Source organism: Homo sapiens, chromosome X (assembly GCF_000001405.40).
Source record: "Homo sapiens chromosome X, GRCh38.p14 Primary Assembly".
Lineage (NCBI taxonomy): Eukaryota > Metazoa > Chordata > Mammalia > Primates > Hominidae > Homo > Homo sapiens.
Genome location: NC_000023.11, coordinates 135,855,720 through 135,926,396, shown reverse-complemented (window position 1 = coordinate 135,926,396; position 70,677 = coordinate 135,855,720). Strand labels below are relative to the sequence as shown.

Below are 70,677 nucleotides of genomic sequence, written 5' to 3'. Positions count from 1 at the left end.
GGACTACAGGCGCCTGCCACCACACCCGGCTAATTTTTTGTGTTTTTAGTAGAGACAGGGTTTCACCGTGTTAGCCAGGATGGTCTGGATCTCCTGACCTCATGATCTGCCCACCTTGGCCTCCCAAAGTGTTGGGATTATAGGCTTGAGCCACCGCGCCCGGCCATGTCTTTTAATATTTGATAACCATCTTTAATTAGTTTTTAGTTTCTTCATTGCATGTTATCTTGAAGCCCAGTATGTCTCTATATAAATATATAATTTTCCAGATATATTTTGATGTGTTATTTTGAACAGATATAAGAACTTCCATATACTCATTGAATTCACACAAAAAAATGAACCCAATGAGTCTCATGTTTGGCATAATGATTTTTGATTAAATTCTGGCAGGTATGTACGCTTGTATACACCTGCCATAGATGCTCCGAGGGGAGGGAGAGCATTAGGACAAATACCTAATGCATGCGGGGCTTAAAACCTAGATGACAGGTTGATAGGTACAGCAAACCACCATGGCACATGTATACCTATGTAACAAACCTGCGCATTCTGCACATGTATCCCAGAACATAAAGTAAAATTTAAAAAATTGGGAATACACAGTTTGCTTGTTTGGTTTTCAAAAGATTTGATTTCCCAGAAGCATTAAGTATTTGTTCTGAATTTTTAAGACCAGTCAGACACATGACCATTGCTCTGTTGTTAACCATAGCATCATTATAAACACTTGTAAGTTCACCTAAATTTAGAAATATTAAAACATTTGGACTTTCAATAATTTCCTGTTATCTTTTGTGAGGTAAATTATTTCACATACAAATGTGTCGATATCTAATCACATTGATGCTGAGTGGTTCACTGATGGAAGTATTTTTACGGAAAATGGAAAAAGAAGGGCAGGATATAATGTGGATAGTCTACAGCAAACAATAGACGCCCAGGCACTGCCACCTAATGCCTCAGCACAAAAAGCAGAGCTAATTCTCCTCGCTAGGGCCCTGGCTGTAGGTCAGGGAAAGATACTAAACATATATATTGACTCCAAGGATGCCTGCTTTGTCCTTCATGCACATGTTGCTATCTGTAAAGGACGGGGTCTTCTAAATGCAAGGAATTCCCCCATTGAACATAGTAAAGAAATACTGCAGCTTTTAGGGGCTGTGAATGATCCTAAGCAAGTGGCGGTCATTCACTGTGAGAGACATCAAAAAGGAAACTCCTCAGTCTCATTGGACAATGCAAAGGCTGGCAGGCAAGATAGCAGGGCAATCACGGAAGGTGTAGCCCCGCTGGCCTTATTCCTCTCTGCCCATTCTCTATATTTTATCTTATTTTTTATTTTTTTGAGACTGAGTCTTGCTCTGTCACCCAAGCTGAAGTGCAGTGGCATGATCTCGGCTCACTGCATCCTCTGCCTCCTGGGCTCAAGCAATTTTCCTGCCTCAGCCTGCTGAGTAGCTGGGACTACAGGCAGGTGCCATCACGCCACTAATTTTTGTACTTTAGCAGAGAAGGGGTTTGCCATGTTGTCCAGGCTGGTCTCAAACTCCTGGCCTCAGTTGATCTGCCCGCCTCAGGCTCCCAAAATGCTGGATAACAGGTATGAGCCACCATGCCCCGTCCCATTCTCTTGATATAAATCCATCCTATACTATAGAAGAAAGAGCATGGGTTAAGAAAATCGAAGACCGTAACACCTGAGGGTTGGTGACTCATACGCCAAAAGCTATTGCTTCTTCAGTCCCACCGTGGCAAATTGTTAAAAGTTTACATAATTCCCTCCATATGGCAGGACGCTATGACCCGCCTGGATGAACCATGTTTTTACAGGTAAAGGCCTGGCAACCACAATAAAAAAGGTCACTCGGGCTTGTGAACTTTGCTCTCAAAGTTACCTTGGGGGCAAACAAAACAAACAAACAAAAAACAAGGGTCTCCTCCTTTATTAACCTCAGTCCAGTGGTAACGAACCTATCCTGGTGAGGAATTGCAAATTCACTGCACCCAAATGCCCTCCTTTTGGGTTTTTAAATACCTTTTAGTTTTTGTAGACACCTTTATTGAATGGGTAGAAGCTTTCCCCACCAGAACAGAGAAAGCTACAGAAGTGGCCAAGGCACTGCCAAGAGAGGTCATACCAGATTTGGCCTCCCCTGCTCCTTGCAGAGCGACAAAGGCCCCTGTTTTCTTGCAACTGTAACCCAATAGATAGCCCAAGCTTTGGAAATTAAATTTCATCTCCACTCCTCATGGAAGCCACAATCCTCCAGCAAGGTTAATAGGACTAATCAAACTTTAAGGCAGACACTGGCAAAACTGTGCCAGGAAACTTCTGAGTCTTGGTACACTCTGTTGCCTATAGCCCTCATGAGAATACGAGTGGCACCCAAAGAAAAGACAAAACTTAGTCCGTTTGAGATGACTTCTGGGAGACCCTTCCTTACCTTAGACCTGTTAATCAAACTAGAAACCCTGTCTACTATACAATATAATCGAAATCTAAGCCAGGGGCCAGTTGCGGTGATCCACATCTGTACTTTCATCACTTTGGGAGACTGAGGCAGGTGGATCACTTGAGGTCAGGAGTTGAAGACCAGACAGGGCAATATAGTGAAACCCCCAAAATACAAAAACGAGCCGGGTATGGTGGCCATCCTATAGTCCCAGCTACTCAGGTGGCCGAGGCAGGAGAATCACGGAGGTTGTAGTGAGCCGAGCCTGCATCACTAGACTCCAGCCTGGGTGACAGAGAAATAGTCTGATGTCAAAAACAAACAAACAAAACAAAAAACTAACCTGGGTACAGCAAGCTATCCAGGAGTATGGCAATGCAGTGCTGCCCTCACCTGGACAAGTGAAAAACATTCCCCAAATCCTACCTGGAGACAGGGTCCTATTAAAAACTTGGAAGGAAGGCCACCTGGCAGATCCACTTCTTCCTAAATGGAAGGGACCTTAGCAAGTACTACTCACCACCCCAGTGGCTGTCGAGCTGCAAGGAATAGCCAGTCGGGTTCACATGATCAGAATTCAACTTTGCAATAAATCTTTACACGAACCAGAGGAAGCTACTAATTATACCTGCCAGCCCATAGAGGCTCTAAACTTTCTATTCTAGAACACAATTCCAGATAAAGCCAATCTGGAAGATAGGTAACGTCTTCATTTTCTTGGTACTTGCCTGCCATACTGTAATGACTTTTAGAGACACTGGCCTGTCTGCTGGGGAAGTAATTAACCATACTGTTAGTCTATTAAACTTAACTCAGGCCTGGGCATGGTGGCTCACGCCTGTAATCTTAACACTTTGGGAGGCCGAGGCAAGTGGATCAACTGAGGTCAGGAGTTCGACACCAGCCTGACCAACATGGTGAATCCCGTCTCTACTAAAAATACAAAATTAGCCAGGCATGGTGTCGCATGCCTGTATCTCAGCTACTTGGGAAACTGAGGCAGGAGAATTGCTTGAACTCGGGAGGCAGAGATTGCAGTGAGGTGAGTTTGTGCCATTGCACTCCAGCCTGGGCAACAAGAGTGAAACTCCGTCTCAAACAAAACAAAACAAAAACAAAACACAACAAAACAAACACACACACAAACAAAAACAAAAAACAAAAAAACTTAACCTTGTTGACTTTGCATAACTACCAAATGTTGGGGATATGCCAGACCTGGGCCCTGAGAAGACTGGCCTGGCATCCCAGCACATCTCCAGGGACAAACTCACTGGCCCACAGAGGGGGGATATCAGGCCCAACAGTCAATACAAAGGGATTTTATTAGGTCAGGTCCTGGGTTCCTTAAGCTCCTCCTCCTAATTATCAACAGTAGTTCAAATATCTCAAAAGGAAAAAATGCTTTCTTACATACCTTTTATCCAGAGCAATTTCCCTTCTGCCTTTACATTAATCATGGCAGTTCTGCCACTTTCATAGAACTCCAAGAGAGTCAGTGTAGCTGACCCTTTATCACTGGGTCACATATTTTAGTCAATACCTCTACGGGAATTAAACTAATAATAAATGGACACCTCATCCAGACAACCAATTTTTTGCTCTATTATGTCCTCGGACTGGCACCACCTCTATTTCCTATCAACCAAACTACAACCTCTAGTTTTTGCTGAGGCCATCCTCTCACGGGAAGCCCCTATTCACCTTATCTCAATACATCCGCCAAGGACTGTCAACATATTCTATCACAAGATAACTATGTTCTGTGGTGGAACCCTAAAGGGGGAACTTTATTTAAAGAATTTATTAATGCCACCATCCAACTCTACCATTCATTAATAGACCCAGTAACCATTGCCAACTTATCTGCACAAAACCTTTCACTTACAGGCCAGAAAATAGGAGACCCCTTTTAGAGAACCTCCACTGCATTCACCACTTTAATGCAAAATACTTTTGCAGCAGAAATTTCACCATCATAAAAAATTTTGGGGTTTTGTGGATCTTCAGCATATCTACAATTACCTCCACTGTGGAAGGGGCGATGCTCCATCGCTTACATTTCCCCTTATCTAACTTTCGCATGGGCTAACACATCTCTCCCTTCCCCCATGTACCAGCACAGCAAGATTCACCTCTGAGCAAGACCCCATATTCCCCTGTGTTTAGTATTGCCCTCTCTGTTGGGATTATCAGGGTCAGCTATGGGAGGTGGAGCCTTGGGAATCCAGCATAAACTGTTTTAGGAGATCATGGTGGCTCTCCAACAAATGGAAGAGGGCCTCACTGGACTTCAACAACAGCTGGACTCCCTCGCCAGTATAATCCTACAAAACTGAAAAGCCTTAAATCTTCTCACAGCTGGACAAAGAGAAACATGTTTGTATTTGAAAGAGGAATGCTCTTTTTACATCAATCAGTCTGGTTTAGTCCAAGAAAATATTAAAAATATCATTACTCAGGCAAACGAAATTAACACTTTAGGAACTTCCATGGGAATTAGGAAGCAGTAGCTATTGTCTGCCTTGCTCCCTTTAATAGTGCCGGTCATTAACATACTTTAACTTTTGGTCCAACTTTGTTTATAATGATGATTTCTTACTCTCCTGCTTACAGCAATTCCAAGTCCACAGGTTGGTTTCACAAGGCTTTCAACCTTGAGCTGCTAATGAGCTATCTCATGCTTTGCCCACCAGTCCCGTGAACAACAAGGTTTACACCGCATTAGATCAGGCAGGAAGAGACTTTAGGGCCCAGGTTAGGCAGGGACAACACCCCACTCAGCAGGAAGCAGCTTCAGAAGAAATGACCTAGCCCCTCAACCTCCCATATGATTATAGGCCCTAAGATCTCTTAGGGGGGAATTGAGGCAGGGTAGGCAGTGAAGGAAGTGACCATGTCCTTGGCATGCAGCAACCGTGGGGACCGTACAGCCAACACAATAAGCCTCAGCATTCACATTGCAGTTAAGCTCATTCAAGCAAAGCTATCTTCAGTAGGGAATTTCCTCTGTAGAGAACATGTGCACTTTGATTTCACCTGTCCTCAAACTGACCCTTTGCTCATTATAATAGTAAAAAACACACCCCTGGGTGGAGATTTAAGATGCTAATGAGACATGTGATGTATGAACAAGCATGGGTAGCTACTGGGCACGTGGACCCAGAGGACCACCCAGAACATGCTTACTAGTAACAGTTCTTCCCACCTCCTTATGAATAATCATGTAAGACTCCCATAAAGGGAGTTTCCCCAGTAATAATCAATGCTGTCTCATCCTTATGACCAGCCAGCCCTGAATCTTCTCTGTCTCTCTCAGTGTGTATTCTGCATCTAACTTTCAAAATATTCATTTTCCCTGGCAATAAATTTCTCTATGCTGCATCTCCTTTGCTGTGTGCCTCTTGTTTAAATTCTTTTAAACTAAGAAAACAAGAACCAATGTCTCAGAATAGCCGTCAACAACACTCCAAAATATTCTACCACTTTTGTTGATTTAATCACCTGCAAACCATTGTCTATTAAGATATGAGTCTGTATATACATACCATAATACTTCTATTTTGGAAAAGCATCGTGCTGGAACAGGAAATTCTCATGTTTCCAAATTCTATTTCAGTTCTTCCAATCTGTGAACTCCCTTTTTTTGAGTTTCATACATCTGATTCTGTCACATGACTGCTAAAAAATATTTGCAGAGAGCCAGATAAAGACAAACATTATTTGGAATAAACAATCCAGTTAGGATGAATCCATTCTCTGTTAGTTGTTAGCATATTTTCTCATAAACATTTTTTTTTTTTTTTAGAGAGGGACTCGCTCTGTTGCCCAGGCTGGAATGCACTAGTGGGATGACAGCTCACTGCAGCCTTGATCTCCTGAGTTCAAATGGTCCTCCTACCTCAGCCTCCTGAGTAGCTAGGACCACAGGTGTGCACCACCACACCCATCTAATTTTCATATCTTTTGTAGAGCTGGGGTCTTGCTATGTTGCCCAGGCTGGTCTCATACTCCTGGATTCAAGTGATCCTCCTGCCTCAGCTTCCCAAAGTGCTGGGGTTACAGGAATGTGACACCATGCCCAGCCACACACCCATCTTTTTAAAAATCTCCAGTCATCATATGAATACATTAGAATCTGCATGTTGTTCTTGGTCTTGTCCATATTCTGTCTAGTAAAGCCCCTTTTGTTTTATTAGCCCAAACTCATGACTATGTGTTTCTGAAATATCTAACACTCCCCTTCAATTTCTTCTTACCATTTCAAAAAGTTTCCTTAGTTTTCAGTGGATTTGAGGGTAACTGTGTTCTGATAATGTCAATGATAGGAAATCATTTTTCAGCAGCTGCAATACTTTTTCAAGTCAACCTCATAATTGAATGACTCCCATAATTTTGATAAATTTCCACATGCATTTTACTTCTTTCTTGAACATTACACCACTTACCTTTGGTGCCTTAACTGTCTAAATAATTTTAGTATAATTTACGAATATATTTACTTTTAATTAATACAATCTATTTAGAGTAAATGTGCTCTCTAATACATAATCAAGTAATTTATATTAATTATGGATACTTGTGTGATTTACAATATATAGTCATTACACAGATGTCCATAAAAATTTATATAAAGATAAAAAATAGTTATTAAGCATAAAAAATTTCACACCAGGCTTATCAAATCTGACTGTCAAAAATTCTTGAAAATTAATTTTTTAAAAACGAAGTGAACACCAGTGTAATTTTCATAACTGTCTTCCGTGAAGAAAGTATAAAGGTTTTTTGATAATTGCTATTTTCCTGGGAAAGAATACTATTTCAGAAAATGTTTGCTATTTGATGAAATTCCATTTCAGAAAAGTCAAATATTTTAATGAATAAAATTTGCATGACCTACTTGAGGGTTCTTTAGAATATTTTCAAAAATTGTACAGACATATTTATAATTAAATCAAACGATTTCTTTTTTCCACCCTGTGGCACTATGGATTGCATGAGCATAGAAAGAGAACAATTGCCAGCTTCCCTCAGAAGGAAGCAGTGGTCATCACAGAAAATTGCAAGTAAGACGTTTTTAAGTCACAGGCCTGTGGCACCCACATGTCCCCTCCACGTGCATGACTCTCAGGGCTCTGCAAGTGCAAGGGCAAATCCTGTCTTTATTTTAAATTTCAATGTTTTGTTCATTGTGGAAGTTTTCTATTAATTTTGATTTTTAAAAAATTATGGGCCGAGTGCGTTGACACATGCCTGTAATCCCAGAACTTTCGGAGTCCAAGGCGGGGGGATCACCTGAGGTCAGGAGTTCGAGACCAGTTCGAAGTCTTTGAATAAAGGAATTACAGAAACACACCACTCTTGTGGCCAGGGATAGCAATCTACCCAGACAGGACTATCAAGGCCACAAGGAACATCAGAGATCAGTTATCCCAGGATTGTCATTTTCCAGAGATACAAATGAGACCCCAAGAAGGAAAAGACCCATCCCAGGTCGTAAGCAGCTAGGGTTGGAACAGAGTCTAAGAAGCCAAATATCCAGCCTGCCTGCTGCACAGGGCTGCTCCGTGCCCAGACCCAGGAGCCTCGAGTATTTGGGGTGAGAGCCTCTCCGCTTACTAAGGGCAGTATTTCAGCGAACGCACCGTCACTGGGTGCTTCCACTCTATTCTTCAAGCACAAAATATGGTTTGGCAAGTCCAGAAATGTTTGTCCCCTTATCCAGTATTATACGTGAGGTAAGAGCCTGATAGAGATGGAATAGTCATGTAAAAATACTATACCAGACCAATTCTACATGGCAACTCCCTTTTATGTAGACAGATAGATGTTTAAAATTAGATAGGTATTTAACATTATATATGCATATATACATACATATATTTATATGTGTGTGTGTGTGTGTGTCAGATCATGCGAATGCCTTTTACTCTATACATGTTTTTTAAAGATCATGAGGAACTGTTTGCTTTCAGCTGGCAAGGCCAGCAAAACCCCTTTTCCTTCCTACCTCAGTCTTATATCAACTCTCTAAGTGATAGAGGCAGGAGGCAGAGAAACTCTAGGCAGACAAGGGTGGTTCCTTGGTGAAACCACACCTTCAAGCTGAAAAGCCTGAAGTGAGAACTTCTATCCCAGTTTGGCCGCTCTGTCAATTGGTTCTTTCTGAATAATGTCTTTTTACCAATCGAATGTTGCCTTTTCCATAACTACCTACAGCCTGCCCTGCTCCCGGTCCCACGCCTATAAAGATTCCAGATTCAGCCAGTAGAGACGAGAAGTAGCTGGACATCAGGGAGAGGTGACTTGACTTCAGAGATGATGGCTGCACGTCCGGGAGAAGCAACTTGACTTCGGAGGAGAGAGGCAGAGAGGCGACTTGACTTCAGGGGAGAGCGACCTGCCCTTCCCATACGCTTTCCAGCTCCCCTCTCTGCTGCGAGCTGCTTTTATTGCACAATAAAATTCTCTGCACTCACCATCCTTCAATTCATCTGTGTGGCCTCATTCTTCTTGGGCACCAGACAAGAATTTGGGACCCACCATGTGTGGGTACCCAAAAAGGCTGTCGCATTGGGCCTTTGCCCTTGCTGACAGAGGGCAGCCACCCCAAGCAATGAGGCAAAGGTCCCACTGAGCTGATAACACACTGCTGCCTGTGGATGGTAGAGCTAGGAGAGCATTGTAACACGCACTCTGGGGCCTTGGGGTCGCAGGCATTCCTATCTGGATGCTGCCACAGAGCCTGGACTGAGTTTGCTCCTGCCAGTGCCAAAGCAGCTGGCCAGTTCCCACACTCACTTGCCTACGTATTCCCTCCCATGAGGGGTGGTGTGCGGTGGGCCCGAGGAAAAGGAGTTTGCTCCTGCTGGTGCCAAAGTGGCTCGGCACCCCTGTCATGAGTCCTGTGAAGGGGTCAAGAAAGTATCCTGCATCATAAACTTATGTCCCAAACTAATCCGTAGGGATCTTGATCTCCTTTCCCTCCAACCATGTGACACCATTACTTTGCATTGATGACATTATGCTGATTGGGCAGGACCTAGCAACTACTCTAGACACACTGGTAACATACTGACATGACAACCTAAGTATCAATTCACACAAAAAATCAGGGGCCTTTAAACTTAGTGAAATATTTAATGGTCAAGCGCTCAGAGGCATGTCAACATCATACTTATCAGGTGAACAGCAAGTTGGTACATCTCACCCTTCCTACCACTCAAAGGGGATACAAAAAATAGTGGGCCTCTTTAGGTTCTGATGGTGGTAACATGTACCTCATTGGCGTGTGCTGCTGTGACTTATCTGCTAATGACTGGAAAATCTGCTACTTCTGAGTTTGGCTTAGTACAAGGAAAAGCTCTCTGAACCCACACCTATGGCTCCGAGGGGGGTTCCTTATGAACAGAGTTGTCTAAAAAAGAAACAATCAGAAAATCCCTAGGCCTGGCTTACTTACTATTCTTTCTTTATAATGGGCTGGCAGCACCTGTATTAGTTTTCTATTGCCACATAACAAATTACCCCAAATTGAGCAGCTTAAAACAACACACATTTATTATCTACAGCTCTGCAAATCGAGACCGGGAAGGCTCAACCGGCCTCTCTGCTGTGTGTCTCCCAAGGCCAACTCAAAATGTCAGGCCGGGTGGGTGCTGATGTGGAGACTGTGGAATAATCCACTTCTAAGCTTATTCAGGTTATTGCCCATTTAGATCTAGTTCTTTGAGGTGGTACGAATGTGGTTCCCATTTTTTTTGCTGGCTGTCATCCAGAGACTTCTCTAAACGCCTAGAGCCACCCCATATACCTTCTCAGGAGCACGGCATTATCCTCAAAGCAGGCCTGCTGTGTCACATCCTTCTTGTGCTTTGACTTTCTTACCTCTTCTTCTGCTCCTTGGTAAGAAAAATGCTCTGCTTCTCAAGGATTCCCCTGCCAGGTCTGGCCCACCCACACCACCTCCATGTCTCAAGGTCAACTGACTTGAGAGTTTAATTATCCAGCAAAATCCCACCATAGCAGTATTTGGATTAGTGCTTGATTGAGTATACAGGAGATGGGAATCTGGGGAATCAGACTACAGCTGTCTCAGCTCGAGCTACTATCACAGAATACCACAGACTGGGTGGCTTCATCACCAGACATTTCTTTCTCAAGGTTCTGGAGGCTAGAAGTCCAAGATCAGGGTGCCAGCATGCTCAAATTCTGGTGAGCGTCCTCTTCCTAACTTGTAGTCAGCCACCTTGCTGTATCCTCACATGTTGAAGAAGCATGGAAGAACAAATTCTCTTTTCTTTAATTATAAGGGCACTAATCTCATCATAGGGACCCAAATATCATGACCACATCTAAACCTAATTACTTCCCAAAGGCTCCACCTCCAAATATCATCCCATTGGGAGTCAGGGTTTCATCGTATGACTTCTCAGAGGACACAAATATTCAGTCGGTCCACAATGCCTGCCTGCCACAAAAGCCAAAAGTGGACAGCTGCATAGTCCTGAAGGACAGTGGTGAAGGGAAATTCTCTCAGGGGGAAGAACTTTGAGCAGTGCTCCTGTGTGGAGGAGAGATGGCCAGGCCTATGAGATATTTGGGTCTCATGAGAGTTCTCAGCAAAGGGTAACCTCAGCAGAGAAGAATTTTAATAATCTGAAGGATAAGTTACCTATTATCTAGATATTAATCAGCCTCTTTCCCCAACACTTGTGTCACAACCTCATGGGTTCACAAAGTGGCTAAGGTGACCAGGGATAGAGATTATGCTTCAGTAGCATGGACTTCCACTCACCAGGGCCAACCTGGCTACAGTTAATAAAGACATGAGACAGCAAAGGATTCCTGGAGAAACCTGCCTTCAAGCCTAAAATGGCCTGAAGGTTGAAAAACCAGACTGCTGGTCCCGAATGTAACCTGCGATCCAGAGGGAGAACCGTCACTGTTTGCTCGCCCTTTCCCAACTGATTCTTTCTTAATAATGGCGACATGTACTGGGGGAAGGATGTGGAGCCACGGGAAGTTTGCACCTTGTGCAAGGGTGGCGGTGGGGAGCCTGGTCTCTTCGGTTCCTGTGTGGTGGCCCAGAATCAATATGTGAGATGGGGTCCTGTTAGCAGGACTCCCTCTCGCTTTGCCGAGTTTTTTTCCTTCCTATTTTTTCTTTTCAACCAATAAATTCCGCTCCTCACCCTTCAATGCATCCGCGAACCTAATCTTTCCTGGTCGTGTGACAAGAACTTGGTTTTAGCTTATCTAAGAAGCAAAATTCTGCAACATAGTCATTGCTGAGTGTACAATCTGCCAGAAACAGAGAGCAACACTGAGCCTCTTATATGACACCTGCCTGCAGAGTTATCAGCCAGCTACCAGATGGCAGGTGATTACACTGGACCACTTCCACTATGGAAGGGACAGGGCTGTGTTCTTCCTCAAATAGACACTTACTTTGATTATGGATCTTCCTTCCCACCCACAGTACTTTGAGAAAAGCAACATTTGTGCACTTAGAAAAATGCCTTATTTACCATCATGGTATTCCACACAGCATCACCTCGAAAAAAGGCCCTCACTTCACAGAATATAAAAAGTGCAGTGATGGGCCCATGCTCATAGAAATTCACTGTTCTTATTACGTATATCCCCATATCCCCCATCATTTTTTCAAGAGATGGTAGTGTCTTGCCCACTTGGTCTGTGACTCCACATCAGCCTCCCAAAGTGCCCCCCATTATCTTAAAATGACTGGATCAACAGAACAGTGGAATGGCCTTGTGGAACTCAGTTACAGTGCTAGCTAGGTGGCAATACCTTGCAGGTCAGAGAAATTACTTTTAGGAAGCAGTGTTTGCAGTATATCTGCATCCAGCATACTTTGCTTTCTCTCCCATAGTTAGGATTCATGGGTCCTAGAATCAAGAAGTAAAACTGGGAGTGTCTCTATTCACTATTCACCCCAGTGATCGACTAGCAAAAATGCTTCTTATCCTTCTGACTTTAGGCTCTGCTGAACTAGAAGTCTTAGTTCCAAAGGAAGAAATGCTTTCACCAAGCGACACAACAGTGATTCTATTGAGAACAGATTGATACTGCCAGCTGGCCATTTTGGTGTCTTCATCAATTTCCATCCAGAATCAAAGGAGGGGGTCATCTAGTGGCTGGGGGTGATGAACCTGATGATGAAAGGGGGATTAATTGCACTACACCAGGGGCTAAAAAAGAGTATGTCTGATATGTCTAGAGAGCTGCTTAGACCTCCCATTTTGTTTGTTTGTTTGTTTGTTTTGAGATGAAGTCTCACTCTGTTGCCCAGGCTGGAGTGCAGTGGCGTGATCTCAGCTCACTGCAACCTCCACCTCCCAGGTTCAAGCAATTCTCCTGCCTCAGCCTCCTGAGTAGCTGGGATTACAGCCGCGGGCCACCATGCCCGGCTAATTTTTTGGTTTTTTTTAGTAGAGACGGGGTTTCACCATGCTGGCCAGGCTGGTCCCGAACTCCTGACCTTGTGATTTGCCTGCCTCAGTCTCCCAAAGTGCTGGCATTACAGGCAGGGGCCACTGCGCCTGGCCCCTCCCATGTTTTTTGATTACACTTAATGGAAAATTACAGCAACCCAATCCAGGCAGGATATCGAATGGTCCAGAATGTTCAGTAATGAAGGTTTGAGTCAACCTGCGAGGCCAAGCACCATGACTGGCTGACATACTATCTCAGGGCAAAGGGAATGAGAAATGGGTAGTGAAAGAAGGCAGTTATAAGTACCAGCTACAGCAATGTGAGGTGCTGCAGAAACCAGGACTGTAATACTAAATATCTTGGTGAGTTATTAACTCATATCCCTCCTCAGGTGGAAGAAGAAACCAACAAACAAGAAAAGTGCAGCTTTTACTAACAGAGATTTATTAAATTTAAACAGCTCCCTTTTTCGTAGCTTCTGGAAGGGAATTCTCTTCATTTCAGGATTATAGGGAGCTTCAGCAATAACCTGTTCCATCCTACAGCATATGTCCTTGTTTCTCCTTGGTCTTTGCACTAACACAATTATCTTTTTCTCATGTGCTTAACTTTTCTGAGATGGCAGTGGGAATCTATTTCTTTAAGCGCCTTCTCGAGTTGCTGAATTAAGACAACTTTTTTAAACCTGAAATTAAAGAGGTATTCCATTCACCAGAGGATACCTACAGGATCTATGAGATGTAAGAGGTAGAGTGGATACAAAATAGAATTTACCATCTACATGCAAACAGAAAATGCATCCTCATTGAAAGATACAAACTAGAAAAATACAAAGTGAGTCAACTGAGGGCCCACATACACTCCCAGATTTTGATAAATTTGGAAGCCTCCATGGTATTGGAAGAAAGTGTTAGAATAAGATAGTATCAACCTAAATGCCTGTGGAAATAGCATGAACTATGATTGAGGGCCAGGGATTAGGAGGAACAAACCATGATTTTTTCCTGCCCCTGTCCCAAATTGGGCGCAAGTGCTTAAAACAATAGCACAGTTCCTTTTTGCACTCACCTTGCTGCTTCCTTGATGGTAAATTCAACAAATTGTCTCTTGACTTTCATAGATCCTTGTACCTCTTCAAGCAAAATGAAAATTCTTTCATAATCTGAAGATATTTTAAAAATTAGTATTTCTACAATTACAAAAATGAAATATACCTCAATCTTAGTGCATCCACTACCACAGTATACATTTTTCATGGGCTACAATGTTACATAGTGCTTGTTTTGAATGCTTAAATCACGACATCTGTATATTACTAAGGAAACTATTGTGAACACTAACAAAGGAAAACAAAACACTTAAGCAGACATATTAGCAATTTTCAGTGAAATTAAAGTAAAGCCATGCTAAATTATATATAGATCCAATTCAGCCAAACAATGAGCTCAAGAGGCAGCTCAATTCTGTTCTAAATCATAGAATGAGACACTTCTCATGCTTTCATTGATAGACATTCTTGCAGTACTTACTTTGCCCAAACCTTCGAACTTCTTTCATTAATTGATATTTTATATCATCATTAATTTTCTTTGCCATGGCAGGAGATATTTGTGGTGTATTTGGCACAGTTTCCACCAAAGACATTACTGTAACTGGTGGGTCACCTGCAGAGACACTGTAGTTTTTGGTGCCTACCGCAAATTCATTACTATCAGGTTTGTAAAGCAGCTCATCTTTGCTGAGACTTGTGAAGTCGTGAGAGAAAGAATCCAATGCATTGGGTGGCATACAATGTCCTGTCATATTTATCAGCTCTGGTGAATCAGAATTTGACAGGAAGCCATCAGGAGGGGTTTGATCATTTTCCATCTCCTCCTCCTGGATATCGTGAATGACAGTAGCATCTGGAATCCAAATGAAAAAATTGAGCTGTGAGATAAGTGCATTATGTCACCCCCACAGTATATCCCTCCGATGCCCAGTTTCTAGGGAGTTATCTCATGAAGCAAGAGGATACACCAGGTGGTGATCCAAGACCCCTCAAACTAAGTTTGAGTAAGATAATACAACAAAACCACCTTCTTCCCTGCAGGACACTATGCATGCATATGGAAACCAAGTAGGACAGTACAACCAATACACAAACATACACAGATCCCTGGTACTTCTGCATGAAATACCAGCTCCTGACAGATTAATACAACCAGGTGGAACCGTTGACAAGGAGTTATCAGGTGCCTGTTGGCCATTTGTCATCTTCTCCTCATGGACACTGTGAGTGGCGGTGACATCTGGAAACAAAATGAAGAGGCTGAGCTGTGAAGTAAGTGCATAATGACAACCCCACAGGGATATCCTGCTGATGCTCAGTTTCCAGGACGTTATCCCATACAGCAGGAGGATATACCAGGTGGCAATCAGAGACCCTGAAATTGAGGCAAGCAAAAGTAATACCGCAAAACCACCTTCTTCCCTTGATGACACTATGCATGCATATGGAAATCAAGTAGGAAAGTACAACTTATAAGAAAACATACACAGATCCCTGGTACTCATGGCTGGGATGTTAGCTCCTGCTATATTAATAAGCCCTGATGGAAGGGTTAACAAGAAGTTATGAGATGCTGGTTGGCCGTTTTTTATCTTCTCTCCACGGACATGGTGAGTAACGGTTGCATTTGGAAACCAAATGAAGAGATTGAGCCGTGAGGTAAGTGCATTATGTCAACCCCATAGGTATATCTCTCAGATGCTCAGTTTCTAGGAAGTTATCAATAAAAGAAGGCAAGGATATGCCAGGTGGACATATGATACCCCTCAAACTGAGGCTAGGAAAGAATATACAACAAAATTACCTTCTACCATTCATGAAAATATGCCTGCTTAGGGAAACCAAGTAGGACAGCACAACTAATAAGCAGACATACACAGATCCCTGGTAATCGTGGATGAAATTCCAGCTGCTGCCATATGACGAAGCCATGGAGGAGCAGTTGACAAGATGTTACCAGGTGCTGGTTGGCTGTTATTTATCTTCTCTTCACGGATGTTGTGAGTGACTGCAGCATCTGGAAACAAAAGAAGAGGTTGGGCGTGAGGTAAGTGCATTATGTCAACCGCACAGGCATACCCCTCTGATGCTCAGTATCTAGGAAATTATCTCATTAAGAAGGAGGATATACCAGGTAGCAATCTGAGAACCCTAAAATTGAGGCCTGAAAAGGTAATACAACAAAACTACATTCTTCCCTCATGACACTATGCATGCATATGGAAACCAAGTATGACAGTACAACAAGTGAATAAACTTACACTGATCCCTGGTACTCATGGATGAAACACCAGTTGCTGCCATATTAATAAATGCTGGTGGAACAGTCGAGAAGACATTATCGGATGCTGCTTGGCCATTTTTAATCTTCTCTTCATGGACATTGTGAGTGACGGTAGCATCTGGAACAGAAATAAAGAGGTTAAGTTTTGAGTTAAGTGCATTATGTCAACCCCACAGGTATATCTTCCTGATGCTCAGCTTCTAGAAAAGTATATCATAAAGCCGGAGAGGATATGCCAGATGGCGATCTGAGAACACTCAAATTGAACTCATGAAAGATAATACAACAAAACCACCTTCTCCTATTCATGACACTAGGCATGCATATGAAAACCAAGTAGGACAGTACAACTGAATAAGCAAACATACACTGATCCCTGGTACTCATGGCCGGAATACCAGCTACTGTCAAATAAGTAAGTCCTGGTAGAACAGTTGACAAGTCATAACTAGGTTGTGGTTGGTTATTTTCCATCCTCTCTTCATGGACATTTTGAGTGACGGTAGCATCTGGAAACCAAATAAAGAGGTTGACTTGTGACGTAAGTGCATTATGTCAATACCACAGGTATATCCCTCTGATGTTCAGTTTGTAAGAAATTGTTCCATAACACAGGAGGCTATAACAGGTGGTGATCTGAGACCCCTCAAATTTAGTCCAGAAACGATAATGCAAAAAAACCACCTTCTTCCCTGCATGACACTGCATGCGTATGGAAGTCAAGTAGGACAGTACGACTAGTAAACAAACATACACTGATCCCTGGTACTCAGGGGTGGAATACCAGCCCCTGTGACATTCATAAGCCCTGCTGTAACAGTTGACAATAATGTATCAGGTGCTCTTTGCTAATTTTTAATCTTTTCTTCACAGTCATTGTGAGTGATGGTAAAATCTGGAAACCACATGAAGAGGTTGAGCTGTGAGGTAAGTGCATTATGTCAGCCCTGCAGATATATTCCTCTGATACCCAGTTTCTAGGAAATTATCTAAGAAAGCTGGGGAGGATATGCCATGTGGACAACTGAGATCCCTCAAATTGAGGTTAGGAAAGAATATACTACAAAACCACATCTACCCTTCATGAAAATATGCATGCATATGTAAACCAAGTATGACAGTACAACTAATTAACAGACATACACAGATCCTTGGTACTCATGGATGGAATACCACCTGCAGCCATATGACCAAGCTGTGGTGCATCATTTGATATGACCTTATCAGTTTGGGGTTTGCCACTTTCCATCTTCTCTTCACGAACACTGTGAGTAATGGTAGCATCTGGAAACCAAAGGGAGAGGTCAAGCTGTGAGGTACGTGCATTATGTCAACCCCACCGATATATCCCACTGATGATGAATTTTTAGAAAATTATCCCATAAAGCAGGATAATACATCATATGATGATCTGAGGCCCCTCAAATTGAGGCCAGGAAAGATAATTCACAAAACAACCTTCTTCCCTTCATGACACTATGCATGCATATGGAAATCAAGGAGGATGGTATAACTAAAAAACACACATACACAGATCCCTGGAACTCATTGCTGGAATACTAGCTCCTGCCATATTAATAAGCCCGGATAGAACATTTGACAAGACGTTATCCTGTTTTCGTTGGCCATTTTCCATCCTTGCTTCATGGACATGGTGATTGACGGTAGCATCTAGAAACCAAATAAAGAGGTCGAGCTGTGAGTTAAGTGCATTATGCCAAGCACACATGTATATATCCCTCTGATGCTCAGTTTCTAGGAATTTATCACATAAAGCAGGAGGATATACCAGGCAGCGATCTGAGACCCCACAAATTCAACTCACGAAAGACAATATAATAAAACCACATTCTTCCATTTATGATACTGCATTCATATGGAAACCAAGTAGGATAGTACAACTAGTAAGCAAACATACACTGATCCCTGGTACTCATGGGTGGAATACCAGCTCCTGCCAAGTTAATAAGCTCTGGTGTAACAGCTGACAAGACGTTATCAGGGGTTGGTTGGCTGTTATCTTTCTTCTCTTCACGCAGATTGTGAATGATGGTAGCATCTGGAAACCAAATGTAGTTGATGAGCTGTGAGGTAAGTGCAGTATGTCAATCCCACAGGAATACCCCCTCTGATGCTCACTATCTAGGAATTTATCTCCTAAGGAACTAGGATATACCAGGGAGCAATTGAAAACCCTAAAATTGAGGCCAGAAAACATAATACAACAATACCGTCTTCTTCCCTTGATGACAATATGCATGCATATGGAAACCAAGTAGGACACCACAACTAGTAAACAAACTTACGCTGATCCCTGGTACTCATGGCTGGCATATCAGCTGTTGCCAAATAAGCAAGCCCTGGTAGAACAGTTGACAAGGCGTTACTAGGTAGTGGTTGGTTATTTACCACTCTCTCTTCACAGACATTGTGAGTGATGGTAGCATCTGGAAACCAAATGAAAAGCTTGAGCTCTGAGCTAAGTGTATTATGTCAGCCCTACAGGTATATCCCTCTGATGCTCAGGGTCTAGGAAATTAACTCATAAAGCAGGAGGATACAGCAAGTGATGATCTGAGACACCTCAGATTGAGCTCATGAAAGAGAATCCAATAAAACAACCTCCTTCCCTTTATGACACTGTGCATTCATATGTAAACCAACTAGGACACTACAACTAGTAAACAAACATACACTGATCCCTGGTATTCATGCCCGGAATACCAGTTGCTGTCAAATAAATAATCACTGGTTGAACAGTTGACAATACGTTATTAGGTTGCGGTTGGTCATTTTCCATCTTCTCTTCACAGACATTGTGAGGGACGGTGGAATCTGGAAAACAAATGAAGAGGTTGAGCTGTGAGTAAGTGCATTATGTCAGCCCCACAGGTATACCCCTATGATGCTCAGCTTCTAAGAAATTATTGCATAAAGCAGGAGGACATGACAGGTGGTGATCTGAGACCCCTCAAATTGAGCTCAAGATAGATGATACAACAAAACCTCCATCTCCCCTTCATGACAATATGCACGTATATGGAAACCAAGCAGGATAATCCAATTAACAAGCAAACATACACAGGCCATTGGTGCTGATGGCTGGAGTACCAGCTCCTGCCACATTAATAAGCCCTGTTGAAGCAGTTGACAAGATGTTATCAGGTTGGGGTTGGCCCTTTTCCATCTTCTCCTCAGGGACATTGTAAGTGATGGTAGCATCTGGAAACCAAATGAAGAGGCTGAGCTGTTAGGTAAGTGTATTATGGTAACCCCACAGGTATATCCCTCTGATGCTCAGTTTCTAGGAAATTATCTCATAAACAGGAGGATATACCAGGTTGCCATACGAGACCCCTGAAATTGAGGCCAGGAAAGACAATACAACAAAACCACCTTGTATGCTTTTTGACACTATGCATGCATATGGAAACCAAGTAGGACAGTAATACAAATAAACAAACTTACATGGATCCCTGGTACTCATGGGTGAAATACCAGGAACGACAATACAACAAAACCACCTTGTATGCTTTTTGACACTATGCATGCATATGGAAACCAAGTAGGACAGTAATACAAATAAACAAACTTACATGGATCCCTGGTACTCATGGGTGAAATACCAGTGTCTGTCATATTAATACGCCGTGGTCGAAGAGTCAACAACACGTTATCAGGTGCTGGTTGGACATTTTCCATCTTCTGTTCACAGACATTGTGAGTGACTGTAGCATCTGGAAACCAAAGGAAGAGGTTGAGCTGTGAGGTAAGTGCATTATGCCAACTCACAAGTATATCCCTCTGGTGCTCAGTTTCTATGAAATTATTTCATAAAGCAGTAGGATATATCAGGTGGTGATGTGAGACCCCTCAGATTTAGGCCAGAAACGATAACACAACAAAACCACCTAACTCCCTTCATGGCACTATGTATGCATATGAAAACCAAGTAAGACAGCACAATTTATAAGTGGACATACAGAGATCTCTGGCACTCATGGCTGGAATAGGAGTTGCTGCCATATTAATAAGCCCTGTGGGACCAGTTGACAAGACGTTATCAGGTTGGGGTTGGCCATTTTCCATTCTCTCTTCACGGATATTGTGAGTGACGGTAGAATCTGGAAACCAAATGAAGAGTTCAAGCTGTGAGGTAAGTGCATTACGTCAGTGCCACAGGTATATCCCTCTGATGCTCAGTTTCTAGGAAATTATCCCATAAACCAGGAGGACATATCAGGTGGTGATTTGAGACCCCTGAATTTTAGGCCAGAAAAGATAATAAAACGAAACCACCTTCTTCCCTGCATGACACTGCATGCGTACGAAAAGCAAGTAGGTCAGTACAACTAGTAAACACACACTGATCCCTGGTACTCAGGGGTGGAATATCAGCCCCTGTGAAATTCATAAGCCCCGCTGTAATAGTAGACAAGAATTTATCAGGTGCCATTTGTTCATTTTTTATCTTCTCTTCACAGATAATGTGAGTAACAGTTGAATCTGGAAAACAAACGAAGAGTTTGAACTGTGAGGTAAGTCCACTATGTCAGCCCAACAGGTATATCCCTCTGATGCTCAGTTTCTAGGAAATTATCTAGGAAATCAGGGGAGGATTTGCCAGGTGGCCATCTGAGACCCCTCAAATTGAGACTAGGAAAGTATATGCAACAAAAGTGACTTCTACCTTTCATGAAAATATCCATGCTTATGGAAAACAAGTATGACAGTACAACTAATTAGCAGACATACGCAGATCCCTGGTACTCATGGATGGAATACCAGCTGCAGCCATATGAACAAGCTGTGGTGGAGCAGTTGACAAGACTTTGTCAGTTCGAGATTGGCCATTTTCCATCCTCTCTTCACGGATATTGTGAGCGATGGTAGCATCTGGAAACCGATGGAACAGGTTGAGTTGTGAGGTATGTGCATTATGACAATTGAACCAGTATATCCCACTGATGCTCGGTTTCTAGGAAATTATCCCCTAATGCAGGAGAATACATCATATAATGATTTGAGTCCACTTAAGTTGAGGTCACGAAAGATAATTCAACAAAACCACCTTCTTCCCTTCATGACATTATGCATGCACATGGAAACCAAGGAGGACACTACAACTAATAAACAAACACACACAGATCCCTGGTACTCATCGCTGGAATACCAGCTCCTGTCATATTAATAAGCCCTGATAGAACATTTGACATGACATTATCTCGTTGGGGTTGACCATTTTCCATCCCCTCCTCATGGACACTGTGATTGACAGTAGCGTGTGGAAACCAAGTGAAGAGGTTGAGCTGTGAGGTAAGTGCATTATGTCAACCCCACAGGTATATTCCTCTGTGTTCAATTTCTAGGAAATTATCTAAAAAAGCAGGGGAGGATATGCCAGCTGGCCATCTGATACCCCTCAAATTGAGGCTAAGAAAGAATATACAACAAAACCACCTTCTATAATTCATGAAAATATGCCTGCTTATGGAAACCAAGTAGGACAGTACAATTAATAAGTACTCATGGATGAATTTCATACTCATGGATGAAATTCCTGCTGCTGCCATATTACCAGGCCATGGTGGAGCAGTTGACAAGACATTATCAGCTACTGGTTGGCCGTTATTTATCCTCTCTTCACAAATGCTGTGAGTGACTGCAGCATCTGGAAACCAAATGAAGTGGTTGAGCTGTGAGGTAAGTGCATTATGTCAATGGCACAGGCATGCCCCACTGATGCTCAGTATCTAGGAAATTATCTCATAAAGAAGAAGGATATACCAGGTAGCAATCTGAGAACCCTAAAATTGAGGCCAGAAAAGATAATACAACAAAATTACCTTCTTCCCTCACGACACTATGCATATATGGTGCGTAGTGGAATCCTCGTAGGACAGTATAACAAGTGAGCAAATTTACACTGGTCCCTGGTACTCATGGATGAAATACCAGCTGCTGCCATACTAATAAGCACTGATGGAACAGTTGCAATGACATTATTGTGTGCAGATTGGCCATTTTTTACCTTCTCTTCATGGACATTGTGAGTGATGCTAGCAGCTGGAAACCAAATGAAGAGGTTGAGCTGCAAGATAGGTGTGTTTTGTCCCATCCTCCCCCAGAGGGACAGCTGTGTATTAATCAGGTTCTAAAGAATTATTTATTTCATGAAACAGAAGGATTTACCACGTGGAAATCTCAGATCTTGTGACAGAGATCAGGTCAGATAATACAATAAAACTACCTTTTTACCTCTTGGCATAATGAATATATGCAGTAAAGAAGTACGACAGCAGAATAAACATTCACAGGTTTTTGTATTCGTCATTTTGTATCATCTTGCTGCCCTTGATAGGCAGCAAGATGATAATTCTCACTTGATATTATTTGTATAGTTCACCTATAAATGCCATGCTGTGCACAGCAGGAAGCCAGACTAAGTGAGCCCTCCTTAACCTGCCTCCTTTCTACCCCAAATACTCTGAGAAAATACACGTGGCTATTGGAGTTGAACACTCTTATCACCACTCCATCATCACACATCTGTATTTTTATATGATTCTACAGATCCTTCCCTTTTATCTAGAAAAAGTGACTTTCTTTTCACTCCAGGTCTGACGCCTCTTTCATTTATTCATCATCTGTGGCAGGCAGCATGCCAGGACCCAGGGATCAGCAGTAAACAGCCCAGGGAGCAACGTTCCCTGCCCTTGTGGAGCTCACATCCTCATGGGGCAGTCAGACAGTACATGCACAATGAGCAAATGAAACAAGCAGCATTGGGCTGGTGTTGGAAAAGCAGTCCACAGGCCTGTGGGAGACAGCAGCAGAGGGAGCCCCTGGGGCTGCAGCTGGTTTGGCAGAGGCTTCTGAAGAAGTGCCATTGGGCAGGGCTTGGAGAAAGAAGCAGAGCCTCCTGTGCAGAGGCAGAGGGAGAGTTCCAGGCTGCAGTGAGGCCAAGGGTAGGGAATGGAGTGGGGATGGACCGGGCACTACAGAGGTGAAGGTCAGAGGCAGAGAGAGCCAGGAGGAAATGGATGGGACCCATGTTAGGAGAGGGTGACAGAGGCCAGGCTGTGCAGAGGCTTGGAGACCAAAGCCGGTTCAGGGTCTGTTCTGAGTGCTTAGGAGAGATGAGGATGGGTTTTCAGGAGGGACATGGCATGATGTGATTTACGTGCTGAAATAATTATCTAGCCACAGGGTTAGAGAGTATGCGATAGATGAGCGAAGATTAGAAACACAGAGCTAAGAAGGCATTGTACTAGCCTGGAGACAGATCACGGCAGCATGCACTGGAGGCATAGAGAGAAATGGTTGGATGCAGAATTTATACTGGGCATCTACTGCTGGACTTGCTAAGAAATGGGAAATGAGAGAGTAATAAAAGAATCATGAGATAACTCATAAGTGACTTTAAGTATTTTGACTAGAACTACTAAGTAAAAGTACACCAGGGGTGTTCAGGAGGTGTTAGGCAACCGACCATGAGAGCTGAGTGCTGCCAACTCTTCCTGAATCTGGTTCAGTGACCTTATGTTGACAGCTTGAACTAGGCCATGGTGGGATTATTTGCCCGATGGATAGCTGCAAACTGTAAAAACCAGGATTCCTCAATCCCCCATACCTGTGAACAGCTGGTTGTTACACCTTTGTGGATGTTTCACCTAATGGACAGTATCTTTAATTGAAATAGTGAAAGCTAAAAGTAGAGTATTTTTGGAGAGAGGGAGGTCAGAAATTTGAGCATGTAGAGTCAGTTGAATTTTACATGCCTATTAGACACCCAGTAAAGATACCGCGAGTGTAGTCGTATTTGAGTCTGGATTTCAGGAGCAAGTTGTAGTGTAGAAGTATAATGGTGAGAGTTCTTATAGTGTGAATCATTTAAAATTCTAAGACAGCACGGCATCGCCTAAATAGATAGTATACTGAAGAGAAGAGAGTCTAGGATTAAGCTTTGGGGTTCCGAAATATTTAGAGGTGGGAAGGGAGAGGAGAAAAACAAAAAAGAGAAGGAAAATGAGTCTCTAGTAACAGGGTAAGAAATCCAGGTGTCTGGGGACCCAAGAAGCTTTCCGTGCAGGAGGGAGTAAACAACTGTGTCGCATGCTGCTGAGACATTAACGCCAAAGTGTAGCAAACACTGGTGACCTTGATGATAGTAGTTTCATTGGAGTACACTAAGAAGCCAGACCACACTGGGTTAGAGCGGAATGTGAGGACAGGCAGAAAGTGAGCAGACCCATCCTCTTGTTGAGCCCACCATCTCCTTCTGCCTCAGGAACCTGCTTCATTCATCTAACGCTTGCAACAACTCCAAATTGTTGCACCTAATTAGAACCTTGCCCTTCCACTTGCAAATGTGCTCATATCTGTTCATCCCTCAAGGACATGACTACAAATGTCCTTTGACATGGTTGAGGCCCAAAGATTGGATTCCCCCTCACCTTCCTGTTTGTCTAACCACGAGGACATACTCTTCCTTCTCTTAGATGAAGAGTGTCTCTTGGATTTTCTGGAATGTTTCTTTTTGCTTTGATGCCCTGTTGCAACCAGATTTACTTCATCACTCCTCATTTGCTGAAAAACATCAGTGAACATATTCCATTAAAGACAAATCCAACCACTGCAAAGTCACAGTCTTCATATGCATACACAGCCATGCATTTATATCATTAATGTAAGTTTTAGTCACAGGTCAAAGATTTCTCATCCCTGAACATACACGATGCTCTCAGAAAAGGCAAGCTAATTTTAGTCAAGTCTCAGTGAAACAAGGGAAGGTAAAATACAAGGTGTTATCCAAAGTCAAACATGGTACAGTCATGATAAATCAGAATGCTTGGGGAATGAGTGGCTTTCATCATCCAAAGGTATAAACATATGGTTATCTCTCTCATGAAGTACACATCATTTTGTCTCAGCCCTTGTTAGGGGAGAAAAAAAAAGAAATACCTTTTTTATCTTTTAGTGCTTTTTTTTTTTTTTTTTTTTTTTAGACGGAGTCTTGCTCTGTCGCCCAGGCTGGATTGCAATTGCATGATCTCGGCTCACTGCAAGCTCTGCTTCCCCAAGTCACGCCATTCTACTGCCTCAGCTTCCCGAGTTCCTGGGACTACAGGCACCCGCCACCACGCCCGGCTATTTTGTATTTTTAGTAGAGATGGGGTTTCACCGTGTTAGCCAGGATGGTCTTGATCTCCTGACCTCCTGATCCTCCCACCTCGGCCTCCCAAAGTGCTGGGATTACAGGTGCGAGCCACCACACCCGGCCTCTTTTAGTGCTTTAAAGTTACTTATTAACCAATAATCATTAATACTTTATTAGATGATACATATAGATAATGAAGGGTAGGATAGATTGAAAAGATAAATTTTCCCACCTCCAACCTTATGGAGATTCCGATATGTTGATCTTGGAATCAGGTAGGGGTAGGGCGAGCTTTACAATGTTAGTGGTAAATAAAACATGAAAATGAAGGGTATAGTATGTATGTTAACTAAAAGCTGTTTTCATCAAAGGATAACCCAAGAATATGTTCCTGCCTACTAGAGGTACCAAGAAGAGCTGGTAATATTACTACCGAAACTATTCCAAAAAATTAAAAAGGAGGGACTCCTACCTAACTCATTTTATGAGACCAGCATCACCCTGATACCAAAACCTGGCAGAGATACAACAAAAAAAAACTTCAGGCCAGTATTCCTGATGAACATCGATGCAAAATCCTCAATAAAATACTGGAAAACTGAATCCAGCAGCACATCAAAAAGCTTATTCCCCATGATCAAGTTGGCTTCATCCCCGGGATGCAAGGTCATTTCAGAATAGGCCAATCAATGAATGTAATTCATCACATAAACAGAACTAAAGACAAAAACCACACGCTTATCTCAATAGATGCAGAAAAGGCCTTTGATAAAATTCAACATCCCCTTATATTAAAAGCTCTCAATAAACCAGGTATTGAAGGAACATACCTCAAAATAATAAGAGCCATATATGACAAACCCACAGCCAATATCATACTGAATGGGAAAAACCTGGAAGCATTACCCTTGAAACTGGCACAAAACAAGGATGCCCTCCCTCACCTCGCCTATTCAACATAGTATTACACGTTCTGTCCAGGGGAATCGGGCAAGGCAAAGAAATAAAGAGTATTCAAAAAGGGAGAAAGGAAGTCAAATTACCTTTGTTTGCAGATGACATGACCCTATATCTAGAAAATCCCGTTGTCTCAGCCCAAAAGCTTCTTAAGCTGATAAGCAATTTCAGCAAAGTCTCGGGATACAAAATCCATGTGCAAAAATTGCTAGCATTCCTCTACACCAAAAACAGGCAAGCAGAGAGACAAATCATGAATGAACTCCCATTAACAATTCCTACAAAAAGAATAAATTACCTAGGAATATGGCTAACAAGGGAAGTGAAAGACCTCTTCAGAGAGAACTACAAACCACTGCTCAAGGAAATCAGAGAGCAAATAAATGAATGGAAAAACATTCCATGCTCATGGATAGGAAGAATCAATATTGTGAAAATGGCCATACTGCCCAAAGTAATTTAGAAATTCAATGCTATTTCCATTAAACTATCATTGATATTCTTCACCAAGTTAGAAGGAGCTATTTTAAAATGCATATGGAACGAAAAAAGAGCCAGAATAGCCAAGACAATCCTAAGCAATAAGAACAAAGCTGGAGGCATCACGCTACCTAACTTCAAACTATACTACAGGGCTACAGTAACCAAAGCAGCATGGTGCTGGCAGAAAAACAGATACATGGACCAATGGAACAGAATAGAGAACTCGGAAATAAGATCACACAGTGATAATTATCTGATCTTCGACAAACCTGACAAAAACAAGCAATGGGGACAGGATTCCCTATTTAATTAATGGTGCTGGGAGAACTGGCTAGCTGTATGCAAAATTTGAAACTGGGCTCCTTCCTTACACCTTATACAAAAATTTACTCAAGATGGATTAAAGACTTAAATGTAGAACACAAAACTATACAAACCCTAGAAAAAAAAATAGGCAATACTATTCAGGACATAGGCACCGGCAAAGATTTCATGACAAAAATGCCAAAAGCAATGGCAACAAAAGCAAAAGTTGACAAATGGGATCTAATTAAACTAAAGAGCATATGCATAGCAAAATAAACTATCATCAGAGTGAATAGACAGCCTACAGAATGGGAGAAAACTTTTGCAATCTGCCCATCTGACAAAGGTCTACTATCCAGAGTCTACAAGAAACTTAAACAAATTTACAAAAGAAAACCAAACAACCCCATTAAAAAGTGGGCAAAGGACATGAACAGACACGTCTCAAAAGAAGATATTCACGCGGGCAACAAAAATATGAAAAAAAGCTCAACATCACTGATCATTAGAGAAATGCAACTCGAAACCACAATGAGATAACATCTCATGCCAGTCAGAATGGCGATTACTAAAACGTCAAAAAACTACAGATGCTGGCAAGGCTGTGGAGAAAAAGGACTGCTTTTACACTGTTGGTGGGAGTGTAAATTACTTCAACCATGTGGATGACAGTGTGGTGATTCCTGAAAGATCTAGAGGCAGAAATATCATTTGATCCAGCAATCTCATTACTGGGTATATACCCAGAGAAATATAAATCATTCTATTATAAAGATACATGCACATGTATGTTCATTGCAGCACTATTCACAATAGCAAAGATGTGGAATCAACCCAAATGCCCATCAATGATAGACTGGATAAAGAAAATGTAGTACATATACACCACGGAATACTATGCAGCCATAAAAAGGAATGAGATCGGCCGGGTGCGGTGGCTCACGCCTGTAATCCCAGCACTTTGGGAGGCCAAGGCGGGCGGATCACGAGGTCAGGAGATGGAGACCATCCTGGCTAACACGGTGAAACCCCGTCTCTACTAAAAATACAAAAAAAATTAGCCAGGTGTGGTGGCGGGCGCTTGCAGTACCAGCTACTCGGGAGGCTGAGGCAGGAGAATGGCATGAGCCCGGGAGGCGGAGCTTGCAGTGAGCCGAGATCATGCCACTGCACTCCAGCCTGGGCGACAGAGCGTGACTCCGTCTCAAAAAAAAGAAAAAAAATAAAAAAGGAATGAGATCATGTCCTTTGCAGAAACATGGATGGAGCTAGAAGCCGTTATCATCAGGAAACTAACGCAAGAAAAGAAAACCAAACAGCACGTGTTCTCACTTATAAGTGGGAGCTGAATGATGAGAACACATGGACACGTCGGGCAGGGCAACACACACTGGGCCTGTTGGGGGAGGAGTTGGGGGAGGGAATGCATCAGGAAAAATAGCTACTGGGTGCTGGGCTTAATACCAAGGTGATGGGTTCATAGGTGCAGTAAGCCACCATGCCACACGTTTACCTATGTAATAAACCTGCACATCCTGCACATGTACCCCAGGACTTAAAGTAAAAGTTGAAGAAATAAAGAATATGCTCTTGCATTAAATATGCAGGAGCATATTTAATGAAAATTATATTCAAATATATAATTTTGATTAAAAAATTTTCCAAACCATTTTCATTTCCTATAAAAGCAGAGTGGAGAATGTGTGAAAACATTTTTACTGAACATTTACTACCCTCCAGGTACTGTTCTCAATGCTTTACATGTATTAACTCAATCCTTGGCCAATCCCTATGAGTGAGGTGTGATTCTTATGACTATTGTTAAAAAAGAGAAAATAAAGGCACAGAAAATTAAGGAAAAGCCTAATTAATTGAGGAGTTTTGGGAATGTGGTGGAATAACTTTAGTCTGGTTTTGTTACAGAAGAGATTATTGCCTAATTGTGTCCTAGTGCAGATGCAATCTCCTTTGTCTTCATGTTCTAATGGTGAAGTTAGTAAGTCTCTCTCATACACAACACAAAACTCACATTAAGATCTCCATCAGGACAATCCAATCATGGCAACATCACCTAGTGCTTCATATTCCACGAGGAATACTTAGTCATTTTTTTAGGCAGAGCACTAGTGACTTGGATAACAGAAAGAGAGACTGTAGACTGCAATCTCGATATTAAAGGAGTTATTGTGGGGAGTGGGAAAGAATATAGACTCTGGAGTCAGAAAGATATGCGTTCAAACCCTGGCTCTACCTCCTATCTTGTGTCACATGGGGCAAGCCATTTGACCACTGTCAGCCTTGATTTCTTATTAAAGGGTAGATAGTAATACATATCTGCAGAACAACTATGAGCATTAAATGTGATAATTAAAAACATCAGTTCGGCCAGGTGCGGTGGCTCATGCCTGTAATCCCAGCACTTTGGGAGGCGAGGTGGGCGGATCACCTGAGGTCGGGAGTTCGAGAGCAGCCTGTCCAAAATGGAGAAACCCTGTCTCTACTAAAAATACAAAAAATAAGCTGGGTGTGGTGGCGCATGCCTGTAATCCCAGCTACTCAGAAGGCTAAGGCAGGAGAATCACTTGAACCCGGGAAGTGGAGGTTGCGGTGAGCTGAGATCGTGCCATTGCACTCCAGCCTGGGCAACAAGAGTGAAACTCCATCTCAAAAAAAAAAAAAAAGATATAAATAAAATAAAATAAAATAAAATAAAATAAATCAGTTCCTAGTACAACCAATCCACTCTTGGATCAAAAAGTTCCCATTTTATGTTCACATAAGATTTCCTGTGTCATATTTTATCTTTTAAATCAAGAGAATTAACACATATAGTTTATATTCATCTTTCCAATGAGAAAATAATTATACGAAGAATGTCACAATTAGGGCAGAAATAGAAAGAGTTATCTTACCTGCCCATCATTTGTAAACACATAGGCAGCAGCATGAAGTTCTTCAGGTGGAGTTGGTTGACTCGTTTGAAGTGGAGAAGCCTGCATCTGCAGATAGTCCTCATAATTAACTATGTGTGTTACTAGAACACTTTGATTTATAACTGGAACGTAACTGGCACATAAATTGGCGCTATACAGCTGAAATATATGATCCTCTTGAGAGTACATGATCACAGATTGTCTTAGCAATGTGTGCCTTGGTACCAGAGTTTAGAATCTCATGTCTAGAATCTATATCATGTTCCATGATCTAGAATCATCTCCCTTTACCTAAGTCATGACTCAGTCCACCATCACTACTTCCTGTAGGTTCACACCACTAGGTTAGGTTAAACAAGTCCCTTATGCCTCCAACCCAGTTTGAGAATGGGCTGACCTTCCTTATACCACCATCCCAACTAAAAATCTATAATTCTAAATATTAATACTTTAATATTTAGAATGCCAATTTTCACTGAATTCCACAAGTTCATTTTTTCAGACTTAAAGGATAAGTATGTATTAATGAGCATATACACTGTTCTAGTTATCCTACCTGCCCATCATTTATAACCACATAGTCCAAAGTATAAAGCTCTTCACCTAGAGTTAGCTGACTCGTTTGAAGTGGAGGAACCAGCATCTTCAGATATTCCTCATAGCTAACTATGTGTGTGTGACTAGAACACTCTGATTAAAAACTAGAACATAAATGGCAAGTAAATTGGCACTATTCTTCCCACTGGAAGGGTGTAGGCTCCATGGCATTCTCTTATCATCCAGGGAACACTGGGTAGTGGGCCTAACCCTCTTTGGATAATTTGATTAAATCTACAGATATTTTTCCCTGGGAAAGTACCTTTACACACAAACTTGGTGTACAATTTTAGAAGTGTGACCAGCCTAAGATCTGTTTAATTTAGTGGACAGATGACCCCACTTAAAATCACCAAAGTGGGGGTAAAGAGGGTTTGTAAACTGTTGCCAATTATCCTGGATACTATCAATTTTGTTATTTCCATATAAACAAGGAATTCTCTGCTGAACTCACAGCAGTAAGCAGTGTGATATAGTATTCGTGTGTGCAATCTCTGGAATCTGAGAGACCTAGGTTCTGTCACTTTTCCAGCTAGTTATACCTGGGAGAGCTACTTAAATGTACACTCTAAGATTCTATTTCCATAAAAAGGGCATAAAACAGTATCTAACTCATGGTGCTCTTATAAGGATTACCAGAGATAAAGCACAAAGAGGATAGTGTATGTGCTGGTTAATACATACTTTCCTTTAAGTTAAAAAACAAACAAACAAACAAACAAACTTGTGGGATTTAGTGAACATGGGCATTCTCTATATTAAAACATTAAAAAAATAAACTGCTCATGCAATAAACAGCTTCCCACAAACTAGACTTGATATTTTCAAAATCAGTAAAAGCCCGGCACAAAAAAACACTTGTTTGGTTTCAGCACACCGAATTTCCTTCTGGTTAACTGGTCGAAATGACTGCTACTTGCAATATCATAAGCATTTCTACATGTCTAACATTTCAAATCTTCCTTTGCGAAACAAATCTTTTGTTATTCCTGAAGTTTTAAACTGATGTATTTAATACAAGCAAGCAGAAGGAGGGGAATGATGAAAATTAGAGTAGAAGAAAATCAATGAAATAAGAAACAGAAAAATCAATGAAATCAAAAGTTGGTTCACCGAAAAGGTGAAAAAAAAAATCTAACAATCTTTTAGCTTGACTGACCAAGAAAAATAGAAAGGACTACACAGATTATCAAAATCAAAAATGAAAGGGGGGTTATTAATACTGACCTTACAGAAATTAAAAGGAATACATTATGAACAACTTTACGCCAACAAACTAAACAACTTAGGTAAAATGGAAAAAATTCTTGGAAGACAAATTACCGACTCAAGAAGAAACAGGCTGGGTGCAGTGGCTCACGCCTGTAATCCCAGCACTTTGGGAGGCCAAGGCGGGCGGATCACCTGAGGTTGGGAGTTTGAGACCAGCCTGACAAACATGGAGAAACTCCGTCTCTACTACAAATACAAAATTAGCTGGGCGTGGTGGCGCATGCCTGTAATCCCAGCTATTTGGGAGGCTGAGGCAGGAGAATCACTTGAACCCGGGAGGCGGAGGTTGGGTGAGCCAAGATCATGCCATTGCACTCCACCCCGGGCAACAAGAGCGAACAACAAGAGTGAAACTCCGTCTCAAAATAAATGAATAAATAAATAAATAAATAATAAGTAGAAAATCGACTTAGGACTATAGCATGAAAAGAGATTTAATTAGTAATTTAAAATCTCCCCAGAAATACAAGCCAAGCCAAGATGGCTTCGCGTGCAAATTCTATCAAACATTTAAGGAAGAAATAATACCAGTACTTAGCAATGTCTTCCAAAAAATAACGGAGGAACACTACTTCATTCTATGCGGCCAATATTACCCTGATATCAAAGCCAGAGAAATATATCACAAGATATATTTGCCTGTCAGCTCCAAATTCACCCTTTTATCCCGCTGTGTGAGAAGGTTCTGTGTTCCTCTGCCTCTGCCCGCTGTGCAGTTGATAGTGAAGGCCACCTGTAGAGAGCACCAGAGTCAGCTAAGGGGAGAGCTGCGCTTCCTGGTTCTCCCGCTGGCGCCAGCGGTCCTGCTGAGCGCAAAACTTCTCTTCCGGACTCTGGCGCCCCACACAGGTTCCCAGTGTTAGGCTGGGGGAGGGCACGCGAAAGCGGTCAGCTTCCCTTCCTTCCATCCGCCTTGAGCCTTTCCGGATTGGTGCTTCTGGTGAGACGCCTCCCCATGAGCATCACTCCCAAGCACGCGAGGGGGCACGTTTCCCATAACTCCCAAACGGCAAGTTTCTACAAAGTTACAACAGTGGGGAGGCGCCACAACTTCACTGCCATTTTGTGAGGTGCTGCCGCCCCTCCTCCGGCAAGGTCAGGACTTCAGGACTGTGAGTGGGGCAGTTTTTCCCTGGATGCTTTAATTTCGCCCGGGAAAGTGTCCTTTTTCCTCAGAAAGTGTCTTTTCTGAGGTGTTCTCTGTCGGGTGTGTGGTAGGGTTCCCTGGGAAAGTGGCTCCACTCTGAGGACACCGCCATGGGAGCCTGTGTCAACCATGGGGGAGCGTTTTCCTTGGGCACCCCATCTCGGCTATGTTGTGGGTCCGGGGGGCTTTTCTTGGGGGCTCCCTCAGTGATGTGAGGGGCTTTTCCTGCTGAAATGACCTAAGCCCAGGGTTGGGGACCCTGCCTTGGTTGCCTGTGTCAGCCTCGGGTGTGGCCGTGTTTCTTCCCTGCTCGGTGGCAGCCCTGAGGGGGGACTCTGCCTTGGGAGCTCTGTCTATGTTCAAGGGCCGGGGTGGTGGTGGCTGTGCCCTGGACACATGATCACAGCCCTATGGGGTCACTCTCTGTCGCGGGCTTTATCTCAGCCTGTGAGGGACTCTTCCTTGAGTGCTGTTCTCGGCTGTGGGGCACATTTGTCCTTAGATGTTGCTCGCTCTCAGCTAGGATGTGTTGGCTTTTCTTTGGTTCTGCTTATCCCTGATGGGGACGCTTACCAGACGCTTTCTCTTGGTGCTGGGTTTTTAAAATTATTATCTGTGGGTGCTGTCTCCTGGTGCTGTGGGGGAGTGGGGTGCTGTTCCTTGGATTCTCTGAGCCTGTGGTGGGACTCGGGGAACTCTTGTGTCAGCCACGAGGGCACCCAGCTGACCTTGGGAACTCTGTCTCACCCCAGGGTTGGGTGCTTTTCCTTGGTTGGTTCTCAGTCCTGAGGGAGCTCTTCCCTGGGATTCTATCTGACCTTTCAGCCATAGCCTCAGATGTCTGTGCAGGAATCGGGGTCCAGAAATGTTTGAAGGTTCCAGATTCGCCACATGCACACAACTCACTGTGCAATTATTCTTTCATTCCAGCCACTCTTTGGGAGTGTAGTGATCTCTCCTTATGTCTACACTTGCAATTTTGTGCTAATTAATGAGATTGAGCACCCTTTTTAAAAGTGTTAATTTATCGATTTTTGATTGTTTTTTGGGCTCCCAGGCTCGCTCGATTCTCGTGCCTCAGTAGCTGGGACTACAAGCGCATGCCACCAAGCCTGGCTAATCTTTGTATTTTTTAGTAGAGATGGGGTTTTGCCAAATTGCCCAGGCTGGTCTCGAACTCCTGGACTCAAGTGATCTGCCCAATTCGGCCTCCCAAAGTGCTGGGATTACAGGCGTGAGCCACTGCGCCCAGCTATTTATTGTTTTTTTTTTTTCGGAGCACTTTTTCATGTGTTTATTGGTCATTTAACCATGTCTTTTAGGAAGTTCCCTTTGAGGTCTTTTCTGCCAAATTTTATTGAGATGTTTGTATTTTAAAAATGGATTTGTAGTTTACATATATTCTGGGTTTCAGTTGTACACACATGCACACAGGCATATATGTACATGTATTAAAATACATATACAATTTTAATGTCTTCTACAAATCTGTTTTGCTTTTACACTATCTCAATAATGTGTTTTAGATGAACAGATTCTCTTAATCTTATTAATCAGTCTTGTTTATGGCTAGAGCTCTTTATTATTTTAAGTGAAAATCTTTGCCTCCCCCAATGCCATGACGATAATATTCTAAGTTTTCTTCTAGATCTCCTATTCACCTCAAATAAATTTTCATGGAATGGAGTAAAGTCAGAGTCCGGGTATATTTTATGTGATTACTAAAGGTATATTTGAGTATGACTCTTATGATATGCATATTCAGCTTTTCCCCCCAAATTTTATTGCGATGTTTGCTTTTAAAATTGATTTGTAGTTCTGGATATACTCTGGATTCCACTCAGTTGTTGTCAGATACATATATATGTATATATATAAAATATTATATTATATATACTATATATATTTATATATGATTAATGTATATTTTTATATATAACCTATCCTATACATTATATAATATGTAATCTACATATATGCTTTGCTTTTCCACTCTCTTAAGAGTGTCTTTTGAGGAATAGAAGTTTTACATTTAATTATGTCTAATTAAACAATGTATTCTTTATGGTTAGAGCTTTTTTATCCTAATCAAAAACACCTTGGCCTATTCTAAAGCTGTAAAGCTAATATCTTATATTTTTTACTGGATTCACTATCTATCTTTAATAATGTTTTCTGCAGTGGGATGGGGTAAGAATCAAAGTTTGTATTTTCCCTGCATTTATGAAGTGCATTTATTAAAAGCACTAGTCTTTCCACAATGATTTACAGGAGCTCTCCTGTGGTAAATCTAGCTATTTTCCATTTCCAGATTGTTTCTGGCCTCTGTGTCCTCTGCCCTTGGTGTATTTACCTGTCATTGCTCCAATACCACACGGTTTTAATTACTCTACCTTTATAGTAAATCTCATATTTAGTAGTGTGTATTTACCAACTTAGTTCTTTTTCTTAAAGATTGTCTTAGCTTTACCAAACCTTCGATTTGCACATACTTAAAACAATTATCTGTTTGTCAATTTTCAGAAAAAATTTTGTTAACACGGTGGAATTTTAAATGATTGGTATGTTCATTCTGAGAGAATTAACAATAATGTCTCTTAATAATGTCTTCCATTCCATGGAAGGTAAACCAAAGTGCCAATAAAGGCACGCCTTTTTATCAAGCAATTCAAGTCAAGTCAAAATCAAAACTAAAATTATCAAGCAATTCAAGTCAAGTCAAAAACAAAAACCAAAGGGCTGGTACAGGTACACCGTGGGTGATCTGGCCATGCTTCCACTCAAATGGAGTCGGCAAGTTCCAAAGACCAGTCTTACCAAGTTTTAGATGTCCAGACTTAAAGTGCCAGTTCCTTCCTGGTGTTCAGCCACTGCGTTGATCCTCCGCGGGGGCCTGCTGTGCACTGCTCTGACAAGGCGTTCCACAGGGGCAAATGCCTACCCCGGAGCGCTCTCAGGATCTGCATCGCTCAAGCTGGCCAGAGTTCCCAGCAGGGATGCTCTACAGGGCAGGCATGAGCTGCCTAAGGGGCTGCCTCGACTGTCCGTTAATCAGGAAACCAAGAAATGTAGCAGGATGAGCCGCAGACAAAACTCCTCAGGCACTGGATTAAAGAAGGAAGTGGTTTATTCGGCTGGGAGCATCAGCCAACTTGCATCATAAGAGCTGAGTTCCCCGAAAAAGAAATTCTTGGCCTTTTTAGAGGCTTACAACTTTAAGGGGTCCACGTGAAAGAGTCGTGATAAATTGAGCAAGTGTGGGAAATGTGACTGGGGGCTACATGCAGCAGCTAACAGAACAATAAGTTTTACAATGCTTTTTTTCATACAGTGTCTGGAATTTAGAGATAACACAAGTAGTTTAGGTCAGGGGTTGAAATTATTATTACTTTTTTTAACTCCTAGGGCCGGGTGGTGGTGCCAAGGTTGTCTGGCTATTTATTTTACTTTTTTTTTTTTTTTCCAACTTTTTGCTTTCTTTCTTTCCTCCTGTCTTGTGAACTAGGCAAGGTAGGGGGAGGAGGGCAGCAGGAGTAGTAGTGGTCTCCTTCCTTAGCGGGACTACAGGTGCGTGCCACCACACCTGGCTAATTTTCTGTATTTTTAGTAGAGACGGGATTCACCATGTTGGCCATGCTGGTCTTGGACTCCTGACCTCAGGTGATCCAGACACTTCGGCCTCCCAAGGTGCTGACATTACAGGCGTGAGCCACTGCGCCCGGTCGGGGTTGACTTTAAAAAACAACCCCCTCAAATGAAAATTTCAGTTTGTTGTTGTTGTTGCTTCTTTTTCTTTCTTTCTTTTTTTTTTTTTTGATGGAGTCTTCTGTATGGTCTGGGATGGAGAGTGCACTGGCACGATCTTGGCTCACTGCTACCTCCACCTCCCGGGTTCAAGCGATCCTCCCACCTCAACTTCCCGAGTAGTTGGGACCACAGGTACACGCCACCATGCCCAGCTAATTTTTGTCTGCGTTTTTTTGGTTGGTTGGTTGCTCTGTAGAGCCAGGGTCTCACTATGTTACCCAGGCGATTTCATCCCGCTGGGTGAGAAGGTTCTGCATTCCTCTGCTTATGTTGCTGTGCAGTTGTTACTGAAGGTCGCCTGCAGAGGGCGCCAGAGTCAACGAAGGGGAGGGCTGCGCTTCCTGGTTCTCTGGGGCACGAGGCTTCTCCTCAGCACTCTGGCGCCCCCAACAGGTTCCCAGTGTTCGGCTGGGGCAGGCACGCTGTGGCTGGCTACTTCCCTTCCTTCCATCCCCCTTGGGCCAAACAGGATCGGTGCTTCTGGTGAGACGCCTCCCCATGCACATCACTCCCAGGTACCCTAGGGGGCACATTTCCCACAACTCCCAGAGGGCAGGTTTCTAGAAAGTGCCACCAGTGGGGAGGCGCCACAACTTCACTGCCATTTTGTGAGGTGCCGCCGTCTCTCCTCCAGCAAGGTCAGGACTTCAGGACTGTGAGTGGGCAGTTTTTCCCTGGATGCTTTAATTTCGCCCTGGAAAGTGTCCTTTTTCCTCAGAAAGAGTCTTTTCTGTGGTGTTCTCTGTCTGGTGTGTGGGAGGGCTCCCTTGGGGAAGTGGCTTAGCTCTGGGGACACCGCCATGGGCGCCTGTGTCAGCCGCGGGGGAGCGTTTTCCTTGGGCACCCCGTCTCGGCTATGTTGTGGGGCCAGGGGGCTTTTCTTGGGGGCTCTTGTTGGGGGCTCCCTGTCGGTGATGGAAAAGGCGACTTTTCCTGCTGAAATGACCTGAGCCCGGGGGGTGGGGGCCATGCCTTGGTTGCCTGTGTCGGCCTCGGGTGCGGCGGTGTTTCTTTCCCGCTCAGTCGCTGTCCTGAGGGGGGACTCTGCCCTGGGGACACTATCTGTGCTCATGGAACGTGGTGGGGGTGGCTGTGCCCCGGACACATGATCGTAGCCCTGTGGGGTCACTGTCGGGGGCTTTATCTCAACCTCTGGTGGACTCTTCCTTGGGTACTGATGTCGGCCGTGAGGCGCATTTGTCCTCGGATGTTGCTCGCTCTCAGTTACAATGTGTTGGCTTTTCTTTGGTTCTGCTTATCCCCGTTGTGGACGCTTACTGGATGCTTTCTCTTGGTGCTGGGTTTTTAAAATTATTATCTGTAGGTGCTCTCTCCCGGTGCCGCCGGGGAATGGGGTAATGTTCCTTGGATTCTCTAAGCCTATGGTGGGACTCAGGGAGCTCTGTGTCAGCCATGAAGGAGGCCACGTGACCTTGGGAACTCTGTCTCGACCCAGGTTGGGGTGCTTTTCCTCGGTTGGTTGATCGCAATTCTGAAGGAGCTCTTTCCTGGGATTCTATCTGACCTTTCAGCCACAGCCTCAGGTGTCTGTGTGGGAATGGGAGTCCAGAAATATTCGAAGGTTCCAGCTGTGCCACATTCGAACACTCTCAGTACAGTTAGTCTTTCATTCCAGCCACTCTGATGGGTGTGCAGTGATCTCTCCTTATGTCTACACTCGCATTTCTCTGCTGATTAATGAGATCGAGCACCTTTTTAAGAAATTGTTTTTATTTATTGATTTTTGTTTGTCTTTTGAGATGAGGTCTCCCTCTGTCACCCAGACTGGATTGCAGTGCCACCACACCCAGCTATTTATTGTTTTCTTTTTTTTTTTTTTAGCACCATTTTATGTGTTTATTGGTCATTTAACTATGCCTTTTATGAAGTTCCTTTTCAGGTATTTTCCCCCAGCTTTTACTGAGATGTTTGTATTTTAAAAATGGATTTGTAGTTTCCATATATTCTGTATTTGAGTTATACGCACAGGCACACAGGCGTATATGTACATATACAAAAATACATATACAATTTTAGTATCTTCTATAAATCTTTTTTGCTTTTACACGATCTCAATAATGTGTTGTAGATGAACAGATTCTCTTAATTTTATTAATTAGTGTATTATTTATGGATAGTGCTTTTTATTATTTTAAGAAACATCTTTGACTCACCCAATGCCATTACGATAATATTCCTTTTCTTAAAATTATACTTTAAGTTCCGGGATACATGGGCAGAACGTGCAGGTTTGTTACATAGGAAGACACATGCCATGGTTGTTTGCTGCACCCATTGACCCGTCATCTACCTTAGGTATTTCTCTAACGCTATCCCTCCCCTAGCCCCCCAACCCCTGACAGGCCCCACTGTGTGATGTTCTTCTCCCCGCGCCCATGTGTTCTCATTGTTCAACTCCCACTTATGAGTGAGGACACGTGGTGTTTGGTTTTCTGTTCCTGTGTTAGCTTGCTGACACATGTCCCTTCAAAGGACGTGAACTCATTCTTTTTTATGGCTGCATAGTATTCCGTGGTGTATATGTACCACATTTTCTTTATCCAGCGTCGTGGCAGGCGCCCGTAATCGCAGCTACTCAGGAGGCTGAGGCAGGAGAATTGCTTGAACCTGGGAAGTGGAGGTTGCAGTGAGCAGAGACTGTGCCACTCCACTGCAGCCTGGGTGACAGAGCGAGGCTCCGACTCAAAAAAAAAAAAATGTCTTCCAATGCATGGAAAGAATATTTTTCTCCATTTACTGCAGTCTTGAATTTCTCTGAGTGATGTTTTATAATTTTTGTGAAGTACTCTAGCACATCTTGATTAGATTTATTCCTAAATATTTGATGTTTTTGGAACTGTTTTTAATGACATTTGAAATCTCATATTCTAATTATTCGTTATACAGAATTGCCATTCTGTATAATGCCATTCATTATACAGAATTGCTATTCATTATACAGAAATGCCATTGGTTTTCATTGTATCTAGTAAGTTGACTAAATTTGCTTATTAACTGTAATGATTTTATTCTTCTGCATTTTTCTATGTACAGAACAATGTCATCTGTGAATAATGACAGTTTTATTTCTTTCCAAATTTTAAACCTATTGTATTTTCCTGATGATATGGCACTTTTTGGAACCTCCAGTAAATTGTTGAATGGATAGTGGACATCTTTGTCTTGTTTTCAAACTCAGGGAGAAAATACTGATACGTCACTATGAAGTATGGCATTTAAAAATTTTTTGTACATATGCTAACCAGAATAGGAAAGTTGCCCTTTTTCCTAAGTTGGTGATAGTTTTTATCACGAATGGACTTTAAACATTGATCCATGTATGAAAATGATCATGCAGTGTTTCCCTGTTTTTGTTGTTGTTGTTGTTGTTGTTGTTAATGTGGTGCACTACATTTGTCGATTTTCAAATGTTAAATCAGTGTTGCCTTTCTGCAATATACTCCACCATGGCTGATGTATGTCCTTTTTAAGTACTAGTACATTTTATTTGCTCACCCTTAGTTTGGAATTTTTGTGTCTAAGTTCGGGGTGATCTTGGCTTGTATTTTTGGCTTGATCTTGTAGTTTTTCATTCTTCTAAATTCCTTGTCAGATGTTGTTATCAGTTTTGTATCAATCTTCTAATAAGGGTTCCTAATAAGGGTTAATACACGTTGGTTTATGCATCTATTTGAATATATAAGCATAAATACTTATATATTAAATATATATGATATATAATATATAATTTAAAATATAATGTATAATAAGGGTTAATACAGATTGGTTTATACATCCATTTTTTCTAATAAGGGTTAATACAGATTGGCTTATACATCTTCAAATAGGTAATAATATTTTTATCTATTTTTGGTTGATGACAGCTGCTTATTCCACAAGCATTCTGATTGATTTGGTTATACCATCTTTCTTCTGTTTTACTTTGTGTACATTAAAATTAGGTTTCTTTTCCTGAGAACAGAGTGTTTGTTGAGACTTGGTAAATCTTGGCTCATGATTAAAAGTGAAATTAATGATTCAAAGTCTTGGTTGTATACACATATGCAGATTGCTTGCCATTTTGTGATTGTTAGATTTTTGTCATGAATGGAATATATTCATTGATGTTTTTCAGGAAACAATGACCGATAAAACAGAGAAGGTGGCTGTAGATCCTGAAACTGTGTTTAAACGTCCCAGGGAATGTGACAGTCCTTCGTATCAGAAAAGGCAGAGGATGGCCCTGTTGGCAAGGAAACAAGGAGCAGGAGACAGCCTTATTGCAGGCTCTGCCATGTCCAAAGAAAAGAGTAAGTAAGCCTGTCCTCACGTCCTCCTCATGCTCCTGCCTCATCCCCTCCAGAGAAACTGTCCTTGTCAAGGTTAACAGTTTCGGCTGACATTGCCATTAACTTCTCAGCAGCATTTGACAGTTGTTCACTCGCTTCTTCATGAAAACCTTCTAGGATTTCCATTTCCGACAATCTTTTTTTTTTTTTTAATTTCTTGTCCGTATTGGTGAATCCCTATCATTTTTTTCTTGAGATGGAGTTTCGCTCTTCTCAGCCAGGCTGGAGTGCAGTGGCGCGATCTCGGCTCACTGAAATCTCCGTCTCCTGGGTTCAAGTGATTCTTCTGCCGCAGCCTCCCGAGTAGCGGGATTACAAGCACCAGCCACCACACCCAGCTAATTTTTGTAAGTTTAGTAGAGATGGGGTTTCGCCATGTCGGCCAGGCTGGTCTGGAACTCCCCCCCTCAGGTGATCCACCCACCTCAGCCTCCCAAAGTGCTGGGATTACACGCACGAGCCACCGCCCCCGACCCCATCATTGTTTTTTTCTACATTTCTTTTTCTTCTCTTCTCTAAATACTGTAAAAAATTCCTGAACCCCAGCATCTCTCTCTCTCCTTCTATTCCACTCTGCCACGATCAATCACTGAGCTCCTGAGATACCTCCATGTTTCCCATTATTTCCCGCATCAAACACATACCCTCCAACCCTGCAGCCGGGTCATGATGTTGGCATGTAAATCACGTGATGCCATGTCGCTCCTGAACACCCATCCTCAACACTCCTAAGCACTCAGAACCGACTGCGAAGCAGCTTTGGTCTGCGAGGTTCTGCGTGGCCTGGCCTCCGTCACCCTCTCCTCACACGGGCCCCATCATCTCCTGACTCTCTCTGCTACTGTCCTTCACCCCATAGTGCCCGGTCCATCCCCACTCCAGCCCATATCCTTGGCCTCACCGCAACCTGGAACTCCCCCTCTGCCTCTGCGCAGGCAGCTCTGCTTTTTCCTTCAAGCCCTGCCCAAGGGTACCTCCACAGAAGGCTCTGCCCAACCAGCAGCAGCTCCTGGGGCTCCCTCTGCTGCTGTTGCCCACAGGCCTGTGGACTGCTTCCTTACCACTAGCCCAACACTGTATGTTTCATTTGCTCATTGTGCACGTACTGTCTGACCGCCCCATGAGGATGTGAGCTCCACAAGGGCAGGGAACGTTGCTCTCTGGGCTGTTTACTGCTGATCCCCAGCTACCGGCACGCTGCCTGCCACAGACGATGAATAAATGAGAGGTGTCAGACCTGGAGTGAAAAGAAAGTCACTTTTGTGAGACAGAAAGGAAGGATGAGGAAAATCATACAGTAAAAGGGACTTTTTGGTGGTGGAGTGCGTATAGAACTTTTAGCAGTAATGGCCGCCTCTATTTTCTCAGAATGTGTTTGATATAACAGGAGACCGGTTGAGTTGTATCCCAGTTGCCTGGGTTCCAGCTCAGTAAAGCATGGCAGTTTGTAAGTGAGTTTGAGAAATCATGATATCAAGTGAGACTTGCTGCTTTCACCTTGTAAAGCATAACAAGCTGAAACTGTCCCATGAGTACCAGGGATCTGTGAATGTTGCTTTAGAGTTGTACTGCCTTACTTGGTTTCCATATCTATTCAAGGCGACAGAAAATAGGAGGTGGTTTTATTGTATTATGTGTCCTGGCCTCCGTTTGTCAGGCCTGGGATTTCTCCCTGGTGTATCCTCCCATTTATGAAATAAATAATTCCCTAGAAACTGAGGAGCACATAGATGTACCCAGAGGGGTGATGAAACACACGTATCTCACAGCTCAACTTCTCAGTTTGATTTCCAGATCTGTCATTCATGAGGTTTATGTGGAGGGGAAAGAAAGTGGTCAAACACCAACTGATGGCTTTTACTCAAAATTTGTTTCACCAGAGCTTATGACAGGACATGCTATTCCACCCAGCCAATTGGATTCTCAGATTGATGACTTCACTGGTTTCAGCAAAGATGGGATGATGCAGAAACCTGGTAGCAATGCACCTGTGGGAGGAAACGTTACCAGCAATTTCTCTGGAGATGACCTAGAATGCAGAGGAATAGCCTCCTCTCCCAAAAGCCAACAAGAAATTAATGCTGATATAAAATGTCAAGTAGTGAAGGAAATCCGATGCCTTGGACGAAGTAAGTAGTGTAAGAACGTCTGTTTTATAAAACTGTAGGAAGTCACTCTTTCTATGATTCAGAAGATATCCATGTTACCTCTTGAGGCTCATTCTTTGCCAGAGTTGAGACTGCACATAATTTATGGTGGTTCCTCTTTTCTTTGACTAAAGCATGTACATTTTTTCTTTTTCTTTTCTTACTTGGTTATGGTTAAAGGAGTTACATTCGTATGTATGTGCAGGTGTCTTTTTTATTATTTAGGTTTTGTATGTGCAGGTATCTTGATTTAAGCATTTAAAACATTTCAGCCTCTGAAGCATGATTGCTGAGGTGTAGATTCACTTCTATTCTTCTTTATATTTGATAATACTGAAGTTTTTTTTTCAACATCTTCAGAATATGAAAAAATCTTCGAAATGCTTGAAGGAGTGCAAGGACCTACTGCAGTCAGGAAACGATTTTTTGAATCCATCATCAAGGAAGCAGCAAGGTGGGTAGAAATAGGAACTGTCCAATTTCTTTAAGCACTTGGGCTCAATAGAGTACTGGGGATGAGCGTTGGGGAACAGCCCCTGCCTTGCGTTTCTCAAACCCTGGTCCTCACTCACAGTTATGGCTGTCTCCACAGTTACTTAGGCTAATGTTATCTGAGTCTAACTCATTCTTCGAAGACTATGGAGACTTCCATTTTCACCATAGTCTGAGGTGCGCATTGTCCCTCAATTGACACTCTTTGTATTTGCTAGACTACCTCTTTTTAAAAAATTTGTGTAGGCACATAGCAGATGCATATATTTCTGGGCTATATGAGATATTGTGATACGGACAACAATGTGTAATAATCACATCAAGGTAAGTGGGGTTTCTATCACCTCAAGCTTTTATCCTTTGCGTTACAGAGAATACAATTATACTCTTCATTATTTTTAAATGTGCAATTAAATTATTACCAACTATAGTCACCCTGTTGGGCTATGAAATACGACATCTTATTTATTCCATACTTCTACGTATTAATCATCCCCACTTCCCACACCCTCCACCCCCACTAACCTTTGTAGCCTCTGGTAACTGTCATTCTACTCTCTATCTCCATTAGTTCAGTTGTTTTACACTTTTACTCCCAAAAATAAGTGAGAACATGTGAAGTTTGTCTTTTTGTGCCTGGTTTATTTCACTTAACATAAGGGCCTTCGGTTCTATCCGTGTTGTTGCAAATGACTGAATCTCATTCTTTTTTTTATGGCTAAACAGTACTCTATGGTGTATATGTACCATATTTTCTTTACCCATTCACGTGTTAGTGGACACTTAGGTTGCTTCCAAATCTTGGCTACTGTGAATGGTGGTGCAGGAAACATGGGAGTGCAGATATCTCTTTGGTACACTGACTTCCTTTCTCTTGGGTATATACCCAGCAGTGGGATTGCTGGATCATATGATAGCTCCATTTTTAGTTGTTTGAGGAACCTCCAAACTGTTCTTCATAGTTGTTGTAGTAATTTATGTTCCCACCAACAGTGTATGAGGGTTCCCTTTTCTCCACACCCTTGCCAGCATTTGTTATGCCGGCTAGACTGCCTCTTACCATGCAGATACATTTCTATTTCCATGCTGACTGTTACTTCATCTTTCTATCTGTCACAGCGCTTCCTACAGCATAGGTTCTTTGGCTATCTTTTGGTTAATGACATGTCTCTTTCTCTTCAGATGTATGAGACGAGACTTTGTTAAGCACCTTAAGAAGAAACTGAAACGTATGATTTGAGAATACTTGTCCCTGGAGGATTATCACACCCCAAATGCATAATCTCGTTAATGATTGAGGAGAGAAAAGGATCAGATTGCTGTTTTCTACAATGGAGCAGGATATTGCTGAAGTCTCCTGGCATATGTTACCGAATCAACTGGCCTTCCAGAGGCTAAGAAATTTCTGTTAGTAAAAGATGTTCTTTTTCCCAAAGCGTTTTATTTGAAAGGATAACTTGTGTTTTGGTTATTTTGTATTCCCACCTGTGCTGGTAGATATTATTAACCCATTAGGTAAATACTATTACAGTCGTGGTTTCTGCAGCAGCTCACACTGATGTAGCTGGCGTTTATAACTACCTTCTTTCGCTACCCGTTTCGCATTCCCTTTGCCCTGAGATAGCATGTCAGTTGGTCATGATGCTTGGCCTGGCAAGATGACTCAAACCTTCATTACGGAAGAGTCTGAACCATTAGATATCCTGCCTGGATGGGGTTGCTGTGATTTTCCATTAACTCTAATCGAAAAACACAGGAGGACTAAGAAGCTCTCTAGACATATCACACATACTCTTCCTTAGCCCCTCGTGTGGTGGGAACCCGATCTCAATGTTGAAATCTGTATCATCAGCCTTCAACGAAAAGGCAGAACTAATGGGAGATTTTAATGTGTGTGTGTGTGTGTGTGTGTGTGTGTGTGTGTGTGTGTGTGTTGGTAGGGGGTATATATACATGCACACACACACTTTCTAATCTCCCATTATACATATAATACACATTACACATATTATATATACACCCCCATATATATATATGTATGCGTGTGTGGGGGGGTATATCCAATATATATAATAAAGGTAGTTCCTAGATAGGATTGGTCTGATACAATAATTTGGAGCTGCAGTAGCAGTCCCTGTAAGGCTGTTGTTTCCAGATACGACTTGAACGTTCTATGCTTTTTATTTTTTTTAAAGACAGAATCTTGCTCTGTTGCCCAGGCTAGAGTGCGGTGACACGATCACAAGTCACTGCCACCTCGACCTCACCCCAGTTCAAGCGATCCTTGTGCTTCAGCCTTCGAAGTAGCTGGGATTACAGGTGCACCACAGGTGCCATCACGCTGCAATTTTTGTATTTTTAGTGGAGATGGGGTTTTGCCATGTTGTCCAGGCTGGTCTCGAAACCTGGCCTCAAGTGATCTGCCCATCTCAGCCTCCCAAGGTTCTAGGATTACAGGCATGAGCCACTGCACCCAGCCCATTCTATGCTTTTTTTAAAAAAATTAATTCATTCAATTATTCAACAAATATTAATTGTGCCAGGTACTTTTTTTTATTATACTTTAAGGTTTAGGGTACATGTGCACAACGTGCAGGTTTGTTACATATGTATACATGTGCCATTTTTGTGTGCTGCACCCATTAACTCATCATTTAACATTAGGTATATCTCCTAATGCTATCCCTCCCCCCTCCCCACACCCCACAACAGGACCCAGTGTGTGATGTTCCCCTTCCTGTGTCCATGTGTTCTCATTGTTCAGTTCCCACCTATGAGGGAGAACATGCGGTGTTTGGTTTTTTGTCCTTGCGATAGTTTGCTGAGAATGATGGTTTCCAGCTTCATCCATGTCCCTACAAAGGACATGAACTCATCATTTTTCATGGCTGCATAGTATTCCATGGTGTATATGTGCCACGTTTTCTTAATCCAGTCTATCATTGTTGGACATTTGGGTTGGTTCCAAGTCTTTGCTATTGTGAATAGTGCCACAATAAACATACGTGTGCATGTGTCTTTATAGCAGCATGTTTTATAATCCTTTGGGTATATACTCAGTAATGGGATGGCTGGGTCAAATGGTATTTCTAGTTCTAGATCCCTGAGGAATCGCCACACTGACTTCCACAATGGTTGAACTAGTTTACAGTCCCACCAACAGTGTAAAAGTGTTCCTATTTGTCCACATCCTCTCCAGCACCTGTTGTTTCCTGACTTTTTAATGATTGCCATTCTAACTGGTGTGAGATGGTATCTCATTGTGGTTTTGATTTGCATTTATCTGATGGCCAGTGATGATGAGCATGTTTTCATGTGTCTGTTGGCTGCATAAATGTCTTCTTTTGAGAAGTATCTGTTCATATCCTTCGCCCGCTTGTTGATGGGGTTGTTTGTTTTTTTTCTTGTAAATTTGTTTGAGTTCGTTGTAGATTCTGGATATTAGCCCTTTGTCAGATGAGTAGACTGCAAAAATTTCCTCCCATTCTGTAGGTTGCCTGTTCACTCTGATGGTAGTTTCTTTTGCCGTGCAGAAACTCTTTAGTTTAATTAGATCCCATTTGTCAATTTTGACTTTTGTTGCCATTGCTTTTGGTGTTTTAGACGTGAAGTCCTTGCCCATGCCTATGTCCTGAATGGTATTATAGCCTAGGTTTTCTTCTAGGGTTTTTATGGTTTTAGGTCTAACATGTAAGTCTTGAATCCATCTTGAATTAATTTTTGTATAAAGTGTAAGGAAGGGATCCCATTTCATCTTTCTCCATATGGCTAGCCAGTTTTCCCAGCACCATTTATTAAATAGGGAATCCTTTCCCCATTTCTTGTTTTTGTCAGGTTTGTCAAAGATCAGATAGTTGTAGATATGCAGCATTATTTCTGAGGGCTCTGTTCTGTTCCATTGGTCTATATCTCTGTTTTGATAACAGTACCATGCTGTTTTGGTTACTGTAGACTTGTAGTATAGTTTGAAGTCAGGTAGCGTGATGCCTCCAGCTTTGTTCTTTTGGCTTAGGATTGACTTGGCAATGCGGGCTCTTTTTTGGTTCCAAAATCAGTGTGCAAAAATCACAAGCATTCTTATACACCAGTAACAGACAAACAGAGAGCCAAATCATGAGTGAACTCCCATGCACAATTGCTTCAAAGATAATAAAATACCTAGGAATCCAACTTACAAGGGACGTGAAGGACCTCTTCAAGGAGAACTACAAACCAGTGCTCAATGAAATAAAAGAGGACACAAACAAATGGAACAACATTCCATGCTCATGGGTAGGAAGAATCAATATCGTGAAAATGGCCGTATTGCCCAGGGTAATTTATAGATTCAATGCCATCCCCATCAAGCTACCAATGACTTTCTTCACAGAACTGGAAAAAACTACTTTAAAGTTCATACGGAACAACTTTCATTTTGGTGGAATCACTTTGGTTTCCCCTGTTGAAAAAATTCCTCAATGTGTAACTAAGTCCTCTAGTCCAGCAGAGCCAAAAGTTGGCTTCTTGGTGCACAGTTTGCTTCTTGAGCATAAGAAGCAACATTTTGTTACTAGATACCCAGGAGTAATAGTGAGAGAAGGCCCACATATTGCCTCCTTCATTCTTGAAGTCATAAATGTGGCTATGGGAGAAATAGTTCCATATACTTGAGGCTAGGATTCAGCTTTGCCACTTTCTAGATTGTCAGCCAAGCCCCACAAGGCACTGCCACAAAGCTGCAATGACAACTCAGGCTTTAAAAGGTCCTCCAATGTTCTATTGAGCCAGCCATTTCAGGATGTTGAAGAACATCACAAGACTAGTGAAGTACATTAGCATGAGCCCATTCCCATACTTCATTGCCTGTAAAGTGAGTTTGATGTTTAAAACTGGTGCAGTGTGGAATACCACGATGGTGGATACAGCCTTTCCTCATACCACAGTACCGATTTCCTTGAAGTTCCATGGGTGGGAATGAAAATCCATATGCAGAATAAGTGTCTATTTGAGGAAGATCAAAGTGATACCCCTTCAATCGTGGAAGCAGACCCAAGTAATCACAGTGCTACCTGGAAGCTGACTGACCACTCTGGGACATGGTGCCATATTGGGGACTCAGTGTTGGTCTCTGCTGCTGTCAGATTGAATAGTGAGCAGTGGCTGTAGTGAGATGGACCTGGTAAATGAAAGTTCATGTTGCCAAACCCGTAAATAAGCTTTATCTCAGCCACCATAATCATGATGCACCATTACTGCTTAGAAGATAGAGGGGTGCACCCAAGTAGGTATGGAGGGGTCTCAGGTAGCTTAGAGTGGCCTCAGCCAAGACCGCAAGTATACGGCTACCTCAGTTCCACAACTTTAAGAAGTTAGACCTGCCCGTAACCCAAATGTGCTTGAAAACAGGTTCTCTCTGAGTCCTTAGTTAGTCAGCAGCCTGGTTGATACCCTAACTTTGATTTTGTGAGATCCTAAGCAGAGAAACCAATCCAGGCTGCATGGATTTCTGATCTACAGAACTGCTTATATATTTGTGTTATTTTAAGCTGCTGAATCGGGGACAATTTCTTTTGCATTAGTAACAAACCTAATAGATGTGGTGCCTGCATATTCTGAAGTAACAAATGAAAATCAGGCATGATGTTTTTTATTTTCTAGTCAACTGGTCTCAGGGAACTCCACATGAGACCACAGGTGCAGGATTAGGGAAGCTTCTCTTTTTCTGGGCCCCGGTCCATGCTAGCAGGGTTTCAGTCACTTGTCAATGGGTCCACGGTACTGCACAACATTTAGGTATATGCTAAAACAAGCATCGATTATGCAACTCGTTTCATGTTCCTTATTTAGTAGTAAGAAAGGCAAGATGTAAGAACTTGCTGTTCACCTTATAACCACCATCTTGACATGCCAGACTACCAGATTGTTAAACGCTTCACTCAGTTAGAAGGCCCCTGATTTTGTGTGAGAATTATTTCTCACATAATGTCTTGCAAGTGTGTTGCTACCATGTCTGGATTAGTTGCTGCCTCCTTTTCAGTCAGCATAATGTCATCACTGCAAAGAATGGTGTCACATCTGGTTTAAGAGAAAGGTGGCCATTTTCCCTAAGAACTCGTTTAGGATATAAACCTAGAGAGTTGATATAAGCTTGAAATAGGAAATGATAGTACATTGCTGTCCTTTCTAGCTGAATTGAAATTCTTGTTTACGACAATTACTGAAAGAAAGCCAAACATTCACCTAATCAGTATTGTATATCAGGTTCCGAGGGATGTCACAGTTGCTGACACAACAAAACCACTTGTAGTACAGCAGCTGCAGTTGGAACAACAATTTGATTAAGTTTATGGTGCAATCTCGGCTCACTGCAACCTCCACCTCCCGGGTTCAAGCAGTTCTCTTGCCTCAGCCTCCTTGTGTAGCTGGGACTATAGAAACGCATTATCACACCTGGCTAATTGTTTGTATTTCTTAGTAGAGACAGAGTTTCACCATGTTGGCCAGGCTAGTCTCAAACTCCTGACCTCAAGTGATATGCCCACCTCAGACTCCCAAAGTGCAAGTGCGAGCCACTGCGCAGGGCCCCAGCTATTTTTTGTATTTTTGGTAGAGATGTGGTTTCGCCACTTTGGCCAGCCTCGTCTGGAACTCCTGACCTCAAGTGATCCACCCGCTTCTGCCTCCCAAATCCTGGGATTACAGGCGTGAGCCACTGTGTCCGGTGAAAACTTCACTTTTAAGTGAAACGCAGAAGCAAAATCTGATAATCAGAAAATGAGATACTGCGTGTTCTCATTCATATGTGGGAGCTAAACAATGGGTACACATGAAAATAAAGGTAGAAACCATTGACTCTGGGGACTCCAAAATGGAGGTAGAGGGGAGGGAGGGAGCGGGTCGGAGGGTTGAAAAACTACCTATTGGATACTCTCTTCACTATTTGGGTGATGAGTTCACTAGAAGCCCAAACCCCGGCACTGTGCAATTATATCCAAGCGAGAAATCTGTACATGTACCCTTCTGGCATCTATAATTTTAAAAAAGCTAACAAAGAAAGCTTCAGTTTTAAATCTTAACCAAATACACAGGAAAAGGATTACTATACTTGGACACCTTTACAGGTTTCTATGTTAGTTTTTGGTATTAAAGCAGAAACCTGTTCCTCGACCACTTTATTAATTGTATGTCCTCTTTGTACAAACATCGGAAATAGAAGACTGTCACTTTTGGTTCTGTAACTGTCTTGACTGCAGTCTTCTACAGCTTTCACAGAGTTAATGGTCCCTAGTATCTGCCATTCTCCAATTGCCCTGGGTGGCGAAATCGCTGCCATAGTAAACTTTTCACTGATAATTAGAGTTTCTGGAAACATGCAGGGCTCGTTATTTAAGAGTGACTCCATTTGGGCATTTTGGTGGATGGCCTACAGGTTTTCTTGCAGAGTATACTAGAGTCTCCAGAATGAATAACCCTAGGAACTTGAGGAACTAGCGCTTTCCAGAATTTTGGAAGCCGAGATACAAACATTGGTTTTCTCAAAAGCACTGCAAGTGGGAAGGAAAATCCATATCTAGACTAAATGTCTGTTCAGGTAAGAAGAAAGCACTTCTCTTTTTATAATAGAAGTGATCTATTGTAATCCACATACCAACTAGTGGCTGGCAGATCATTCTGGAGTCTGGTGCCAAATTGGGGGCTTAGTGTTGGTCTCCATTCCTGGAAGATTTTTCACTCAGCAATGACCGTAGCCAGGTTTGCCATGGTGAGTGGAGGTCCATGCTACTGCGCATAATCTCCAACCCTGCCAGTTTGACCACTTTGTTTGTTGAGCCGGTAAGATTGTGACACACGTGTTAGGGAAAGAGGCTGATTAATACCTAGATAATAAGTACCTTATCCATCTGATTATTAAAATTCTGCTCTGCTGAGGATACCCTTTGCTGAGAACTCTCATGAGACCCCAATATCTTCACATTGTATGTCCGTTTGGACAGGCCTGTCCACATATTTTTTTTTTCTCAGACTTCTTTGTCACACATTTTTAATCGTGTGTTCTCAAAGTCCCTGACAATTCAGCGAATGAGTGGGACACAGCCTATGCATGATACATACTTACACGTCTGGATATGCCTCCTCCAAGAAGGTGCACTGCTCAAAGTTCTTCCCTCTGGGAGGATTTCCCTTCATCACTGTCCTTCAGGGCTGTCCCAGTCAGGACTGTCGTATGCAGCTGTCCACTTGTGGCTTGTGTGGTAGGCAGGATTCTAATTAAGCCCCAACAAGATTCCAGTCTCATGGTTATTCAATCAAATACTCCTATGAGTACTGCTCTGGTGGGATTTTTTTAATGCAAAAAATGAGTATTTTATTTTGATAGCACTAGAGGAAACAAACAAAACAACTGTTCCTACATCAAAGTGAAAACAATGTTTAAGCTTTCCTATCAATCAAATATATTCCAAAAGAAAATGTGTTCTATGAAGGTTCTGAAGCACAGGCAAATATTAACACAATAGGCTAAGAAGCTGTAATACTGAATATGACTCTCTTCTAACAGGGTACTTAACAAACATAATTTTTAATTTTAATTTTAATTAATTAATTTATTTTGAGACGGACTCTCCCTTTGTCCCCCAGTGACAATGGATCTCTGCCCCTTTGGAGTGCAGTGACGCGATCTCTGCTCACTGAAGCTTGCACCTCTCAGGTTCAAGTGATTCTCCTGCCTCTGCTGCCCTAGTAGCAGGGAGTACAGGTGCCCACCACCATGCCTGGCTATATTTTTTAATTTTAATTTTAAGTTTTTTACAAACATAACTTTTGAATTACAAAACCAGTGAAGTAATCCCTTCCAAATAATTGTGTCAATAGTGAAACTGCCTGTTCCATTAAAACTCGAAAAATTTCGCTGTAATATTTTTTACCACTATGGACAATTCAAGTAAATTTTGCTGCACTTAAAATAAGTTGTGAAAGTAGAAAAATGGGCCGGGCATGGTGGCTCTCCCCTGTAATCCCAGGACTTTGGGAGGCCAAGGCAGATGAATCACTTAAAGTCAGGAGTTTGAGACCAGCCTGGAGAACATTGTGAAACACCGTCTCTGCTAAAAATACAAATACCAGCCGGGCATGGTGGTACATGCCTGTAATCCCAGCTTCTCGGGAGGCTGAGGAAGGAGAACTGCTTGAACCTGGGAGGCGGAGGTTGCAGTGAGCCAAGATCATGCCACTGCACTCCAGCCTGGGTGACAGAGCCAGACTGTCTCAAAAAAAATAAAAAAGGTGGAAAAATATACAAAGTTCCAGATTAAAATGATTAATAGATGCAATATAATAAGGTTTCCCCTCCTTCCATCCTTTCTTTCTTTCTCTCTTTCTTTCTTCCTTTCTTCCCTTCTTTCTTCCATCCTTCCTTTCTTCCTTTCTTCCCTTCTTTCTTCCATCCTTCCTTTCTTCCTTCCTTTCTTTCTTTCGTTCTTTCTTTCCTTCCTTCCTTCTTTTTTCTTTCTCTTTCTTTCTTTCTCTCTTTCTTTCTCTCTTTCTTTCTCTCTTTCTTTTTTTTGTAGACAGTCTTACTCTGTCACCCAGGCTATAGTGCAATGGTGCGAACAAAGGTCAATGCAGCCTCAACCTCCTGGTGTCAAGCCTCCCGAGCAGCTGGGACCACAGTTACACGCTCAGCTAATTTTTGTATTTTGTGTTAAGATGGGGTTTCACCATGCTGCCCAGGCTGCTCTTGAACTCCTGGGCTCAAGGAATCCACCCCTCTTGGTCTCCCAAATTGCTGGGATTACAGACGTGAGCGACCGCACTGGGGCCCTCATTTTTCTTATCAATTAACAATAATGGTTACCTTTAACAGATAGAGGTTGACTTTATTTATTGATTGATTGATTTTTATTTTTAGACAGAGTCTCACTCTGTTACCCAGGCTGGAGTGCAGTGGCATGATCTCAGCTCACTGCAAATTCTGCCTGCCCGGTTCAAGCGATTCTCCAGCCTCAGCCTCCCAAGTAGCTGGTGGGATTATAGGTGCATGCCACCACGCCCGGTAATTTTCTGTATTTTTAGTAGAGACGGGATTCACCATGTTGGTCAGACAGACTGGTCTCGAACTCCTGACCTCAGGTGGTCCAGCCCCTTCGGCCTCCCAAAGTGTTGAGATTACAGGCGTGAGCCACTGTGGCGGGTCGGGGTTGACTTTAAAACACAACCCCCTCAAATGAAAATTGCAGTTTGTTGTTGTTCTTTTTCTTTTTCTTTTCTTTTCCTTCTTTCTTTCTTTTTTTTTTTTTTTTTTCTGAGGTGGGGTCTCCTCTACCGCCTGGGCTGGAGTGCAGTGGCTCACTGCTACCTCCACCTCCCGGGTTCAAGCCATCCTCCCACCTCAACTTCCCGAGTAGTTGGGACCACAGGTGCGAGGCCACTAGGCCCAGCTAATTTGTGTGTTTCTTTCTTTCTTTCTTTCTTTCTTTCTTTTTTGATTAGTTGGTTGCTTTGTAGAGCCGGGGTCTCACTATGTTACCCAGGCGATTTCATCCCGCTGGGTGAGAAGGTTCTGCATTCCTCCGCATACGTTGCTGTGCAGTTGTTACTGAAGGTCGCCTGTAGAGGGCGCCAGAGTCAGCGAAGGGGAGGGCTGCGCTTCCTGGTTCTCTGGGGCACGAGGCTTCTCCTCAGCACTCTGGCGCCCCCAACAGGTTCCCAGTGTTCGGCTGGGGCAGGCACGCTGTGGCTGGCTACTTCCCTTCCTCCCATCCCCCTTGGGCCAAACGGGATCGGTGCTTCTGGTGAGACGCCTCCCCATGCACATCACTCCCAGGTGCCCTAGGGGGCACATTTCCCACAACTCCCAGAGGGCAGGTTTCTAGAAAGTGCCACCAGTGGGGAGGCGCCACAACTTCACTGCCATTTTGTGAGGTGCCGCCGTCTCTCCTCCAGCAAGGTCAGGACTTCAGGACTGTGAGTGGGCAGTTTTTCCCTGGATGCTTTAATTTCGCCCTGGAAAGTGTCCTTTTTCCTCAGAAAGAGTCTTTTCTGTGGTGTTCTCTGTCCGGTGTGTGGGAGGGCTCCCTTGGGGAAGTGGCTTAGCTCTGGGGACACCGCCATGGGCGCCTGTGTCAGCCGCGGGGGAGCGTTTTCCTTGGGCACCCCGTCTCGGCTATGTTGTGGGGCCAGGGGGCTTTTCTTGGGGGCTCTTGTTGGGGGCTCCCTGTCGGTGATGGAAAAGGCGACTTTTCCTGCTGAAATGACCTGAGCCCGGGGGGTGGGGGCCATGCCTTGGTTGCCTGTGTCGGTCTCGGGTGCGGCGGTGTTTCTTTCCCGCTCAGTCGCTGTCCTGAGGGGGGACTCTGCCCTGGGGTCACTATCTGTGCTCATGGAACGTGGTGGGGGTGGCTGTGCCCCGGACACATGATCGTAGCCCTGTGGGGTCACTGTCGGGGGCTTTATCTCAACCTCTGGTGGACTCTTCCTTGGGTACTGATGTCGGCCGTGAGGCGCATTTGTCCTCGGATGTTGCTCGCTCTCAGTTACAATGTGTTGGCTTTTCTTTGGTTCTGCTTATCCCCGTTGTGGACGCTTACTGGATGGATGCTTTCTCTTGGTGCTGGGTTTTTAAAATTATTATCTGTAGGTGCTCTCTCCCGGTGCCGCCGGGGAATGGGGTAATGTTCCTTGGATTCTCTAAGCCTATGGTGGGACTCAGGGAGCTCTGTGTCAGCCATGAAGGAGGCCACGTGACCTTGGGAACTCTGTCTCGACCCAGGTTGGGGTGCTTTTCCTCGGTTGGTTGATCGCAATTCTGAAGGAGCTCTTTCCTGGGATTCTATCTGACCTTTCAGCCACAGCCTCAGGTGTCTGTGTGGGAATGGGAGTCCAGAAATATTCGAAGGTTCCAGCTGTGCCACATTCGAACACTCGCAGTACAGTTAGTCTTTCATTCCAGCCACTCTGATGGGTGTGCAGTGATCTCTCCTTATGTCTACACTCGCATTTCTCTGCTGATTAATGAGATCGAGCACCTTTTTAAGAAATTGTTTTTATTTATTGATTTTTGTTTGTCTTTTGAGATGAGGTCTCCCTCTGTCACCCAGACTGGATTGCAGTGCCACCACACCCAGCTATTTATTGTTTTCTTTTTTTTTTTTTTTAGCACCATTTTATGTGTTTATTGGTCATTTAACTATGCCTTTTATGAAGTTCCTTTTCAGGTATTTTCCCCCAGCTTTTACTGAGATGTTTGTATTTTAAAAATGGATTTGTAGTTTCCATATATTCTGTATTTGAGTTATACGCACAGGCACACAGGCGTATATGTACATATACAAAAATACATATACAATTTTAGTATCTTCTATAAATCTTTTTTGCTTTTACACGATCTCAATAATGTGTTGTAGATGAACAGATTCTCTTAATTTTATTAATTAGTGTATTATTTATGGATAGTGCTTTTTATTATTTTAAGAAACATCTTTGACTCACCCAATGCCATTACGATAATATTCCTTTTCTTAAAATTATACTTTAAGTTCCGGGATACATGGGCAGAACGTGCAGGTTTGTTACATAGGAAGACACATGCCATGGTTGTTTGCTGCACCCATTGACCCGTCATCTACCTTAGGTATTTCTCTAATGCTATCCCTCCCCTAGCCCCCCAACCCCTGACAGGCCCCACTGTGTGATGTTCTTCTCCCCGCGCCCATGTGTTCTCATTGTTCAACTCCCACTTATGAGTGAGGACACGTGGTGTTTGGTTTTCTGTTCCTGTGTTAGCTTGCTGACACATGTCCCTTCAAAGGACATGAACTCATTCTTTTTTATGGCTGCATAGTATTCCGTGGTGTATATGTACCACATTTTCTTTATCCAGCGTCGTGGCAGGCGCCCGTAATCGCAGCTACTCAGGAGGCTGAGGCAGGAGAATTGCTTGAACCTGGGAAGTGGAGGTTGCAGTGAGCAGAGACTGTGCCACTCCACTGCAGCCTGGGTGACAGAGCGAGGCTCCGACTCAAAAAAAAAAAAAGTAATGTCTTCCAATGCATGGAAAGAATATTTTTCTCCATTTACTGCAGTCTTGAATTTCTCTGAGTGATGTTTTATAATTTTTGTGAAGTACTCTAGCACATCTTGATTAGATTTATTCCTAAATATTTGATGTTTTTGGAACTGTTTTTAATGACATTTGAAATCTCATATTCTAATTATTCGTTATACAGAATTGCCATTCTGTATAATGCCATTCATTATACAGAATTGCTATTCATTATACAGAAATGCCATTGGTTTTCATTGTATCTAGTAAGTTGACTAAATTTGCTTATTAACTGTAATGATTTTATTCTTCTGCATTTTTCTATGTACAGAACAATGTCATCTGTGAATAATGACAGTTTTATTTCTTTCCAAATTTTAAACCTATTGTATTTTCCTGATGATATGGCACTTTTTGGAACCTCCAGTAAATTGTTGAATGGATAGTGGACATCTTTGTCTTGTTTTCAAACTCAGGGAGAAAATACTGATACGTCACTATGAAGTATGGCATTTAAAAATTTTTTGTACATATGCTAACCAGAATAGGAAAGTTGCCCTTTTTCCTAAGTTGGTGATAGTTTTTATCACGAATGGACTTTAAACATTGATCCATGTATGAAAATGATCATGCGGTGTTTCCCTGTTTTTGTTGTTGTTGTTGTTGTTGTTGTTAATGTGGTGCACTACATTTGTCGATTTTCAAATGTTAAATCAGTGTTGCCTTTCTGCAATATACTCCACCATGGCTGATGTATGTCCTTTTTAAGTACTAGTACATTTTATTTGCTCACCCTTAGTTTGGAATTTTTGTGTCTAAGTTCGGGGTGATCTTGGCTTGTATTTTTGGCTTGATCTTGTAGTTTTTCATTCTTCTAAATTCCTTGTCAGATGTTGTTATCAGTTTTGTATCAATCTTCTAATAAGGGTTCCTAATAAGGGTTAATACACGTTGGTTTATGCATCTATTTGAATATATAAGCATAAATACTTATATATTAAATATATATGATATATAATATATAATTTAAAATATAATGTATAATAAGGGTTAATACAGATTGGTTTATACATCCATTTTTTCTAATAAGGGTTAATACAGATTGGCTTATACATCTTCAAATAGGTAATAATATTTTTATCTATTTTTGGTTGATGACAGCTGCTTATTCCACAAGCATTCTGATTGATTTGGTTATACCATCTTTCTTCTGTTTTACTTTGTGTACATTAAAATTAGGTTTCTTTTCCTGAGAACAGAGTGTTTGTTGAGACTTGGTAAATCTTGGCTCATGATTAAAAGTGAAATTAATGATTCAAAGTCTTGGTTGTATACACATATGCAGATTGCTTGCCATTTTGTGATTGTTAGATTTTTGTCATGAATAGAATATATTCATTGATGTTTTTCAGGAAACAATGACCGATAAAACAGAGAAGGTGGCTGTAGATCCTGAAACTGTGTTTAAACGTCCCAGGGAATGTGACAGTCCTTCGTATCAGAAAAGGCAGAGGATGGCCCTGTTGGCAAGGAAACAAGGAGCAGGAGACAGCCTTATTGCAGGCTCTGCCATGTCCAAAGAAAAGAGTAAGTAAGCCTGTCCTCACGTCCTCCTCATGCTCCTGCCTCATCCCCTCCAGAGAAACTGTCCTTGTCAAGGTTAACAGTTTCGGCTGACATTGCCATTAACTTCTCAGCAGCATTTGACAGTTGTTCACTCGCTTCTTCATGAAAACCTTCTAGGATTTCCATTTCCGACAATCTTTTTTTTTTTTTAATTTCTTGTCCGTATTGGTGAATCCCTATCATTTTTTTCTTGAGATGGAGTTTCGCTCTTCTCAGCCAGGCTGGAGTGCAGTGGCGCGATCTCGGCTCACTGAAATCTCCGTCTCCTGGGTTCAAGTGATTCTTCTGCCGCAGCCTCCCGAGTAGCGGGATTACAAGCACCAGCCACCACACCCAGCTAATTTTTGTAAGTTTAGTAGAGATGGGGTTTCGCCATGTCGGCCAGGCTGGTCTGGAACTCCCCCCCTCAGGTGATCCACCCACCTCAGCCTCCCAAAGTGCTGGGATTACACGCACGAGCCACCGCCCCCGACCCCATCATTGTTTTTTTCTACATTTCTTTTTCTTCTCTTCTCTAAATACTGTAAAAAATTCCTGAACCCCAGCATCTCTCCCTCTCCTTCTATTCCACTCTGCCACGATCAATCACTGAGCTCCTGAGATACCTCCATGTTTCCCATTATTTCCCGCATCAAACACATACCCTCCAACCCTGCAGCCGGGTCATGATGTTGGCATGTAAATCACGTGATGCCATGTCGCTCCTGAACACCCATCCTCAACACTCCTAAGCACTCAGAACCGACTGCGAAGCAGCTTTGGTCTGCGAGGTTCTGCGTGGCCTGGCCTCCGTCACCCTCTCCTCACACGGGCCCCATCATCTCCTGACCCTCTCTGCTACTGTCCTTCACCCCGTAGTGCCCGGTCCATCCCCACTCCAGCCCATATCCTTGGCCTCACCGCAACCTGGAACTCCCCCTCTGCCTCTGCGCAGGCAGCTCTGCTTTTTCCTTCAAGCCCTGCCCAAGGGTACCTCCACAGAAGGCTCTGCCCAACCAGCAGCAGCTCCTGGGGCTCCCTCTGCTGCTGTTGCCCACAGGCCTGTGGACTGCTTCCTTACCACTAGCCCAACACTGTATGTTTCATTTGCTCATTGTGCACGTACTGTCTGACCGCCCCATGAGGATGTGAGCTCCACAAGGGCAGGGAACGTTGCTCTCTGGGCTGTTTACTGCTGATCCCCAGCTACCGGCACACTGCCTGCCACAGACGATGAATAAATGAGAGGTGTCAGACCTGGAGTGAAAAGAAAGTCACTTTTGTGAGACAGAAAGGAAGGATGAGGAAAATCATACACTAAAAGGGATTTTTTGTTGATGGAGTACATATAGAACTTTCAGCAGTAATGGCCACCTCTATTTTCTCAGAATATGTTTGATGTAGAGAGGAGGCTGGTTGAGGTGTGTCCAAGTTGTCTGGCTTCCAGCTTAGTAAAACATGGCAGTTTGTAAGTGAATTTGAGAAATCATGATATCAAGTGAGACTTGCTGCTTTCAACTTGTAAAGCATAACAAGCTGAAACTGTCCCATGAGTACCAGGGATCTGTGAATGTTGCTTTAGAGTTGTACTGCCTTACTTGGTTTCCATGTCTATTCATAGGGCCAGAAAATAAGAGGTGGTTTTATTGTATTATGTGTCCTGGCCTCCGTTTGTCAGGCCTGGGATTTCTCCCTGGTGTATCCTCCCATTTATTAAATAAATAATTCCCTAGAAACTGAGGAGCACATAGATGTACCCAGAGGGGTGATGAAACACACATATCTCACAGCTCAACTTCTCAGTTTGATTTCCAGAGCTGTCATTCATGAGGTCTATGTGGAGGGGAAAGAAAGTGGTCAAACACCAACTGATGGCTTTTACTCAAAATCTGTTTCACCAGAGCTTATGACAGGACATGCTATTCCACCCAGCCAATTGGATTCTCAGATTGATGACTTCACTGGTTTCAGCAAAGATAGGATGATGCAGAAACCTGGTAGCAATGCACCTGTGGGAGGAAACGTTACCAGCAGTTTCTCTGGAGATGACCTAGAATGCAGAGAAACAGCCTTCTCTCCCAAAAGCCAACAAGAAATTAATGCTGATATAAAACGTCAATTAGTGAAGGAACTCCGATGCGTTGGACAAAGTAAGTAGTATAAGAATGTCTGTTTTATAAAACTATAGGAAGTCTCTCTTTCTATGATTCAGAAGATATTCATGTTGCCTGTTGAGTTTCATTCTTTGCCAGAGTTGAGATTGCACATAATTTATGGTGGTTCCTCTTTTCTTTGACTAAAGCATGTACATTTTTTCTTTTTCTTTTCTTACTTGGTTATGGTTAAAGGAGTTACATTCGTATGTATGTGCAGGTGTCTTTTTTATTATTTAGGTTTTGTATGTGCAGGTATCTTGATTTAAGCATTTAAAACATTTCAGCCTCTGAAGCATGATTGCTGAGGTGTAGATTCACTTCTATTCTTCTTTATATTTGATAATACTGAAGTTTTTTTTTTTCAACATCTTCAGAATATGAAAAAATCTTCGAAATGCTTGAAGGAGTGCAAGGACCTACTGCAGTCAGGAAACGATTTTTTGAATCCATCATCAAGGAAGCAGCAAGGTGGGTAGAAATAGGAACTGTCCAATTTCTTTAAGCACTTGGGCTCAATAGAGCACTGGGGGTGAGCGTTGGGGAACAGCCCCTGCCTTGCGTTTCTCAAACCCTGGTCCTCACTCACAGTTACGGCTGTCTCCACAGTTACTTAGGCTAATGTTATCTGAGTCTAACTCATTCTTCGAAGACTATGGAGACTTCCATTTTCACCATAGTCTGAGGTGCGCATTGTCCCTCAATTGACACTCTTTGTATTTGCTAGACTACCTCTTTTTAAAAAATTTGTGTAGGCACATAGCAGATGCATATATTTCTGGGCTATATGAGATATTGTGATACAGACAACAATGTGTAATAATCACATCAAGGTAAGTGGGGTTTCTATCACCTCAAGCTTTTATCCTTTGCGTTACGGGGAGAATACAATTATACTCTTCATTATTTTTAAATGTGCAATTAAATTATTACCGACTATAGTCACCCTGTTGGGCTATGAAATACGACATCTTATTTATTCCATACTTCTACGTATTAATCATCCCCACTTCCCACACCCTCCACCCCCACTAACCTTTGTAGCCTCTGGTAACTGTCATTCTACTCTCTATCTCCATTAGTTCAGTTGTTTTACACTTTTACTCCCAAAAATAAGTGAGAACATGTGAAGTTTGTCTTTCTGTGCCTGGCTTATTTCACTTAACATAAGGACCTTCGGTTCTATCCGTGTTGTTGCAAATGACTGAATCTCATTCTTTTTTTTATGGCTAAACAGTACTCTGTGGTGTATATGTACCATATTTTCTTTACCCATTCACGTGTTAGTGGACACTTAGGTTGCTTCCAAATCTTGGCTACTGTGAATGGTGGTGCAGGAAACATGGGAGTGCAGATATCTCTTCGGTACACTGACTTCCTTTCTCTTGGGTATATACCCAGCAGTGGGATTGCTGGATCATATGATAGCTCCATTTTTAGTTGTTTGAGGAACCTCCAAACTGTTCTTCATAGTTGTTGTAGTAATTTATGTTCCCACCAACAGTGTATGAGGGTTCCCTTTTCTCCACACCCTTGCCAGCATTTGCTATGCCGGCTAGACTGCCTCTTACCATGCAGATACATTTCTATTTCCATGCTGACTGTTACTTCATCTTTCTATCTGTCACAGCGCTTCCTACAGCATAGGTTCTTTGGCTATCTTTTGGTTAATGACATGTCTCTTTCTCTTCAGATGTATGAGACGAGACTTTGTTAAGCACCTTAAGAAGAAACTGAAACGTATGATTTGAGAATACTTGTCCCTGGAGGATTATCACACCCCAAATGCATAATCTCATTAATGATTGAGGAGAGAAAAGGATCAGATTGCTGTTTTCTACAATGGAGCAGGATATTGCTGAAGTCTCCTGGCATATGTTACCGAATCAACTGGCCTTCCAGAGGCTAAGAAATTTCTGTTAGTAAAAGATGTTCTTTTTCCCAAAGCGTTTTATTTGAAAGGATAACTTGTGTTTTGGTTATTTTGTATTCCCACCTGTGCTGGTAGATATTATTAACCCATTAGGTAAATACTATTACAGTCGTGGTTTCTGCAGCAGCTCACACTGATGTAGCTGGCGTTTATAACTACCTTCTTTCGCTACCCGTTTCGCATTCCCTTTGCCCTGAGATAGCATGTCAGTTGGTCATGATGCTTGGCCTGGCAGGATGACTCAAACCTTCATTACGGAAGAGTCTGAACCATTAGATATCCTGCCTGGATGGGGTTGCTGTGATTTTCCATTAACTCTAATCGAAAAACACGGGAGGACTAAGAAGCTCTCTAGACATATCACACATACTCTTCCTTAGCCCCTGGTGTGGTGGGAACCCGATCTCAATGTTGAAATCTGTATCATCAGCCTTCAACGAAAAGGCAGAACTAATGGGAGATTTTAATGTGTGTGTGTGTGTGTGTGTGTGTGTGTGTGTGTGTTGGTAGGGGGTATATATACATGCACACACACACTTTCTAATCTCCCATTATACATATAATACACATTACACATATTATATATACACCCCCATATATATATATGTATGCGTGTGTGGGGGGGTATATCCAATATATATAATAAAGGTAGTTCCTAGATAGGATTGGTCTGATACAATAATTTGGAGCTGCAGTAGCAGTCCCTGTAAGGCTGTTGTTTCCAGATAGGACTTGAACATTCTATGCTTTTTATTTTTTTTAAAGACAGAATCTTGCTCTGTTGCCCAGGCTAGAGTGCGGTGACACGATCACAAGTCACTGCCACCTCGACCTCACCCCAGTTCAAGCGATCCTTGTGCTTCAGCCTTCGAAGTAGCTGGGATTACAGGTGCACCACAGGTGCCATCACGCTGCAATTTTTGTATTTTTAGTGGAGATGGGGTTTTGCCATGTTGTCCAGGCTGGTCTCGAAACCTGGCCTCAAGTGATCTGCCCATCTCAGCCTCCCAAGGTTCTAGGATTACAGGCATGAGCCACTGCACCCAGCCCATTCTATGCTTTTTTTTAAAAAATTAATTCATTCAATTATTCAACAAATATTAATTGTGCCAGGTACTTTTTTTTTATTATACTTTAAGGTTTAGGGTACATGTGCACAACGTGCAGGTTTGTTACATATGTATACATGTGCCATTTTTGTGTGCTGCACCCATTAACTCATCATTTAACATTAGGTATATCTCCTAATGCTATCCCTCCCCCCTCCCCACACCCCACAACAGGACCCAGTGTGTGATGTTCCCCTTCCTGTGTCCATGTGTTCTCATTGTTCAGTTCCCACCTATGAGGGAGAACATGCGGTGTTTGGTTTTTTGTCCTTGCGATAGTTTGCTGAGAATGATGGTTTCCAGCTTCATCCATGTCCCTACAAAGGACATGAACTCATCATTTTTCATGGCTGCATAGTATTCCATGGTGTATATGTGCCACGTTTTCTTAATCCAGTCTATCATTGTTGGACATTTGGGTTGGTTCCAAGTCTTTGCTATTGTGAATAGTGCCACAATAAACATACGTGTGCATGTGTCTTTATAGCAGCATGTTTTATAATCCTTTGGGTATATACTCAGTAATGGGATGGCTGGGTCAAATGGTATTTCTAGTTCTAGATCCCTGAGGAATCGCCACACTGACTTCCACAATGGTTGAACTAGTTTACAGTCCCACCAACAGTGTAAAAGTGTTCCTATTTGTCCACATCCTCTCCAGCACCTGTTGTTTCCTGACTTTTTAATGATTGCCATTCTAACTGGTGTGAGATGGTATCTCATTGTGGTTTTGATTTGCATTTATCTGATGGCCAGTGATGATGAGCATGTTTTCATGTGTCTGTTGGCTGCATAAATGTCTTCTTTTGAGAAGTATCTGTTCATATCCTTCGCCCGCTTGTTGATGGGGTTGTTTGTTTTTTTCTTGTAAATTTGTTTGAGTTCGTTGTAGATTCTGGATATTAGCCCTTTGTCAGATGAGTAGACTGCAAAAATTTCCTCCCATTCTGTAGGTTGCCTGTTCACTCTGATGGTAGTTTCTTTTGCCGTGCAGAAACTCTTTAGTTTAATTAGATCCCATTTGTCAATTTTGACTTTTGTTGCCATTGCTTTTGGTGTTTTAGACGTGAAGTCCTTGCCCATGCCTATGTCCTGAATGGTATTATAGCCTAGGTTTTCTTCTAGGGTTTTTATGGTTTTAGGTCTAACATGTAAGTCTTGAATCCATCTTGAATTAATTTTTGTATAAAGTGTAAGGAAGGGATCCCATTTCATCTTTCTCCATATGGCTAGCCAGTTTTCCCAGCACCATTTATTAAATAGGGAATCCTTTCCCCATTTCTTGTTTTTGTCAGGTTTGTCAAAGATCAGATAGTTGTAGATATGCAGCATTATTTCTGAGGGCTCTGTTCTGTTCCATTGGTCTATATCTCTGTTTTGATAACAGTACCATGCTGTTTTGGTTACTGTAGACTTGTAGTATAGTTTGAAGTCAGGTAGCGTGATGCCTCCAGCTTTGTTCTTTTGGCTTAGGATTGACTTGGCAATGCGGGCTCTTTTTTGGTTCCAAAATCAGTGTGCAAAAATCACAAGCATTCTTATACACCAGTAACAGACAAACAGAGAGCCAAATCATGAGTGAACTCCCATGCACAATTGCTTCAAAGATAATAAAATACCTAGGAATCCAACTTACAAGGGACGTGAAGGACCTCTTCAAGGAGAACTACAAACCAGTGCTCAATGAAATAAAAGAGGACACAAACAAATGGAACAACATTCCATGCTCATGGGTAGGAAGAATCAATATCGTGAAAATGGCCATATTGCCCAGGGTAATTTATAGATTCAATGCCATCCCCATCAAGCTACCAATGACTTTCTTCACAGAATTGGAAAAAACTACTTTAAAGTTCATACGGAACAACTTTCATTTTGGTGGAATCACTTTGGTTTCCCCTGTTGAAAAAATTCCTCAATGTGTAACTAAGTCCTCTAGTCCAGCAGAGCCAAAAGTTGGCTTCTTGGTGCACAGTTTGCTTCTTGAGCATAAGAAGCAACATTTTGTTACTAGATACCCAGGAGTAATAGTGAGAGAAGGCCCACATATTGCCTCCTTCATTCTTGAAGTCATAAATGTGGCTATGGGAGAAATAGTTCCATATACTTGAGGCTAGGATTCAGCTTTGCCACTTTCTAGATTGTCAGCCAAGCCCCACAAGGCACTGCCACAAAGCTGCAATGACAACTCAGGCTTTAAAAGGTCCTCCAATGTTCTATTGAGCCAGCCATTTCAGGATGTTGAAGAACATCACAAGACTAGTGAAGTACATTAGCATGAGCCCATTCCCATACTTCATTGCCTGTAAAGTGAGTTTGATGTTTAAAACTGGTGCAGTGTGGAATACCACGACGGTGGATACAGCCTTTCCTCATACCACAGTACCGATTTCCTTGAAGTTCCATGGGTGGGAATGAAAATCCATATGCAGAATAAGTGTCTATTTGAGGAAGATCAAAGTGATACCCCTTCAATCGTGGAAGCAGACCCAAGTAATCACAGTGCTACCTGGAAGCTGACTGACCACTCTGGGACATGGTGCCATATTGGGGACTCAGTGTTGGTCTCTGCTGCTGTCAGATTGAATAGTGAGCAGTGGCTGTAGTGAGATGGACCTGGTAAATGAAAGTTCATGTTGCCAAACCCGTAAATAAGCTTTATCTCAGCCACCATAATCATGATGCACCATTACTGCTTAGAAGATAGAGGGGTGCACCCAAGTAGGTATGGAGGGGTCTCAGGTAGCTTAGAGTGGCCTCAGCCAAGACCGCAAGTATACGGCTACCTCAGTTCCACAACTTTAAGAAGTTAGACCTGCCCGTAACCCAAATGTGCTTGAAAACAGGTTCTCTCTGAGTCCTTAGTTAGTCAGCAGCCTGGTTGATACCCTAACTTTGATTTTGTGAGATCCTAAGCAGAGAAACCAATCCAGCCTGCATGGATTTCTGATCTACAGAACTGCTTATATATTTGTGTTATTTTAAGCTGCTGAATCGGGGACAATTTCTTTTGCATTAGTAACAAACCTAACAGATGTGGTGCCTGCATATTCTGAAGTAACAAATGAAAATCAGGCATGATGTTTTTTATTTTCTAGTCAACTGGTCTCAGGGAACTCCACATGAGACCACAGGTGCAGGATTAGGGAAGCTTCTCTTTTTCTGGGCCCCGGTCCATGCTAGCAGGGTTTCAGTCACTTGTCAATGGGTCCACGGTACTGCACAACATTTAGGTATATGCTAAAACAAGCATCTATTATGCAACTCGTTTCATGTTCCTTATTTAGTAGTAAGAAAGGCAAGATGTAAGAACTTGCTGTTCACCTTATAACCACCATCTTGACATGCCAGACTACCAGATTGTTAAATGCTTCACTCAGTTAGAAGGCCCCTGATTTTGTGTGAGAATTATTTCTCACATAATGTCTTGCAAGTGTGTTGCTACCATGTCTGGATTAGTTGCTACCTCCTTTTCAGTCAGCATGATGTCATCACTGCAAAGAATGGTGTCACATCTGGTTTAAGAGAAAGGTGGCCATTTTCCCTAAGAACTCGTTTAGGATATAAACCTAGAGAGTTGATATAAGCTTGAAATAGGAAATGATAGTACATTGCTGTCCTTTCTAGCTGAATTGAAATTCTTGTTTACGACAATTACTGAAAGAAAGCCAAACATTCACCTAATCAGTATTGTATATCAGGTTCCGAGGGATGTCACAGTTGCTGACACAACAAAACCACTTGTAGTACAGCAGCTGCAGTTGGAACAACAATTTGATTAAGTTTATGGTGCAATCTCGGCTCACTGCAACCTCCACCTCCCGGGTTCAAGCAGTTCTCTTGCCTCAGCCTCCTTGTGTAGCTGGGACTATAGAAATGCATTATCACACCTGGCTAATTGTTTGTATTTCTTAGTAGAGACAGAGTTTCACCATGTTGGCCAGGCTAGTCTCAAACTCCTGACCTCAAGTGATATGCCCACCTCAGACTCCCAAAGTGCAAGTGCGAGCCACTGCGCAGGGCCCCAGCTATTTTTTGTATTTTTGGTAGAGATGTGGTTTCGCCACTTTGGCCAGCCTCGTCTGGAACTCCTGACCTCAAGTGATCCACCCGCTTCTGCCTCCCAAATCCTGGGATTACAGGCGTGAGCCACTGTGTCCGGTGAAAACTTCACTTTTAAGTGAAACGCAGAAGCAAAATCTGATAATCAGAAAATGAGATACTGCGTGTTCTCATTCATATGTGGGAGCTAAACAATGGGTACACATGAAAATAAAGGTAGAAACCATTGACTCTGGGGACTCCAAAATGGAGGTAGAGGGGAGGGAGGGAGCGGGTCGGAGGGTTGAAAAACTACCTATTGGATACTCTCTTCACTATTTGGGTGATGAGTTCACTAGAAGCCCAAACCCCGGCACTGTGCAATTATATCCAAGTGAGAAATCTGTACATGTACCCTTCTGGCATCTATAATTTTAAAAAAGCTAACAAAGAAAGCTTCAGTTTTAAATCTTAACCAAATACACAGGAAAAGGATTACTATACTTGGACACCTTTACAGGTTTCTATGTTAGTTTTTGGTATTAAAGCAGAAACCTGTTCCTCGACCACTTTATTAATTGTATGTCCTCTTTGTACAAACATCGAAAATAGAAGACTGTCACTTTTGGTTCTGTAACTGTCTTGACTGCAGTCTTCTACAGCTTTCACAGAGTTAATGGTCCCTAGTATCTGCCATTCTCCAATTGCCCTGGGTGGCGAAATCGCTGCTATAGTAAACTTTTCACTGATAATTAGAGTTTCTGGAAACATGCGGGGCTCGTTATTTAAGAGTGACTCCATTTGGGCATTTTGGTGGATGGCCTACAGGTTTTCTTGCAGAGTATACTAGAGTCTCCAGAATGAATAACCCTAGGAACTTGAGGAACTAGCGCTTTCCAGAATTTTGGAAGCCGAGATACAAACATTGGTTTTCTCAAAAGCACTGCAAGTGGGAAGGAAAATCCATATCTAGACTAAATGTCTGTTCAGGTAAGAAGAAAGCACTTCTCTTTTTATAATAGAAGTGATCTATTGTAATCCACATACCAACTAGTGGCTGGCAGATCATTCTGGAGTCTGGTGCCAAATTGGGGGCTTAGTGTTGGTCTCCATTCCTGGAAGATTTTTCACTCAGCAATGACCGTAGCCAGGTTTGCCATGGTGAGTGGAGGTCCATGCTACTGCGCATAATCTCCAACCCTGCCAGTTTGACCACTTTGTTTGTTGAGCCGGTAAGATTGTGACACACGTGTTAGGGAAAGAGGCTGATTAATACCTAGATAATAAGTACCTTATCCATCTGATTATTAAAATTCTGCTCTGCTGAGGATACCCTTTGCTGAGAACTCTCATGAGACCCCAATATCTTCACATTGTATGTCCGTTTGGACAGGCCTGTCCACATATTTTTTTTTTTCTCAGACTTCTTTGTCGCACATTTTTAATCGTGTGTTCTCAAAGTCCCTGACAATTCAGCGAATGAGTGGGACACAGCCTATGCATGATACATACTTACACGTCTGGATATGCCTCCTCCAAGAAGGTGCACTGCTCAAAGTTCTTCCCTCTGGGAGGATTTCCCTTCATCACTGTCCTTCAGGGCTGTCCCAGTCAGGACTGTCGTATGCAGCTGTCCACTTGTGGCTTGTGTGGTAGGCAGGATTCTAATTAAGCCCCAACAAGATTCCAGTCTCATGGTTATTCAATCAAATACTCCTATGAGTACTGCTCTGGTGGGATTTTTTTAATGCAAAAAATGAGTATTTTATTTTGATAGCACTAGAGGAAACAAACAAAACAACTGTTCCTACATCAAAGTGAAAACAATGTTTAAGCTTTCCTATCAATCAAATATATTCCAAAAGAAAATGTGTTCTATGAAGGTTCTGAAGCACAGGCAAATATTAACACAATAGGCTAAGAAGCTGTAATACTGAATATGACTCTCTTCTAACAGGGTACTTAACAAACATAATTTTTAATTTTAATTTTAATTAATTAATTTATTTTGAGACGGACTCTCCCTTTGTCCCCCAGTGACAATGGATCTCTGCCCCTTTGGAGTGCAGTGACGCGATCTCTGCTCACTGAAGCTTGCACCTCTCAGGTTCAAGTGATTCTCCTGCCTCTGCTGCCCTAGTAGCAGGGAGTACAGGTGCCCACCACCATGCCTGGCTATATTTTTTAATTTTAATTTTAAGTTTTTTACAAACATAACTTTTGAATTACAAAACCAGTGAAGTAATCCCTTCCAAATAATTGTGTCAATAGTGAAACTGCCTGTTCCATTAAAACTCGAAAAATTTCGCTGTAATATTTTTTACCACTATGGACAATTCAAGTAAATTTTGCTGCACTTAAAATAAGTTGTGAAAGTAGAAAAATGGGCCGGGCATGGTGGCTCTCCCCTGTAATCCCAGGACTTTGGGAGGCCAAGGCAGATGAATCACTTAAAGTCAGGAGTTTGAGACCAGCCTGGAGAACATTGTGAAACACCGTCTCTGCTAAAAATACAAATACCAGCCGGGCATGGTGGTACATGCCTGTAATCCCAGCTTCTCGGGAGGCTGAGGAAGGAGAACTGCTTGAACCTGGGAGGCGGAGGTTGCAGTGAGCCAAGATCATGCCACTGCACTCCAGCCTGGGTGACAGAGCCAGACTGTCTCAAAAAAAATAAAAAAGGTGGAAAAATATACAAAGTTCCAGATTAAAATGATTAATAGATGCAATATAATAAGGTTTCCCCTCCTTCCATCCTTTCTTTCTTTCTCTCTTTCTTTCTTCCTTTCTTCCCTTCTTTCTTCCATCCTTCCTTTCTTCCTTTCTTCCCTTCTTTCTTCCATCCTTCCTTTCTTCCTTCCTTTCTTTCTTTCGTTCTTTCTTTCCTTCCTTCCTTCTTTTTTCTTTCTCTTTCTTTCT

General features: G+C 42.5%; 3 protein-coding genes across 18 annotated transcripts, besides 2 other annotated features; 2 read left to right on the top strand and 1 right to left on the bottom strand.

The window, feature by feature from the left end:
* On the bottom strand, positions 13,335-32,681 carry SAGE1 (sarcoma antigen 1). Of its 9 annotated transcripts, none has more exons than XM_017029622.2 (20): positions 32,554-32,681; positions 30,068-30,154; positions 24,706-24,838; positions 21,828-21,920; positions 21,005-21,145; positions 20,233-20,373; positions 19,846-19,986; positions 19,331-19,471; positions 18,944-19,084; positions 18,556-18,696; positions 18,168-18,308; positions 17,780-17,920; positions 17,393-17,533; positions 16,618-16,758; positions 16,227-16,367; positions 15,842-15,982; positions 15,065-15,205; positions 14,444-14,818; positions 13,983-14,076; positions 13,335-13,599 (listed from the first exon to the last, which is right to left on the bottom strand). In XM_017029622.2, exons 2-20 carry the CDS (start codon positions 30,152-30,154, stop codon positions 13,500-13,502), a joined length of 2,715 nt encoding a protein of 904 aa, XP_016885111.1. In that variant the 5' UTR covers positions 32,554-32,681; the 3' UTR covers positions 13,335-13,499. The 9 variants fall into 9 exon arrangements, 8 of the variants coding, with proteins under 8 accessions (XP_016885111.1, NP_061136.2, NP_001368831.1 ...); NM_018666.3 differs by having other exon boundaries at positions 32,597-32,681; NM_001381902.1 differs by having other exon boundaries at positions 32,616-32,681.
* Positions 20,322-21,521: an enhancer, noted in NCBI's record as "CDK7 strongly-dependent group 2 enhancer chrX:134987035-134988234 (GRCh37/hg19 assembly coordinates)". NCBI's record gives its function as "activates an origin of replication core promoter dependent on BRD2, BRD4, P300/CBP, MED14 and CDK7 cofactors, with strong dependence on CDK7, by STARR-seq in HCT116 cells {active_cell/tissue: HCT116}" and the evidence as "EXISTENCE:reporter gene assay evidence [ECO:0000049][PMID:35650434]".
* Positions 32,953-45,332, top strand: CT45A10 (cancer/testis antigen family 45 member A10). Of its 6 annotated transcripts, NM_001385219.1 has the most exons (6): positions 32,953-33,052; positions 34,753-34,831; positions 41,047-41,221; positions 43,141-43,389; positions 43,768-43,861; positions 45,082-45,332. In NM_001385219.1, the coding sequence occupies exons 3-6, from the start codon at positions 41,053-41,055 to the stop codon at positions 45,137-45,139; spliced, it is 570 nt and encodes a 189-aa protein (NP_001372148.1). In that variant the 5' UTR covers positions 32,953-33,052; positions 34,753-34,831; positions 41,047-41,052; the 3' UTR covers positions 45,140-45,332. The 6 variants fall into 6 exon arrangements, with proteins under 6 accessions (NP_001372148.1, NP_001278458.1, NP_001278459.1 ...); NM_001291529.2 differs by lacking the exon at positions 34,753-34,831; NM_001291530.2 differs by lacking the exon at positions 34,753-34,831 and having other exon boundaries at positions 32,953-33,069.
* Positions 37,152-37,446: an enhancer, noted in NCBI's record as "tiled region #13624; K562 Activating DNase matched - State 18:Pol2". NCBI's record gives its function as "activates a minimal TATA promoter and a strong SV40 promoter by Sharpr-MPRA in K562 cells {active_cell/tissue: K562}" and the evidence as "EXISTENCE:reporter gene assay evidence [ECO:0000049][PMID:27701403]".
* A 9,252-nt stretch (positions 45,333-54,584) lies between the features above and the next one.
* CT45A9 (cancer/testis antigen family 45 member A9) lies at positions 54,585-62,979 on the top strand. Of its 3 annotated transcripts, none has more exons than NM_001321271.1 (5): positions 54,585-54,668; positions 58,330-58,504; positions 60,424-60,672; positions 61,053-61,146; positions 62,369-62,979. In NM_001321271.1, exons 2-5 carry the CDS (start codon positions 58,336-58,338, stop codon positions 62,424-62,426), a joined length of 570 nt encoding a protein of 189 aa, NP_001308200.1. In that variant the 5' UTR covers positions 54,585-54,668; positions 58,330-58,335; the 3' UTR covers positions 62,427-62,979. The 3 variants fall into 3 exon arrangements, with proteins under 3 accessions (NP_001308200.1, NP_001278469.1, XP_006724859.1); NM_001291540.2 differs by having other exon boundaries at positions 54,585-54,823; XM_006724796.3 differs by lacking the exon at positions 54,585-54,668 and adding an exon at positions 54,675-54,840.
* Positions 62,980-70,677: the final 7,698 nt, after the last annotated feature.

Excerpts from the sequence above, each read along its gene's own strand:
- SAGE1 (XM_017029622.2), bottom strand. The coding sequence starts at position 30,154 with ATGCAGGCTTCTCCACTTCAAACGAGTCAACCAACTCCACCTGAAGAA. Across the intron at positions 21,146-21,827 it reads AACTGCTCCACCATGGCCTG|ATGCTACCATCGCTCACAAT; the intron begins GTAATATGGCAG and ends ATCGGTTTCCAG. Across the intron at positions 20,374-21,004 it reads CATGAGTACCAGGGATCTGC|ATTCTACCGTCACTCACAAT; the intron begins GTATGTCTGCTA and ends TTTGGTTTCCAG.
- CT45A10 (NM_001291529.2), top strand. The coding sequence starts at position 41,053 with ATGACCGATAAAACAGAGAAGGTGGCTGTAGATCCTGAAACTGTGTTT. Across the intron at positions 43,390-43,767 it reads AATCCGATGCCTTGGACGAA|AATATGAAAAAATCTTCGAA; the intron begins GTAAGTAGTGTA and ends CAACATCTTCAG. Across the intron at positions 43,862-45,081 it reads ATCATCAAGGAAGCAGCAAG|ATGTATGAGACGAGACTTTG; the intron begins GTGGGTAGAAAT and ends CTTTCTCTTCAG.
- CT45A9 (NM_001321271.1), top strand. The coding sequence starts at position 58,336 with ATGACCGATAAAACAGAGAAGGTGGCTGTAGATCCTGAAACTGTGTTT. Across the intron at positions 60,673-61,052 it reads ACTCCGATGCGTTGGACAAA|AATATGAAAAAATCTTCGAA; the intron begins GTAAGTAGTATA and ends CAACATCTTCAG. Across the intron at positions 61,147-62,368 it reads ATCATCAAGGAAGCAGCAAG|ATGTATGAGACGAGACTTTG; the intron begins GTGGGTAGAAAT and ends CTTTCTCTTCAG.